We start from the raw sequence: 61,157 nt of genomic DNA, 5'->3' as shown, positions 1-61,157 counted from the left end.
TATTATTTAACTTAGTTTGGTCCTCAAAAATTTATAAGCCTCCGAGGCTCCTTTGCTTAAGAAACTACCCCCATTCATTATGTCAAGGACTTCTTTATGGTGATGTTGAAGTCCTTTGAAAAAGGCACGAACTAACGTGTCTTTTGCTAGGTTATGGTGTGGGACACTCTATAAGCGGATCGGTGAAACGATTCCAAGCCTCGAAAATGATTCATGAGGATTTTGTCGAAAAGAAATGAATCTTGGAAAGCATCTCATCCGTCTTTAGGGGTGGGTAAAAATGTTCCATAAACAATTTGAACAAGTTTAGCCCACGAGTCCACGCAATTAGGCAGGCGGCACCAACCAAGCGCCTTATCGGGCTAAGGTGAAAGGGAATACCCTTAATTTAATTTGTTCCGCATACCAACCGTAGGATGGTGGAATGTTGTTAGGACTTGTTCAATCCTACGCATGTGTTGATAAGGTTTTCATGGTCTAAACCATGAAAAAGGGTAACAAATTAAAAATATTTGGAGGGATTAAAATCCCCACTGGTCTGCTAGAACGATGCAAGATTTGGGGCTATCGCTCAAGGCTTTGTAGAAGTCCGAGAGAGAAGTCTCTCTTTCTTCCCCCATTATATCAGGTGGTGTGTGTGAAATAGTAGTTAGAGGTGTAGTGGGTGGTATACTAGATAGATTTGATTGTTGATATTGTTGTGTATTTACGTTCGGTGTTTTTGTTCGGCCGGACCTTAATCTCATGCAAGACTAAGTCGAACTTAACTAAACATGCAACACTCCAAACAATTCTGATATACTAGTAGAAACCTCTAACTGGAGATGCGAGGTGTGGAAGAAAGGAATACCTGATTGCGTCCTTGCTTCGCTTATGAATAGCGTCTTGTTTACGCTTGTTCAGATGTATATAGCGAGTTAGAACACTGAAAAATATGAAAGATCAAAGTTCGAATCAAACCGCCGAAATCCGAAAAATTTAACATTTAACCAAGGCGGTAGATAGGGAGCCAGCCGGCGAAAATTTTCAAATTATAGTGTTTTTAGCGGTTGGGTCCACATAGAAGTAAGATTCGGCTGGTCGATTATCGATCCATAGCTATGGGGCTGGTCTCAAGAGAGATAGCCTTGGCCGGTGTAATTTTACCCGAATTTTTCAACTTTGAAATGGACAACCACAGTATGAATCAAACAAGGGTGGGTGGGTGAAATGGGACTTAAAATGACTAATTCTATTATGAAAACAATGCTAAAGTGCAACTAAGATGGCGGTAATTTTGATAAATGTAAAATGAATAGTTTACCTACGAAAATGAGCGATGAATTCAAAACGTAAGTAAACTAAAACTGATCTTACGTGTCTATTTTATCAAAGTTTCCTACTCTCAAGTCTATCGAAATAGAGTGGAGTAACGAATTCGTTCCACTCCTAGTGCTCTAGCATGGATGTTCTCTAATCTAATTAGTCAGTCTTAAGTCAATGAGAGCTTTACTGGGGGGAATTATACTCACGATGCAATATGAAATTGATTATTTGAATTTAAACTACTTAATGCTATGGAAATATGATTGTTTTTATCTAGATAAAGGATTAGAGGGGATTGAATCCACCTCGAATCCAACTTAATATCCTAGTATAGATTCTTGTATCTCGATTCTCACGTTCTTCACGGCAAGAAATTCGAGTTCTAATCCCTAGTGTTCATGGCATTTCTACCGAGTACTAACTAGCATGTGAGGTCGTCCACCCATTCTCATGGCAAAACACGACCTTCTAGAGTGGAATAGAATCTACAAACAATTCTATACTAACAACTAAGTTTTCATCAAGGCTTCATCAACCCCTCTAACGGAGGTTTTAGCCTTGATTCATCAAACTAACATTTCCCATTGAATCTAAACTAAACATGATATAAAGAATTGAAATTTACTAATCTAATTTAAACAATAATTAAAATCTAATTACTAACTAAGAATTGAATGACAATCAATAAATGAAATCAGATCTAACACAAATGTAAATGACAAGAATCTAAATTTAACAACTAGCTATTTTATTAATCAAACTAATTAAGAGTAATGATTCTAATAGTTTAATCTAAACAAGAATTGGATTTGAAATTAAACTTAATTAAAACAATCAAATCTAGATCTAGAAGCTATTCTAATGGCTACTTTCTATTCTAAGCTATGTACCCTAATTCTCTACTAAAAAATCTACCATTAACAATGAGCTAAGCTTTTGTTTTTATACATCCAGATCCAAAAATCGTGCATGGGCTTGGAGCCATGTTTTGGGCCAGAGAATCAGGCCCAAAACCCAATTCTTTCAGTCCAAAAAGGCCTCTTCAGCTAGATTCGGCTTCAACAGACTTTTCGTCCACTTCTGCTCCTCTGATTGGGTCAATGCTTGGACCATTGCAAAGCTCTTTCCGAGCCGGTCGTTTTGACATAAGGTAGGCCCAATTCCGAGGTCTGAGTCCAAAGATATGGCATTCAGAAGTTCTACTGACTTTTGCTCCTTTATCTCGCTAAAGTGGCACATTTCTGCACATAATGGACTTTGAAGCCTGAAATGCATAAAAACACGTAATCAGTATTAACTCTTACTTATTATTCACATAATTGGTCTAACAGTATGATTATTAAGGGGTTAAAACTACAGTTTTGGGCTCTTATCAGCTACTCTGGTGAGGCAAGGTGGGCTCCCCAAATAGACTGAAATTGGTTGTTGTCTTTTAATGCCAAAAACTGAGTGAGAGTTTTGCTTGAAGTCTATCATCGAATGAGGGATGAAGAGCAAATCAGATTTATCAAAATTGATTTGATGACCCGATGATTGACAGAAAAGTTTCAAGGCCGCGACCGTTTCATTAACTTCTTTGAGCTCATTGTTACCAAAGAGTACAAGATCATCTGCGTATAGCAGGTACACGGTGTATTGAGGGGACACCACGACCAACAGAGATTCCCTTTATCAGTTTGGACTGTTGGGTATGTAGGAGATGAGTGGATAGGACCTCCATTCCTAGAATGAAGAGGTACGGTGAAAGCGGATCACCTTGACGTATACCTCTATATGGGTTGAAGTAGCCGCATGGTTTTCCATTGACGATAACAGAGTAGGAGACAGACGCACCGTAACATCACCATGTTGCACCAAAGTCGCGATTGAAACTAAATGAAGAAAGTGCTTTCCTCCCGGAAATTCCAGCCAATATGGTCATATGCTTTAGATAAATCGATTTTTGCCCCCATTTTTGTTTGGCTTTTTTGTTTCTAGTGTTGATGTGGTGAAAATTTTCGTTGGCAATAAGAATGTTGTCATGGATGCACCGAGATGGAATGAAAGCGCTTTGGAATGGTCCTATAATCTTATTCAGTAGTGGTCGTAAATGATTCACTATAACTTTAGACAAGATTTTATAGGCCACATTACAAAGGCTGATTAGGTGAAAATGAGAAGGATGATCAGGTTTTTTTGTTTTTGGGATTAGGACGATGTTTGTGTGGTTAAGAGGTTTTGTGAAATGGGCATTGATGTAGAATTGTTGAATGAAGTTTGTGATGTCCCCGCCGACGGTATCCCAGTAGGTATGAAAGAACTTTACTGTAAATCCATCTGGCCCTACGGATTTGTTTGCTCCAATCTGGAAAGCTGCTACTCTGATTTCTTCCTCCTTGGGGATTTTTTTCATGTTCGATGTTGCCCAATGCAGTAACTCTTAGTGCACAAGAGTTGAAGATTGGGCTTGTCGAATCATCATCAGAGCTTTCAAAGTTTCTTTGGAAATGTTCCACAAAACCTTTGAGATGGTTTCTTCTTCCTGCTGCCATTTGTCATCCGCGTCTTTGATTGTAGTGATACATTTGGCTTGTCTGTTGATGATGATAGACATGTGAATTTTTTTGGTATTGTCATCGCCTCCTTGGTGCCAGGTAGTATTCGCTCTTTGTGCCCAATGACTTTCTTCACGTAGTATTAGGTTTGCAAGGAGCTTTGATAAGGCTTTTTCTATTTGATCAATTGCTCTAGTTCTGGCTGAAGGTGGGAGTTGGTGGATATCCGCAAGTATCTCTTCAATTTCTGTGATTTTCTTTTCTGAATTTCCAAAAATAGTAGTTTTCCACATAATGAATTTTTTCTGGCATAGTTTTAGTCTCTGTGAAAGTTGAAAAGAACTAGAGCCTTTAAAGGTTTGATTCCAGTTGTTTTGCACGGGGGACTTGTTGTCGTGGTGTAATAGCAAGGCATTTTCAAATATGAAGCGGTGAAATTTGTGAGAAGGTGGGTTAATATTACTAGTGAAAATCAAGACTTTATGATCTAATTTTTGTGAAAATACATAGCTAAGCTGGAAATTTGGAAATAAAGATCGTCATTCGACATTACAAAATAAATGATCAATGGTTTGAGCAACTCGAGCTAGGCCATCTCTCTTATTCATCCAACTAAAACATTTTCGGTAGGGTGCATAGTGCATTAGATTGCAGCTATCTAGCATGTCCATGAGAGGAACCACTTTTGTTGGTGTAACAGGCATTGTCACCAAATTCGGCGTTTTTTTGAAAAAAATGCGTTTAAAACCCGAGATATTGGTAAGGCGTCTGGTTCCAGTTTAAAACCCGGGTTTTTAAAAAAAAACGTGTTTTAAACGCATTTTAAACTTAAAAACCGTTTAAAACCCGAGATTTTGAAAATCTCCTGTTTAAAACCCTTTTTTTTTTTAATCTAAAAGAAAACGCGAGAAAAAAAACGGGTTTTAGAGTTTACCTTTTTGAAGAGTAGGCTAACGATTGACTTATTGAGACAGTTCTATTTTGCTTTGGGCTATTAATAATTTGAAATTTTAAAGTTATTAACTTATTTGCAGTACTTGATTATGTCATTATGGTTGGTAATTAGTAGTATCTTATTTAGAGTCGTGTTTTGGTACTGAATCTAAAACTTCTAGTATTTTTATGAGTAATTATAATTTGATACTTTCATGTATTTGAATTTTCTTTCATTTGTATTATTATTATTTTTATTTTATGTGCCTATTTTTTTTCCACTCTTATAAAAAAATCAAACTTTTTATCTATTATATTTTTTATCATCGGTTTTTACCGTTTCTTTTACTACGATTATAATGCTTTAAAATCCGTTTACCGTTTTAAATCTGTTTTTTGTGTCCTACGCTTTTTTTTCTGTTTTTTTCTCGATACGTTCCGTTTAAAACACAAACTAAGTTTTTTTTCAAGTACACCGTTTTAAACCCGTATCGTACTTTGTGACAATGGTAACAGGCGCTCCTCCCATCTTATCTTCCTGGCAAAGGACTTAATTAAAATCACCAAAAATTGCCCAAGGACCTTGTACTTTTGTACCAATAGCCGATAACAACTGCCATTGAATTCTCCTTCCATGATGCTTTGGGTGGGCATATACAGTAGAGAAGGTCCAAGTAACTGATGGGGATGTGTTGCATTGGGCAGTACCATGAATTAACCAGTTGTATCAGATTGCTTGATGTTTACCAAAAGATTGTTTGTCCATAACAAACTCATTCCACCAGACGACCATTTGAGGGAAAATGAAAATGGTTAACAAAACCTTATATTTGGAGTTTTTGGAAGATTTTTGGAGTTTTCACCTGGGTTTAGACTATCAAAATCATCTCTGGTTGATATTTGCGAATTTTCTTCAGCAAATCTTCACCTGTCGAGGGGTGACCAAACCCTGGATAGTTCCATGAAAGTAGACTCATTGTGAGGGGTTGTTTCCCCCACCGCCATCACCGTTTTAGGGACTCATTGTGAAGCAATTGTTGTTACCTGATGTGCTTTCATTAAAACTCCAATTCAAGAGCTATAATCTTTCCCATGTTCTTTGCTCACCAAATCAAGAAACACGTTAATGGTTTAGCCTTTATGCATGTCATAATAATCAACCCATATACATTCAGTCTCAAGGCAATCTCGAGATTAATTTCTTAGACTAGCTCCTTCGGAGTTGTAATTAGGTCCTACAGAATTTAAACATTGCCAAAAGGCGAGCATATCCTTAAAAGTTTCTGTTCCTTACTAGTCCTTGTTTATTTGGTTCCTAAAAGATGGATTTTGTTTATGCCATTAGTTTACCATGGCAAACCTTAACTTTGGTTTCATCAGTTCCGGTACTTCTGTCTCCTATATGTTTGGTTTTAGGCAGGAAATCGGAATTAAGAAGAACGTAACGATAGAGGATTGAGAAAGGGTTCAGAATCTAAACAGGTTTGAAGTCTCTATTCTAAACAAAATAGATAGAAGTAAACTTAACAACCTCAAACGCAAAGCACCACCATCACTGTGCAGCCAAATATTGTAATATCTGTGTATGAATTTTCTAAGTATCTTTCCCTGGAAGCGAAGTCTTTGTTTAGGAGGTGTAAAGGTGTGTTTTGGTTTTGCTTTACAGATCGAGAAAAGAAGAGAATGGGTTGAGATTTTTTGGAGAGACCGAGTTCGCTGATGAGCGAGCTACCTACGTATCCTCTCTTGATTTTTTATGGGTTAGAGGAATCAGGCCTCACATAGTTCAAATAGGTGGTATTTATAGGCTTGTGAAGTTTCAATCCTAGAGGCACGTGTGCTCCCTGCACACGTGTAAGGTGGAGATTGTGAATGTGTGTTGGGCTGGTTTTAGTATAAGTCGTGTGCTGATTGGGAGCTGGTGCGGTAATCCCTATTTTCCGGTGGTGGGAAATACAAGTAAGATTTTGGTAATGATTACCCCTGGTGGTGACCTTATTTGAGTCGTTCTGTCTCTGGCCATGTGTTCGTACTGAGACGTCTTAGTTCATACCACCTACATGAAAGGAGCTGCTCCCAGATCGGTCTTGGAGGTCGACGTTTCGGGTTCACCTATGCTGCGCGCGTATGTCTTCACAAGGAGCTGCTCACAGGTCGGTCTTGGAGGTCGATGTCCTGAGTTCGCTTATGCTTCACGCGTGCGTGATAATCCTTAATGAGGATATTACTCCCCTACACAGCCCCCTCTCAGTAGATTGTTTATGTTACGGGAAATGATCTGTTGAGAGAAAAATTGAAGAACGTGTGAAGCATGAGCGAGCTACGGTGGACGAGCTGACTAAGATGGCGCAAATTTTGAATCCTGTGGCATAATGATTTGGCTGGAAAGGGAAGTGGTTCCGCAATTGGCACGTGACAGAATCGTAGCAGTTGGCGAAGAAACGTGTCGCCGCGTTATTCGGAACTGCTGAAAAGAGCGAGTCCTTGGGGCGATTACGAATGCAGCGGCTAGAGCATAGGCTGTAATCATAACTTCTTGGTAACTGAACGAGCGGTTTATACAAAATCAAATTTGGGACAACCAAAAAGGCATTTCCTGTTTTCTTCTTCCGTAAAAGCGCAAGCTAGGGTTCCTCAGGTGAGTGCTTCTGCTGCTATTAGCTTTGCATTTTCAATTTGCTTTCCTCTCTTTCAAGTGCGATTTGTTAAGTAGGTAGGTCAGTGTAAGGCTGTAGTATTTAAGCTTGTGTAATTGATAAAATGGAAACGTTATAATGTCTGATTCTGATGATACTCGATCGGAAGAAGTTCGGGAAATATCATTAAGTTGTGGAGAGTATGAGGAGGAAGAATCAGAAGTGTGGGCATTGAGGCTGAATTGGATGAGGGAGCTAGGGTAGATGAGGGTAATACCCGATCTAGGTCAGAAGGTGCGTGGCGTGGCGATCGTCGTCGAGGGAGGGAGATGTCGTCATCAAGTGAGTTGCCCCTTAAAACGGTAAATCGTCGTGCTGCAAACTCGTTCCCCGAACTGAGAGCAGCATATGGGATCAATATCCCCAACCTGGAGATATACGAGCCACGGTTGAGTGAAAATGTACGTAGTGAGGAGTACAATCCACCGAATGGTGGAATAATCATCTGTGAGGGCCAGCTGAGAGCGCATATGCAAATACCGTTCTCGAAACTGGTATGTGACTTCTTGGCCCATTGTTGGAAGTCGCCTTGTCAGTTCGTTGGTAACACCTGGCGATTGTTTAAGGTGTTTGACCTGTTGAATGCAAGTGGGGAATACGACATAGGAGTGTCTGACATAGTTGAGCATTATGTTGTGAGGCGATCTGGTAACTTGAACTTTAGCTTGCAAACGATGACGACACGTTCTGCTGTGATCGATGGTGTAAGTAACGAGGCCTGGACAAAGAGGCCGTTGTTGCTAGTTGGCAACTACTGTGCCAACGGATGTAGGTTGCAAACTAGGATTTGTAATATATCCGGTGGGTAAGAATATTTTTCTCTTGTTGTTTTACTTAACGAAGGATAGTTATTCTAACAGGCTCATGTTTGCTTTGTCTGTAAATTTCTCTTTGAAGAGGCAGACTGATCGTGGGGAGATAGAGAGGTTCGCACAGCTGACTCGGGGAGAAAAGAAAGCAAAGTTGCCTGAGGTTGCTCATTTCTTTGTGGAAAAGGGTGGGCCTGCGATCCGGGAGAAAAGAAAAGTGCAAAAAGACCGAGCTCGAAGTCTGTCAAGGCGAGAGGTGATGGAGACGCGAACGAGTGAGTTGGTAATAGGGGAAGATAGGAATTGGGCGCAAGGCGGCGCGAGGCGATCTGCTAGGGGCGGTGCCTCAGGAGCTGGAGGGTCGAGCTCCCGACCTGAAGGGGGTTCGATTGATGCTCTGGTAGAGTTGGAAACAGTTGTTTTCAACCCACGCATGGAAAAGCAGGTCGGGAGAAGAAGAGACATGACGCCTCGGATCAAAAGGTCGTCGAAGTTGTGAAAGCGTATGCGACACGCTCTTGGTGACGACTCAGTAGCAGGGGGCGGTTCTGATGGTGGCCGGGCTGGGGCTATGGTTTCTCGCCGGAGTGGGACGCGACCTGACCAGGTCATGGACTTGGCCACTTTTGGGGCGGGGTCTAGTGATGCCCGAGGGGCGTGAACCCGATCCATCGGGCGAAAAGCGAAAGCTCCGTGTAAGGCGAGTGGAAAGGCTGTTGTGGTTGCTGACGACCTAGAGGGACAGTTTGTGTATCTGGACGAGCATGGGGCGCCAACGAACCGCGGAAAGCCGAAGTGATTGTAACCGGATCGAGTAAGGTATCGGGTTGCCTGTTAGAACAGATAGCTCTGGATGGCAACCACAAGGAGTTGGATGAGAAAGGACTATCTGATAACCTGAAGCGTATGGAAATTGCGCAATGTTTGGTACGCGAGTTTGTCTTCTTTTAATATAACTGCTCACCTATACATGCTGTTACGTTGTGGTTATTAACCATATGTGTGGAATTGCAGCTGGTAAGTGGGTTTCAGAAATTGAAGGAGATTGCCCAGTTCGCGGAGGCAGATAGAGAAGCGGTGGTGAAGCTGTCTGATGAGCTGAAAAATATCCAGGAGGCCTCGAAAATGGAACGCGAGGAACTGGAAGATCTGAAGAGAGCTCATCAAAAACCGAAGTCCGGCCAAGATCTTTGAAAGACAACGAATCCCGGCGAAGATCTGAGGCAAAACTACTGAGGAGTGAAGAAAACGTCTGGCGGCGACCATGGAAATTGGTAGGTCAAGCGAGTATGTCTTACTTGCAAGAAGGTTGCTTCGGGGCGCTACCAAAGCCTATGGCGTTCGATGCGGACTTCGTTGAACCGGAGGCGGACTACAACACTTTGAAGATAGATCATGCACGCTACACATCTCACATCGGGTAGAAACAGTCTTGGGAGGAATTAGTGGCGCCCCTAGCGCTTCGAGAGGTCATCTTGAGAGATTGCGATACCCATGAACCGATCTCGATGCGTCGCTATTCCGATGATGTGCTTATGAGTTTAGACTTGGATGGAGTATCCGTTATGGTGGATCGGAGGATCTTGAGATTGATGAATCAATCATGCCCGAGAACTAATTGTTGAGCCCAGAGATGGCGAGTTGTAAGTTTGGTGTGTTATGCTGTCAGCTTATAAGCTGTGATATAATAGAGCTGGTTTCCTGGGATAACCTGGGCAGTTCGTCTTTTTCTTTGTATGTGCTAGTATCTTGAAAGTGATCCGTCCCCGCTCTGTTTTTGGGGTACTCATGTGAGGACGAATATTGCTTAGTCGGGTTGGATTTCCTGAGTAGTCTCAGCAACCCGGCTAACGTACTATGTTTCAAGCTTGTTAGGACAAGTCGTTGTTTGTTGGTATGCCACGCTTGTTGTTTGTTCCCTTATTATGTGTGAGTCGTTTGCTTGATCATAGTTGTGTGTGATCATACTGCGTATAACCAAGCATGGCGGGTGCATTGCAGTGACAGCTTCCCTGCACATAACTGGTAAGCTTGTTTGAGCGTCTTGTTGTGAAATTGCTTTCAGCTGCGAGGTGTTGCTCGTAATGAAGCCACCAGATCGCTAGACTCTGGTTCGTGAAGTAGGTCGAATCGTGTTGTTTTCAGTGCCGCTAACGGCAGTATTCCCTCGCGTGCGGGACACGTGTAGGGAGACGAGCGGTTCAAGGGACATAATGATGGCGGGCAGATGGCGTTTGGCGTCTCAAGGTAATTATGAGGCGCTTAGGAAAAGACATTTCCTATTGAATAAAAACTGCTCATCGAATACCAAAAAGGTATTTGCTCATCTTCTTGCCTAAGCTGAACTCTGTCTTCACGCTCTGCCCTTTTGATGTGCACTACCTTCGTTCTTTGCTCCGTCGAATGCGTTCATTCTCATCGTGGAATGGTATTCCGTTGAGAAAGAGCTTGGGATAAAACTTTAGCTCATGTGACAATACTTTTGTTTCCTAGGTTTTATCATGGCAAGATGTCGTCCATACACGAGGGGAGAAGACAGCATGAGGGAAATGTCCCCTCTGATAATGGAGAGGATGGAGTTTGAACCCCACGTGCATGGTGATCGCGGTAAGAGGAAAGCTGCTTCTTTAGAGTCGAAGGGTCATAAGCGACCGAGGAGTAGAGGGCGTCCGTCCGGTGGTGGCGTTGTTTAGGTCGCCCGAACGGGTAGGCGAACGAGCGTCCACGCTGCATAATGTAGCGACCTGAGGCAAGGTCACCCAGTTGCTGGTGAGAGTTCGTCCCCGCGATGTGGGGATGTGGGGAGCGAATTCTACTACATGGGGAAGACGGGGAAAAAGCGTATGGTGAAACGCCAGATCGGTTTGTAGCTTCCACTTTCGCGCCCATAGCGACCCCCTTGTCTTTGAAGGGATCGTCTTTGGATGGTGACAAGGCAGAGGTGAAAGATGAGGACATGGAGACTCTGCTGGGGACGATGGACATGGCCGCTTATTTAGTGAGTTCATGACACACTAGGTTGTTATGTCGGTTTCCAAGGCAATTTGAGTCTTTAACCGTTCGTGCAGTTTCTTGCAGGATATGATAAGTTGAAAGATGTTGTACAAAATACCGAGACTGATGATAATCCTCACGTTGAGCTAGGGTGTATGCGAGCTGCGTGGGGGGCTGACAAGAGGAAACTGGAAGTGATGACTACCAAGTACCCGAGCGTTATGGCGAGAATCTTTGTTAGTACCGACGTGTTGAGCTAGAAAGGAAATTAGTCAGTGTACCGCTTATGCTAAGAAGTGCGAGAAGGTGGCGCGCAAAGCAAAGAAGGAGTATACCGAAGCCGCCGGTAAAGCCTCCTCACGGGCGAAAGTATGGCCAACTGAAGAAAGCGTAGGGTGATGAACAAGGGCACGGGATGCGTGTGATGCTGAGACCTGCCCGGCACACGGCTTCTACCAACGCGGCACCATAGGATAAGCATGTCGTTACTGAGATTTGATGATGTGATCTACCTTTGTCTTTGTTAGCTAGAAATTGTAAGTACTGTTTACATTTTTCTCTCTTATATAAGAGTCAACAATAGAGCTGTGTCTTCAGGCTTGCCTGAGAAGTTCGCCTTGTTTATTCGAGAACCGGTTTCCACGCGGTGGCGATTCGATACTTTGTTAATTTTTAATAGACACCGATCTGGATTTTATGGGTAATCCCGGCGGAGATCGGGATGGATTAATTAATGGCGACTGGTCGCCTATTGTTACTGGTTATGTTTCGAATGCATGTTGCTGTGTACCTGTATGTGACTAGCGTCCTGCGTATGATGCATGTGGCTTGCAATACCTGAGAAGCTTGAAGTTTAATTTAGAAACCTTATATGCTTGTGATTAGCTATCCGCTTGTTTATCCCGTTATAAGAGAAGAGATATTAGGAATATGCTAGTCGCCTGAAGTCTAAGGCCCGAGAATTCTCCCTCAAGTCGTTGCGTGAAGTTGTAGGAGTAAGACTTCGGAAGAAGAATGTTATAGTCGGTCGATCGGCCCGGCCTTGGGGCCTGTTCAAGCGTGGAGAACATGGAGAGCGGCTTTAAGATAGTTGACTCTAAGATGGATTCGACGAGCGGCGGCTGTAAAGTTTGTAAAGTCCGCAAGCTCGAGAATGTGCGCTTCGTGGAAGGAGTTCTCTTAGTCGATCCTAGAAATATAGGTCCTCGACAAGATAAGAATTGGATAGGCTATGTAGCCCGTAAGCTCCAGAGAGTCTACTCATGCAGGAGTTCTCGTTTAGTCGATCCTAGAAATATAGGTCCTCGACGTGACAAGAATTGGAGAGGCTATGTAGCCTGTAAGCTCCAGAGAGCTATCTGCTCGCGGAGAGCATTCTCGTTTAGTCGATCCTAGAAATATAGGTCCTCGACGTGACAAGAATTGGAGAGGCTATGTAGCCTGTAAGCTCCAGAGAGCTGTCTGCTCATGGAGAGCGTTCTCGTTTAGTCGATCCTAGAAATATAGGTCCTCGACGTGACAAAAATTAGAGAGGCTATGTAACCTGTAAGCTCCAGAGAGCTGTCTGCTCGCAGAGAGCGTTCTCGTTTAGTCGATCCTAGAAATATAGGTCCTCGACGTGACAAGAATTGGAGAGGCTATGTAACCTGTAAGCTCCAGAGAGCTGTCTGCTCGCGGAGAGCGTGCTCGTTTATAAGAGTGAATGGCGCGTTAAGCGTGTAAGAGCGGGGAAGTATACTGGTCGTGTATCGGATGTGGGTTGTAGGACGTTTTGATGCCAGTAAATGGAATAGCTTATACTAGGTAACATAAAGAAAAATTTAACCTTAACTTACAGTGCTTAAAAAAAAAAAAAAACAGAATCTACAACAACCAAGGTTTTATTGATAAAATCTTTTCAGCAGATAAGTATTCCATGGGCGAGGTAACAATTTCCCTTCTTGAGTTTTTATCCAGTACGCTCCGTTGCCCACAACACGTTCTACGATGTACGGACCTTCCCAATTATGGGCTAGCTTGGAGTCGTCTTGCTTCTTTTTTAGCACTAGATCGCCAGGCTGGAAAGATCGAGGATGCACTCGTTTATTGTAGGAGTTCTTTGAGGTTTGTTGATAAGATCGACTTCGGATAGTGCTAAGTCCGCCGTTCTTGAAACAAATCGACCTCTCGTGCTAAAAGGAGAATCATTGTGTCCGGTCTCAACGAGCTCGGACCGAAATAAATAATTTATCGGCTCGGTGGGAATGACAGAAACTCGTGCCATAACACAAGGAGAATGGAGATTACCCGATCTTTGGACCGGTTTGTGGTGCGATGAGCCCACAAGATGTTCTCCAACTGGTTCGGCCATTGGCTCTTGTTCTTTTCAATCTTTTTCTTCAAATTTTCTAAGATGGCCTTGTTGCTGGCTTCCGCTTGACCATTACTCTGAGCGTACTGTGGAGTAGAAAATGCATGAACTATCTTCCACTTTGCTAGAAATTCTTTAACGGTTCTGCCTTTGAATTGGGGTCCATTGTCCATTACGAGTGTATGTGGCAAACCAAATCTGGTGATGATATGAGTCCATATGAAATTTCGGACATGCGATTCTTTGACATGTGCTAAAGGAATGGCCTCGACCCACTTAGTGAAATAGTCGGTTGCCGCTAAGACGAACCGAAAACCAGTACTTTTCTGGGGGACGAATGGTCCCATGATGTCCATGCCCCACATGTGAAATGGCCATGGGCTTGCTATATTGATCATTTCGGCGTCGCGGTATGAATGATGTTAATGGCGAATGTTTGACATTTTAAGCACTTGAGAACGTACGCTTTGGCATCGGTCTGCATACAAGGCCAAAAGTAGCCTTGGGAAATTGCCTTGTGGGCTAAAGAGCGACCTCCGGCATGGTTTCCACATTCTCCATCATGGATTTCGGCAAATATCAATTGTCCCTGCTCTTGAGTAATACATCGCAAGTGCGGTCCACCAGCAGATTTTCTAAACAACTTATTCTGCAACACGCAATAACGACGTGCTTGATATTGGATTTGTCTAGCTTTGGCACGCTCCACAGGGAGCGTGCCCTGATGGATGTAGTTCATGATGGGCTGCATCTAGGTCTGGCTCAACTGATCTTCAGAGAGAATGATCAGATCGGCTATAACTAGGGCATGCTCGACCTGGTATGCAGGTCGGTCGACTACCTCAATGAGGAGTTGTCGTGGAACACAACTCGGTGTTTGAGTGGCTATGTAAGCTAGGCTGTCTGCGTGACGGTTCTCATCATGCAAAAAATGGTGTATAGTAGATCGCTTAAAAGAAGGCAACAAATGATGAACGACCTAAAGATACTTCGAAAGGTTACCTTCCTGAGTAGTGTACTCTTTAGCAATCTGGCGAACGACCAGTTGTGAGTCACTAAAGACTTGAAGTTCTTGCACACCGAGTTGTAGCGCCATACGAAGGCCCATGATCAACGCTTCGTATTCCGCCTCGTTATTGGAAGATGCGAAGTCGAGTCGAACTGATTTTTCAACCATATTTCCTTCGGGAGACACCAAGACGACCCCGATGCCACTCCCTCTGGGATTGATAGAGCCATCTACAAAGAGAGACCAGATTGATTTGACACGCTCTTTGTCAACCACGAGCTCCATCGCTAGTTCCCAGTGTGGGTCCTTAACAAGGAAATCGGCGACGACTTGACCTTTCTGAGAGGTGCGAGTTACAAACTCCATGTGGTGTTCACCGAGCTCTTATTATCTGACCATCTGAGTAGTCTTGTTTTCTTTCTGGAGGATTTTCTTCAATGGGAGGTCGGTCAGTACTTTGATCGGATGTGCTTGGAAGTACGGCCTGAATTTTCTTGCCGAATACAACAAGGCAAGTACGGCTCGTTCAAGGAAAGAATAATTCTTCTCAGCTGGCGTGAGCGTCTTACTTGTGAAGTAGATCGGTTTTTCTGAGTTGTTCTCCTCTTTGAAGAGAACTGAACTGATGGCGAAATCGGATATTGCTAGGTACAGCCCTAATGTCTCTCCATCTATTGGTGTGGCTAAGACGGGAGGCGTGGTGAGGTATTCTTTGAGAGTGGCGAATGCTCGGTGGCATTGATCGTTCCATGAGAACTGCTCGCCTTTCTTGAGGAGTTGTAGGAACGAACGACACTTGTCTGACGCCCTGGATATGAATCGATTAAGTGCAGCGACCATGTCGGACAACTTTTGTATCTGCTTTTTTGGTGCGTGGGTCGGGGGTATGTCTAAGAACGCTTCGGATTTGGTGCGGATTTGCCTCCGATCCCGTATGTGACACACCCGATATCCGAGAAATTTACCGGAGGGGCGGCTCAAAGAGGCATTTCTCTGGGTTCAACTTCATTCGAGTGCGGCGCAATCTGGAGAACGCTTGCTCAAGGTGAGTAATATGGTCGACTGCTTTTTTGCTTTTGACGACCATGTCGTCGATGTAAACCTCCATGGTCTCTCCTAACATGTCCTGGAACATGTCAGTTACCAGTCGCTGATATGTTGCTCCGGCGTTCTTAAGGCGAATGGGGAGGAGCGTTGTAACAATAAATACCTTGTTCGGTAATGAACGAGGTCTTCTCTTGATCTTCCTCAGCAAGTGGGATTTGATTGTATCCACTGTACGCATCCATAAAGGAAAGAAGTTCATGTCCGCAAGTCTGGTCTACAAGTCGGTCAATGCGTGGTAGGGGAAAACTATCTTTCGGTGTTTCTTGATTGACATTAAATGAAATCGGCGATAAAGCGAACTATTCCATTCTTTTTGGGGACCGCCACGATGTTAGCGACCCAATCGGGGTAGTCCACCTTTCTGATGAAACCGACTTGTTTGAGTTTGTCGACTTCGTCATTAATGGCTTTCTGAACCGCAGAGATAACCGGCGAGGCCGCTGGCGAACTGGTTTAGCATTAGGACTTACATTTAACCGATGACATGCTACACTAGGGTCTATACGGGCACATCGATATACGACCGGTAAAACATCTTTATTCATAGCCAGAAAGTTTACAAGTTGGGCCTTGAGTGTAGGGTCAAGGTTAGCCCCTACATATACAAACTTGGGATCATTATCAGTTCCTAAGTTCACCCGCTCTCTATCGATCTGTTGAGGTCTTTGGCACGGTGGCGGCTTCTTCTTGTGTGGTGGCACTTTAGGCGACTTGAGGGAGAGTGCATTGATTCACCCCGAACTGGATCGGTATTTGTGGTGACGAGGATAGGAGCAAGGGATGGAGTATTTGTCGGCATGGAGACTTGTTGTCGCGACACATGGCTGTGAATCCATTGGGATGCCAACCGTGAGATAACAATAGTAGTAGAGGTCTTCCGGGCGTGGCTATGATATTAACACCAAACCGGCGTCTTTGGGAATCCGATTACGGGGGGCAACGGCCGGATTGACTTCACGGAGTGTAAGTGGGCGACTTCCTCTTCTTCTTTGGAGCCCCGGCGTCTTTACTTTGATCGTTGGCTCGACCTCGCAACCGAGGTCTTTGGCCATGGTATAAGCGGTGGGTTAAGCTACTTGTGTGGAGTGGTCTCTTCTTGTCGATCTTTCCTGGCGACAAGATTTGGTTACAATGATATGCTTCCGGTTGATTGCTTCTCAGCTCCATCAGTCCTCTGGGGCCCGGAAAATGGAGAACTTGATGCAATGTCGAAGATACAACTTGCATTTGGTGGATCCATCGTCATCCTAATATGGCATTATAGGACGATTGGATGTCCAGGACGCTGAAGCGCGTATTGCAGCTGACTTTGTCCTCTTTAGATCCCACTGATACTGGAAGGATGATATCACCGACAGGGTCGGCCCTGGAACCATTGAACCCATAAAGGGGGGCAATTGGATCTATCAGAACTGACTTCGGTAAACTCATTTCTTGGAGAGTGTGGTAAAATAAAATGTCGCAGGAACTCCCCGGGTCGATCAAGACGCGCTTTACCGTCCAGTCGCTGATCTTGACGTGGGTGAGGAAGGCAGACCTTGTTGAGGTCGGCCTCTATGAAAATGATATCTCCTGAATGGCGGCCTGAGTGACGCGGAGCATGTGCTGCTTGGAAAGTAAAATGATACACTTCTTGAAGAGCGCCAACACGACGTCTTTTCTCTCTGGATGAGGTAATTGAATCATCGGGGAAAGTAATCATGTGAATTGTTCGAGCATTGTCACGATCTGAGGAATGTTGTCTTCGCTCGTGACGAGAACGATCTTGGGGACGTCCTCTACGGTGGGGGCGAGCTTGAAAGTCTTGATGGTGACGGCGAGGTGGAGATCGACTGCGCACTCGGCGAGGTGGAGATCGGCTGTGCACTCGGCGAGCCATGAGCTTATGACGCAAATCACCGTCAGGAATGTTGGTGTACTGTTTAATGTGACCAGCTTCAACAAGGTCTTGAAGATAGTGCTTAAGCCCCTAACACGCATTGGTTTCATGACATTTAGCTTTGTGGAATGCACAGTATGGCTTGTCAGGTCGATCTACTGGCTGCTTCACATCTGGGCGGAAGTACGAGGCTCGCTGGATCTTGTCTAGGATGTAACTAGGAGAGCGTGTCAAGACAGCGAATTCTCTGTTGTTATCCCGTCGGGTTCCTGCCTTTGGTGCCAGCGACCTAGATCGTTTTTTGGCACGCAGGGTATGATCAGAGATCGCTGCTACCTCCTGGTTCTCGGCTAAACCACTGGACTGCAACCTTTCTTGCAACTTGATATACTTGTCAACCCGGGCGTACAGTTCGGATAGCGTTTCTGGGCGTTCCTTCATCAGCGATCTGGAGAGGTCGGTATTACGCACTCGACAGGCGTTAGAAAATGCCAGTGTGGCAAAAGATTCTTTCAGTCCGCTTTCCATACACAACAGTTCAGCCTTAAACCGCCCTAAGAATTGGCGAATGGTCTCGTCTTCTCTGAATGATAACTAGAACAGCGAATCAAGATCTGCCTTCTTTAGATGCATTTGTGCGCGTTATTGGCTAGCAAACGGTCGGTAAAATTTGCTCAAAAGTTTTAATAGAATCGGGTTCGAGAGAAGAACCAATCAAGTCGCCATCCTTGAGGCCGGCGGAAATAGTCGGCGATGGAGATGATCAAACTCGGAAAGAAGCGTAGAGGGCCAAACTTTGAATGTATCGAGCCACATCTTGACCGGGACAAGTCTTTGCCATCATACATGGGGAAGTGTGGCTGGATAAAATCTTGAGGAGAGGGTTCTTGAGAACTCGAAACGTCGGCCGAGCGAGCGGCCTTGCGGTATGTCTTGAGCATCTTTTGAACAATTTGGGTGCATCCTTTACGGCGCGGCCTATCCTATGTGACAATTAGTTAATCTGGCGATTAACCTCGTTGATGCCGTTTTCAGCAACATTACCGACTGGGTTCTTGTTGATAAAAGCGTCGACTTGGGCCCATAAGCGGCATTTTCTTGCTGAGCAAGGAAATGCTTTCGTTTGTTACGCCTAGTTGTTACGCAAGGTTTTGAACTGAGCTTGGTGACCATGCTTAGTGGGCTTGAGAATTGCAGATTTTTGAGTTAGGGTAGCGTGATTTCTCAAATGTCGAAACCACGACGGCAAATGTAAAGGTGTGTTTTTTTTTTTGCTTCTGGATCGAAAAAGAAGGGAATGGGTTGAGATTTTTTGGAGAGACCGAGTTCGCTGATGAGCGAGCTGCCTATGTATCCTCTCTTGATTTTTTATGGGTCAGAGGAATTAGGCCTCACGTAGTTCAAATAGGTGGTATTTATAGGCTTGTGAAGTTTCAATCCTAGAGGCACGTGTGCTCCCCCTGCGATGTAAGGTGGAGATTGTGAATGAGTGTTGGGCTGGTTTTAGTATAAGTCGTGTGTTGATTGGGAGCTGGTGCGGTAATTCCTATTTCCCAATGGTGGGAAATACAAGTAAGATTTTGGTAATGATTACCCCTGGTGGTGACCTTATTTGAGTGGATTACGTCTCCCGCCATGTGTTAAATCTTGAGGCGTCTTAGTTCATACCACCTACATGAAAGGAGCTGCTCCCAGATCGGTCTTGGAGGTCGACGTTTCGGGTTCACCTATGATGCGCGCGTATATCTTCACAAGGAGCTGCTCACAGGTCGGTCTTGGAGGTCGATGTCCGAGTTAAACTTATGCTTCACGCGTCGTGATAATCCTTAATGAGGATATTACTCCCCTACATGAGGGATTCCTGCTCTTTGATGAATTTTATTTTTTAACATCTTCAGTGATATCAGAGCTCTCATATGCATCTTCATCATCTGTATATAAGCACAATTAAAGCGTGAAACATGTCTTGGTGCGTCATCTGAGAAGAATGATTGTGTATCTCACAAGTTTCCATGGTAACCAAGGGAAAAAAGAAGAGTGCTGACTTGCATACCAACATTGGAGAATACCACTATGGCACTATAGAGAAGAAATTACAAATCTTAAAGAATACAAGCATACAAGGCATGTCCCAAAATCACTGTTTCATATTGTCTCCCAAGAGGAATTTTGTTCCAATCCAATGAGGCTAGAACAAACACAAAAATAAAAGTGAAACAAAATAATGACCTAACCCGTAACTCATAAGTAATACCTTATTTTCAAAAAACTCCATAGTACTCTTCGTCTCTACAATCGTCAACAGGCTCCGTTGAAGGTTATTCAGTCTTCATTATCTTCGAAAATATGATTATTCGTATTCTCCATTGGATGGTTAGCTTGTGCCTGGTTAGTTTACTTGGTTTTTAACATTTAACGCAACAACTGATAAAAAGGAACCAATTAACACAACTTTTATCATACATATATAAGAGTATGTATTGCCGATTTTTCTTTTTTGTATTGGAGATCTTTAGAAACTTCCTTGTCACCATCCCCAGTAAGATTGTGCTTCGAAGTTCTTCAAATTAACTCTTCCTACCAATGGAGTTTTGACGACTCCTTGTTACTCAACAAAGGAGACAAATATAAATTGCTTATGAGCTTATAATTTTACGCAGATGCCGTTCCCACAAAAAAATAAAAATGTGCACCTACGAATTTAAGAGTTTCAAGACACTAAATTAAGATGACCATATTCTGGCTGTTGATTTGGTTCCTAAAAGATGAGGCCAACAGTACCAACGTATGTTGATATACGCATAACTGTACGAAATAACCAAAACAAAATGAAGAAGAAACTAACAGCAATTGATTGAGAAAAAGATCAGACTTCAAGGCAGGTTTTAAGTCTCCAAACCAAACACAACGCTAAAACTAATTCAAAAAAGCAAAAAGATAAAGGATCACGACAATTGTGCCATTTTGAAGTTGAATGCCTTTGCAGAATGCAGAGAAGCCTTTGTCGTCCATGAGGGATCCGTAGCTCTCATAAATCATTTCTTGTCAGGAGCTCAGCACTTCAAGCAAGATTTTAAGTTACAATAACAACTGCCCTTAATCACCAAAACAAAGTAAATAGAACATAACTAACCAAAAGAAGGATGAAGCTTATATTATCTAGCAACCACAAAGACAGGGCACCAAATGAATGGTGTTGCCATCCTCAACATTGTAGTTGCCTAAAGTGCGTGAATCCTCAAAAAACCAACCATTGAAGACAAGTCATTGTTGTTTAGGAGGGATTCCTTCTAGCTGCTGGATCATTTCTTTCACATCTTTCCCATTGTCTGAGCTCAACACTTCAAGTTTAAGTTTCTTTCCTGTCAAACTTTTCACAAAAATGTGCATGCCATAGATCAAATTCAAAGTCTGTCCTTGAGGAATATTTAAGTCTGCCAAATTCGCATCATTCTCCAGCTTCACATCACCAAAGTAGAGCCTCTGCCTGTCTGCTTCGATCCCCTCCATGCTTTCAATCACATTCTTGACATTCTTTATAGTATACCAATTTTTCACGTTAAGATTGATAGTTCTCATGTCTTGCTCAATGCTCACACTTATCTGCATAGCATCTCCAAATCGAAATACTGCATAAAGGATGGACCCTGCTTCAATGTTGCAAGCTGCCAGAGTTCGACTATCATCGAGCTCTTCTCCCAAGTAGATAAGATCATATTGGTTAGCTGTGATTCCCTCTTTGCTCAGAATCTTGGCCTTTACATTACAAATGGTGCCCATCGTATCCACCTCCAGTGTAATTGTCTTACTAAACTGTGACAACAACTTCGTCTACGAGTATCTTGGCTCCAGAATGGAGAAACAGATTGAGTAGAACCTTCTTTAAGTCATAATCAACCAATTTCTTATCACTGTCAAGGCTGTTTGCACCAAAGAATAACTTCTTCAGATTCATCATTGAAACACCTTCTGTTTCTGAAAAGTACGCTTTCAGTTTACGAATTGTGTCAGATTCCATCACTTCTAAAAGAACAGTTTTCATCACCCGCATGTTTATCTTCATAATCTACATAGAAACACCACAAAACAGCGAAACATTTCATAGCACAGCAGGCCCCCTCAGTAGCATTTAAAAATAAAAAACAACCAGGGGTGGCAACAATAATGATAAAAGGTCTGTACTAAAGATAAGGTGATGAATTGCTGGAAAACATTAAATTATACCACGACATTGCAGACATGAAAGTACACATCTTAAAGGAGATAATATATTAGCATGGAGAACCACTTGAAAAAATCATACAAATGAACCATGAAGATTGAAAACATATATGAAGAGAAAAAACGGAACAATATAAGACTGCATATAAAGAGAGTGACTTCAATTATGGAACAATATGGCTACTCAAATGATTCACAAATGATATCCCGCAAGCATTTGCAAATGAGTGTGAAAACTGAAAACCGTTCCACTTTGTGTTAAAATTGAGCGTCCTCTTGACCTCTTGACCGCTTTGTAGAAAAGATAGTGGAAAACAACAGAGTGAAACAATGGTATTTAAAGGGCTTTGGTTGTGTGTTTCGTAGGTGATCCTCAACACCGGAGTTATTATCAAGATTACTAATTTCAATCAAAACTAAAAAAACCTTGGCAGTGCATCTTAAAGCAGATTACCTTCAACTTTAAAACATTTTCACATTTCTAAATATCAGCTCAAAAAGAAGGGTACCCCCAAAAAGAAGTGCCTTATTTTCAGCAGGCTCCACAGTAGCAGTTTCCTTCACGTCGACGTGAACGTTAACAAGCTCCATTTGAAATTTCCCTTCATCTACACTATATTCAAATACATGACCTTCAGAATGCTCCAGCAAAAGTTTCCTTTTGGTCCCACGATCATTAGAAGATTCCTTTGCACCTCTCTTTTTCTCCATGATTAATTGAAAGCCTTAACAACATGTTAGTATTCCACGTCAATACATCATAAAAAGCATCAGATACATTCTTCATGGATGCTGTACGTTATGAATGCATGTTTTACTAATTTTATCTAACACCCTACTAAACCGAAAAAAAAAATAGAATAATAACAGCAGTAAAAGGATAAACGGTGGAAACCAAGAATATAAACATGTGTAATATGTAAAACCAGCGAGTGAGTGAAGTATTACTCTCAAGTAAAAGGTTTTGTTCACAAGTACCTAACAAGCTGTGGTTTGTGGATTGTATCTTCTGTAGCAACAAACAAGCTATAGCTCTGTAAATGAGAAGAGTTTGAGAAGTTGTTTTATAATGCACTTTGGGCTTCTTTGATAAGCTACACCACTTTCGACTTTCGAGAGAAGTGATGAGTCAAGTGACCCATGCCTTTTGAGAACCGAGCCAGCTAGCTCAGAGCCTCAGACTGAACCTAATTTTTAGAAACAGATTAAAAATAGGATAAAACTAACTCACATGACCCAGCACACAAAAAACGTCCAAGTCAATTCTGATTGGTGTAATTCTCTCTCTCCTCTCTCCTCACCAGCCAATCACAACTGACTTCTGAAGTCTTTTTTTTGTGCTGGGTCATGTATAACAGTGGCGCCCTTAAAAATAACCAGGTGTAGAGTGTAGACTACTCTATGAAGCCATGAAGGGCGTATTGCCGTATTCTAGTTGGAAGACAATTTTACTTTGGTGACTTGCTGGTTAAGTAAGTGAATAAGTGGGATGAGTTGATTGCTGCTGCATGAGGCTACATGGTTCTTTGGTTAGTCTATGCTTGCTGTATACTAGGCTATTCATCATGGCGGTGAAAGGCTCTGCAACAGTGTACTTAAGCGTTTAGGACATATTAAATTCCACTGACCATCTGCGCGCAATTGGCCAAAAGTAAGCAAAAGCCTTCGTATTTGCAGCACTAAGGCTGAGTCCAATGGCTCCATATCTCTTTAAAAGTAGTGTTAAAGTCAATAAAGTAGAGCTAAAGTCAACAAAATAGAGCTAAAGTCAACATATTTTACTCTATCATTATTTTTCTATGTATATATACAAAGGATTTTACTCTCTATTTCTATTTTACTCTCTATATATAGAGAGTAAAATATGTTGATTTTAGCTCTACTTTATTGACTTTAGCTCTACTTTAGCTCTACTTTATTGATTTTAGCTCTACTTTATTGACTTTAACACTACTTTTAAAGAGATAGGGAGCCATTGGACTCAGCCTAAAAAGATAAAAGTGTTCTTCTAACTCAAAGAAGCTGATATCTGTTCTAATCAGTGTCACACATACAAAAGTGCACCTCTTCAATATTGCCAAAAGGCTAGCATATCATTACAAGTTTATGTTCAATAGTTACTGTTGACCAAAGCAATTAAAAGTTTTGTTATTAAGACCAAAAAATGTACTTTTTTAACATTTAAAGTAATTTTGAGGTTTATCTTGCCAATTTTTCTTAGTTCTTTGTTGTATTGGAGATCTTTAGGAACTTATTTGTCACCTTCCCAGTAGGATTATATTGCCAATTATATAGTTCTTCAAATTAACTCTTCCTACCATTGGAGTTCTGATGATCGACTCCTTAGTCCTTACTGAACAAAGGTGACAAATATAAAGACCAACAGTGACGGGCGACAATGACTTTAGTCTATGCTAAAACCCTATAAATAGATTATGAAGTAATTAAATCATAAATTTACTCAGATATATGCCGTTCCCACAAAAAACGAAAACGTGCACCTAAGAATTTCGACCTTGCTGAAAAGAGATGACCATATTCTGTTCCTTTTTTTTTATATATAGATATTATGTTCCTTACCGCCTGCTGATTTGGTTACAAAAATATGGAGGCTCACAGTACCCCACATATTTGGTTCTAGGCATAACAACTGTGTGTAATGACCAAAATTAAGAAGAAAGTAGCAATAATTGATTGAGAAAAAGTCCATAATTAAAGCAGGTTTTAAGCCTCTAAACCAAACAAAACACAAAAAAGTACATCCAACAACCAAAAAGACAAAGGATCACCCATCGTCAATGTTGCCTTCCCAGACAAGTCTTTTTTGTCCAGGAGGAAATCCTCAACTCTTTCAGATCTTTTGTGGTGTCAAAACTCAGCAATTCAAACCAGATTTCAAGTAAGAATAACAACTGACCCTAAAGACAAAAAAAAAGTAAATGGAACATAAGATAACTAACCGATAAAAAGATGAAACTTATACTATCTAACAACCACAAAGACAAAGCACCAGATGAATAGTGCTTCCATCCTCAACACTGTAGTTGCTTAAAGTGCGTGAATCCTCAAAAGCCCTGCCATTGAAGATAAGTCGTTGTTGATCAGGAGGGATTCCATCTACCTGATGAACCATTTCTTTTACATCTTTGATGGTGTCAGAGCTCAGCACATTGAGTTTGAGTTTCTTTCCCGTCAAACTTTTCACAAAAATATGCATGCCATAGATCAAACTCAAAGTCTGTCCTCGAGGAATACTCAAGTCTGCCAAAGTCACATCATTCTCCAGCTTCACTTCACCAATGTAGAGCCTTTGCTTGTCTGCTTCAATCCCCTCCATGCTTTCGATCACATTCTTGACAATCTTTATAGTATACCAACTTTTAACTTTAAGATTAATAGTTCTCATATCTTGTTCAATGCTAACACCTATCTCCATAACATCACCAAATTGAAATACTGCATAAAGGATAGACCCTGTTTCAATGTTATAAGCAGCTAGAGTTCGACTCTCATCCAGCTCTTCTCCCAAGTAGATAAGATCATGTTGGTTAGTAATTCCCTCCTTGCTCTGAATCTTGGCCTTGATGTTGCGGATGGTGTCCATTGTATCCACCTCAAGTGTAATTGTCTTACTTGATTGTGACAACCTGACATATATCTGTATTTTGGCTCCAGAATGGAGAAACAGATTGAGAGTAGAACCTTCCTTTATGCCATAATCACCCAATTTCTTATCACTGTCAAGGCTGTTTGCACCAAAGAATAACTTCTTCAGATTCATCATTGAAACACCTTCCGTTTCTGAAAAGTTAGCTTTCAGTTTCCGTATTGTGTCGGATTGGCGGATTCCATCACTTCTACAGGAATAATTTTCATCATCCTCATGTTTATCTTCATAATCTACATAGAAACACAACAAAATAGCGAAACATTTTTTAGTACCACTAATTAAGAAAAAATATGTACTAAAGATAGGGTGATGAATTGCATGAAAATGCAAAATTATAGCACGACATCGCAAACATGAAAATAAACATCTAAAAGGAGATAATATATTAGAGTGGAGAACCAATGTATGGGCGTTTAGCTTGAACGCATAGCTTGCATTCTTTGCAATGAGAACTTCTTGATTCATGATTCATATACTAGCATGGAAAACCACTTGAGCAGTCAAGTGTAATACTCAAGAAAAACTCATACGAATAAACCATGAAGATCGTAACACATATATGAACAGAAAAATCGAAACAATATGAGACTGCATACAAAGAAAGTGGGGAATTCCGCAGTTAGCACCGTAGCCAGATTTAGAGTGCTGATTTACAAATGATGGCTCGCAAGCAATTACAAATGAGGATAAAATCCCATCCACTTTGTGTTGAAACTGAGTGTCCTCTTGACCGCTTGGCATAAAAAATTATGTAGAAAAGATGCTGGAAAACAACAGGATTAAACAATGGTGTTTAAAGGGTTTTGGCTGTGTGTTTGGTAGGTGATCCTTAACACCAGAGTCACTATCAAAATTATTTATTTCCATCAAAACTAAAACACTTGGCTGTGCTTCTTAAAGCCGATTACTACCACACACACAAAGAAAAAGGATAACAAAACATTTTCACAGTTCTAAATATCAGCTCAAATTTCTATTTCACAACTCAAAAAGACCTTATTTTCAGTAGGCTCCACAGTAGCAGTTTCCTTCTTGTTGACATGATCGTTAACAAGCTCCATTTGAGATTTCCCTTCATCTACAGTATATTCGAATACATGACCTTCAGAATGCTCCATCAAAAGTTTCCTTTTGGCGACATGGTCGTTAGAAAATTCCTTTGCATTTTTCACCATGATTGATTGAAAGCCTCAACTACATGTTAGTAATTCCGCAACATAGACGTCATAAACGCGAAAAGTTCAAGTGAACAGAAGCATCAATTTTACTGTTAAAATCCCAAAAAAAACAAGGGGGGGATAGAAAAAAGAAGCTCCGATTAGAAAACAGCTTCCTTTAGAAATGAGAGGAAAATCACTTTTCCTATTTTCACTCTCAAAAACTCTCTTCTTCCTCCCTTTTTTCTGGAATTTTATTTCGCTCAGCTTAAAATCAGATACATTCCACATACAACACAAGTTACTGAACAATGACAATGCCAACAAATTAAATTTCACTAGTCGTTTAGCTGAAAATAATATTACCCTAGCTCTTTCAACTGTGAGAATTGTTGTGTGAACATTTCAATAACAGTTCCATACATGGAAAACAAGGGATGCTTTGAAAAATAATCGGTTCTTGTAAATTAGTTCATGCACTCTCTTCTGTTTCATCCCTTTTTTACCTCAGGTCTCATCTTGAAAGAAAAAGAAGAAGATCTACAGTTACATGTTTATAATTTAATACTCTGTAGAAAATGTAGTTGTGAAAAATATGACTGCCATGAAATTCAAGGGATATAGAATTAATACTCTAAACGTTATGAATGCATTTTTAGTTTTTTACTAATTTTATCAAATGCCCAACTAAACCAAACAACAACAACAACAACAAAAGGTTAAACAGTGAAAACCAAGAAAATGTAAAACTAGCAAGTGGGTGAAGTACTTCTGAGTTAAAGTTGGTACCTAATTAGCTGTCGATCGTATCTGTAGGAACAAACAAACTAGCTCTGAAGATGAGATGACTTTGAGAAGAAGTTGTTTTAACTTACTACACTACTTTGGCTTGTTTGACAAGCTACAGAGAACCGGTGCGACTTTTGAGAGAAGTGAGTCAACTGTTATGAGACCCAAAACTCTATCCCTTCACTATTTACGTATTTAGACCAAAAACACTTCACCATCTTCGCACAATTGGCGGAAAGTAAGCTGAAGCCTTTATATTTGCTGCTTGCAGAAGGATCTAGTCACACGCGAGCGCGCGCGCGCAACACACACAAAATGTGCACCTCTAACGATGCAAGCCGAACTCTCATTGGTCAGTTAATATAATGCGGCCTTGCCTAAAACCAAAGGTGATTTAATTGGGCACTTATCAAATTGGAATGGGCAACTCAAAAAAAAACAAAAAAATAATAAGTTTGTCATTAAAGTCCAGGCCCAACAACCAATTCAACTGGTCCCAAAAACTCAATTCTCAGACAAATTCAAACCGTGTGCATATACACTAAGGCGACATGGTGGTATCGTTTGAGTGTACACACACACGGTTTGAGCTTGTCGTTTGAGAATTGACTTTCTAGAATCTCCATTGAACGTTTGAGTGTACACTCAAGTGGCTTGCTCACATCGTTTTAGTGTGCATTTAAACGGCTTTGCCATATTGTTTGAGACAGAGCTCTCTGTTTTTTCTATAGAATGGTCTGATCATGTCGTTTGGTATCACAATCAAGCGGTATGGCTGGGTCGTTTGGGGCTTCTATGGGGCGACATGGTAGAGTCGTTTGGACAAAAATAATTGAAAAGTTCTAAACCAAAGAAATTCCTGATTAACCAATAAAAATTGATTACATAAACACCAATTACACTTTTCTTATACATAAATACCGAACAATTTTCTTATAATACAAATCATTAATCGATTATAATTGTACAATAATTTATTTAAACAATTATCTGTAAAATTGAATTAGTAATGATCAATTATCAACACATTCCAATTGAATTAGCAAAATTGAAATCTGATTTAAAAAATTGGGTTAGGAAGAATACAATTAGTTGCACAAATTACATACACTCTGCACTCTTTATCTGTTATGACATAGTATCTATATAACCAAATTAAAACATGTAATCAAATATGCCAAAATCTAAAATAATAATTTGTTTTATATCTAAATTTTGTATTTTTTATTTTTTTTTTTCAATTGTGAATCATAAACTAGTTTGGGATATGGGATTTGGGGTTTAAGGTTCAGGGTTTACAAATTTCGTACCAACATATTTTACTTAATTATTCGAAATAATAATTTGTTTTATATCTAAATTTATTATTTATTATTTTCTTTTTCAAATTGTGAATTATAAACTAGTTTGGGATTTGGGGTTTGGGGTTTAGGGTTTAGGGTTTAGGGTTCACAAATTTTGTACCAACATATTTTACTTAATTATTCGAAATAATAATTTGTTTTATATATAAACTTGTTATTTTTTATTTTCTTTTTCAAATTGTGAATCATAAACTAGTATGGGATTTGGAGTTTAGGGTTTACAAATTTCGTACCAACATATTTCACTTAATTATTCGAAATAATAATTTGTTTTATATATAATCTTGTTATTTTTTATTTTATTTTTTAAATTGTGAATCATAAACTAGTTTGGAGTTTGGGGTTTAGGGTTCAGGGTTTATAAATTTTGTACCGATATAAAAAAAATTTAATTTCAAACATATTTCACTCAATTATCCAAATTTAAAATAATAATTAGTTTTATATCTAAACTTGTTTTTTTTTTTTTTTTTTTTCAATTGTGAATAATAAATTAGTTTGGGGTTTAGGGAAACATATTTCACTCAATTATTCGAAATATATCAACATTTCAAATATCTCTACATAGAATACTCAAGTTTCTCATTTACTCCTCCGATCCTTACTCCTTTTTTCATCAAAATCCGTATTCCTTACATAGAATACTCAAGTTTCTCTACATAGAATACCCAATCAAAATCCTAAATAGAACACGAAGATGAAGAATAAGCATTTGATTAATGTTTGAGGTGCAACAACAAATTAGAGAAGGAGAAAATAGAAGAAATGTTGAAAGTGAAGAAGTGAAACAAAATGTTGAAGGTGAAGGTGAAGAAGTTGAGGAAATAGAAGATGCGACTAGTCGAGCAAATGAGATACCAAGAAATCATCGACGACAATAACAAGCAAACCTAAATAATGAGATAACATTTGATTAAAATGAATACAAAACACTTGATTGATTGAATTAATGAATGAATCTACAAGAGAACATTGATTAGAATGAATGCAAAAAACTTGATTGATTGAATTAATTAATGAATGCAAAACACTTGAATGAATGATTGGTAGAACCGAGCCCAAACGATACCTCTACGGGTGGATTTGAGGGACTCTATGGAACTACATGGTAGGGTCGTTTGGACCCTCTATGGAACTATATGGCTGAGTCGTTTGGACTCTCTATGAAACTACATGACTGGATCGTTTAGGAATCCTATTGACCGATATGGCTGGGTCGTTTAGGAATCCTATTGGCCGATGTGGCTAGGTCGTTTGGACTAAATTTAGTGAGAAGTTCATATTTTTTGGTGACTTTAAAATCCCTCATTATACAAATTGTTTTAGACTCTTGTTTTATTCTATATATAGGATCATTTTCCGTTATCCGAGAACCAATCATCTGTGAACTCGAATGACGTGGATTGTCAATCAATTTTAAGTGATACAACATAAATTGCACGTTATAAATACATTTTTACTAATTTTGTCTAACACCCACCAAAAAAAAAAAATAATAATAATTGTAAAAAGGATAAATGGTGGAAACCAAGAAAATAAACAATGTGTAATATGTAAAAACAGTGAGTGAAGTATTACTCTCATGCATAGTTCGGGATTTCGGAATTTTTGGAATTCCGACAAATCCAAAATCCAAAATTCATTAAATTTCGACCTCTATATATTCAGAATTTTAGTTGATTTCAGAATTATTAAGATTTCGACTCTATATTTGGAATTCCGATTTTTTGAAAAATCGAAATATTATGCGGAATTCTGACGTTTCATTCAGAATCACGAACACTGCTCTCAAATAAAAGGTTTTGTTCACAAGTACCTAACAAGTTGTGGTTTATGGATTGTATTTTCTGTAGCAACCAGTGTTCGTGATTCCGAACGAAACCTCATAATTCTGTCTAATATTTCGGTTTTTCAAAAAATTAGAATTTCAAATATAGAGTCCAAATATTGATTATTCCGAAATCAATTGAAATTCCAAATATGATAAAGGTCGAAATTTGATGAATTCTGAGAATTTCGAAATCCCAAACTATGGTAGCAACAAACAAGCTAGCTCTGTAAATGAGAAGAGTTTGATAAGAAGTTGTTTTAAGGTAACTAGTTTTGAGCACGTGGGATATGCCACGTGTCTGTGATACAATTCATTTGTTTTATTCATTTTTTCTCAAAAATCTTAAGACGTTTTTGCCTCTAAAATAAACCAATTATTAACTTGATATCTAAATATTTATTTTGTAATTTAAGATGACAAATAGGGAAATAATAGTCTAAAAGGATTATTTTGATTGAGACAACTCAATTAATACATTTGCCCATGCCAATCATCTCGTCAGCCTTCATATTTACTTTTTAGCCCTTACAATCTATTTAATATTATAATAATATTTAACTGTCTCTATTCCGAAATAATGTAAATGAAGTTGTCTCTTTGTGCTAACGGATTTGCCACAGCTGTCCAGGTCACTCACCTACGCCTCCTTACAACGTAGAATAGATGCACTTTGGGCTTCTTTGATAAGCTATACCACTTTCGAGAGAAGTGATGAGTCAAGTAACCCATGCCTTTTGAGAACCGAGCCAGCTAGCTCAGAGCCTCAGACTGAACCTAGAAATAGAAACAGATTAATTAAAAAAACACCAGACACACATTCTATGAAGCCATGAAGGGCGTATTGCCGTATTCTAGTTGCAACTTGCAAGACAATTTTACTTTGGTGACTCGCTGGTTAAGTAAGTGAATGAGTGGGATGAGTTGCTTGCTGTTGCATGAGGCTACATGGTTGTTTTGGTTAGTCTGCTTGCTGTATACTAGATTACTAGGTGATTCATCATGGTGAGGTGAAAGGCTCAGCAACAGTGTACATAAGCGTTTAGGACATATTAAATTGCACTGACCATTGGGGTGCAATTGGCCAAAAGTAAGCAACAGTCTTCACATAGTACAAAATATTAAGATATGGGTATTTATCGATACTCAATTTCTCAATATGTAGTAGATATTGTGAATATTTCTTGATATATTATGATATATTATTTATATTTGTTTGAAATATAATGATAATTATTAAATAAAATTGTTATATACATAAAATATCGCCAAATATCCCCAAATATCATAAAACATCCCCAAATATCACAAATATCGCCAAAATATCATCGATATTTGTAGTCCTATATATCTCTAAACATATCGTGATATTTATATATTTTTATCTGAAATATAGATAGATATCGACAAATATCACGATATTTTGTACTATGAGCCTTCATATTTGCAGCACTAAAACACTACTAAAAAAATGACATATTATGACGCTTGTTTTTTATCTATCTTGACGGCTTTGTTAAAAACCGTCAAGATAGGAGTTTTAGTAATATTTTTATGACGGCTATTGCAATATTATGTCGTGTATGACACAAGCATCATGAAATTATAATAAATTTATGGCGGCCAAGGCAACATTATGTCGTGTATGACACAAATGTCAAGAAATTATAATAAATTTATGGCGGTGTTGCAACATTATGTAAAGTGTATGACACAAAAGCGTCAAGAAAATATAATAAATTTATGGCGGGTTGTTGCAACATTATGTCGTGTATGACACAAGCGTCAAAGAAAATATAATAATTTTATATAATTATATGACACAAGTGTCAAGAAAATATGATAATATTTCTTAAAACAATCAAATTAGCAATAGAATAAACCGTAAACATTCTCACAATTTTTTGGGCACTAGCTTTGGTCCATTTTGGATTTCAATTAAACGTCAACAACTAAACCGAAAAAAGGAATACCAAAATCAATAGACTCCTCACTAAGAATTGAACCGTCAATAGACTCCCCACTTATAAAAAAAAAACTTATCCTGCCGCACTCCATCTTTACTCTCTCAGTCCCCTCCTGCCGCACCAATCTCCCTCTCTCTCCTCAGTCCTCACCACCACACCATCAGTAAGTCTATCTCTCTCTCTCTTTTTAAAAACTGATTTTCTATTAAGGTTTTTAATTAAATTTGACTCTATTGTTAGTGTGATTTGGTGAGAAAAATGTTGCTTGCAGTGGATGTGTTACCGAAGCTCAGTGTGAAAAATGTGAACTTTTGTAAACTCAGGGAGGCTTGTATGAAAAATTTGAACTTTTGCTGTAAAAGGGGCAAAAGTTGTTATTGATGCAAACACTGGTCGTTCAAAAGGTTATGGGTTTGTCAGGTTTAGTGATGATAATGAAAAGTCGCGAGCTATTGATGAAATGAATGGGCGCTCTAGTACATTCTAGTAGGCCAACTAGCGCATTGGTGTTGCAACTCAGGAAGGCTCTTGGACATCAGCCAGCGATATTCTTCACAAAGTATGCGTGAATATAGTTTGTTGCCTTTAGAATTGTTCATACCAAATCATTCTCGATAATAGTCTTATTAGAAAGAAATCTATATGGATGAAAGAAACGCCAAAGTCTTGTGCGAGAAACGGGAGGAGGCTCACGGGCTTCAAAACAAGGGTCGGAAAAGATCGTCGGTGGTGTCTTTGCTTTTAAGTCGGAATATTTAAATGAATTGTTGAAAGTAGTTTTGAAGAAGATGGGAAAAATAGAGTGGGAAAGAAGCATGTTAAACCCTCGTCCCCCCCATGAAATAACTTCATAGAACTGGTCTTCGAATGCCTTTAACACTTCTCAAGACGTCTTCACTAGGTTGCACCATGACATATCTTTTGGATTACTAGAGTCTCAGCGTCTCTGATTGCATGGTTTACTTTGGCAATGGCAGCTGCAATCGCTTAGGAGCTCTCCGTTCTTCTTTGTAGAGCTTGATCCATGAATGGGCGAATTTGCAATGGAATGGCTGTTGGGGTAATCTTTGGCTGCTAGCTTTGACCTTGTCTTTGGAGGGTCGATCATGGTAGTGGCAACTGGGTTGTCATTGGGATTCTAGCTGGTGGTGCTTTCATTTGGCTTTGTAAGAAAGATATATATATATATATATATATCTTTCTTATTTCTGAATCATTAAATATTAAACCTTGAGTTGTGATATTAGTTACGTTTCCACACCCAATATATTGGTCGCCACAGTTTCTAACCATTTGTGTGTCATTATAGACATTAGACAATCTTCTCCGAGGTAAAAATCCAGTAGAAGGATTTCTTTCCTCAGGTGGCGCTCAATCACGCATAATCTTGATGGTGTGTTCTTCAAACATACAATTTACGATTGAGGAATTTATTTCGCCATTCATAATTTTGTCTTCATATGTGTTTTTTCCGACCAATAAGAAACCATCAAGCATTCGGCTTTTACGGTTCCTTGAACAATATGGGGAAGTGAGCATGTTGAACATAAAGGGTCTTTGATGCAAATAAAGTCATTATACCTGTGACATTTAATATCATCCTCCTGCTACCTCTGGATGGATTTGGCCTCCCCAAGAAGATGAAAAAGTTAAAAATATTGTTTAAAGCTTGAAGTTGTTGCAAAGGATCTCAAACATCTCATCTAGAGTCCCCACACCACAGGAGGCGATAAATGACTATACGATCGGCGGCACATCTCATTGCAAAGATCCACCAATCCATGTTTCCTGGCAGAGAAAAACCTACACTTTTGGAGCAATATGAGGTTCTCATCCTTAACCCTTGATCATGATCTTCTAGTAATGTGGAGCTATTTACCTATCTTAAACCCGCCGACTGGTTTCTTTGCTTGCAGTGCACCTTTAGTTGCAGCATCCATGAGACCTGGACCAACTCCCCGTCCATGTTGCGGCGTCTAAAAAGATTTCCAATCTCTCACCAACTCTACCGTTTTTGCATGTAATGTGGATGGCTCCGCCCCATTCTTGAAGAACCCAGGTAAACGACTCCCCTTCCAAGCTTGTGTATGAGTGCATAGCAGTTCTGTATCTCTTTCTTCACCTCATCTGGGCTTGTTCTTTCTTCAAATTCACTCTTGCACATAAACACTCTTCCTGAATGACCCCTTGGCTTTAAAAACTTGAATTTTGATGTCTGCTTATCCATTTTCTGCTAGCCCCTTTAGGAAGTCCTGCACTATGTCTTGCACAAGCATCTGCTGCGAGGTTAGTCACTCTTCATGCACTGGTGGTGCTGCCTATCACTTTGTGGGGTTGGAAGTAAAGTTTTTCCAGACCATGCCCTCCAACAGCCCACTTGACCATCTGCAGACCATAATAGTCCACAACTACCACTCCAGGGTCCCTCAAAGGGCCAATGCAGCCACACACATCCACTCACCTTAGGCCATTGCAGGGCCACAACAACTCACCTTAGGCCACTATCAGGTCTAGAAAACCTTATAATGGGTCTAGAAGAGTGACCACCTGCTAATGCACGATAGTACCTATCCCTACAGTATACTGGTCTTCCATCAGCAGCCTCAGTAGTAGCTACTGCTAGATTATCATCTCCCATCACATCCTTTGGCAATCTTAGGCTAATAGCATGCAATAGTGCACTGAGTGATAGAAATCTTTTGGACAATGATTATCGTAAACACCAATGCCTTTCAGTTGGAAAACGGAGTACTAGAGTAGCCAAGAGTCAAGTCTGTTTAAAGTTCAGAATAATATATTCTAGGAGATAAAGTTTGATGCGCTAATAAAGTGAGGTATATGCGTTTATTTCTTGGCAAGTACCTGCTCCCAAGGGTGCTGTTAGGAGCATGCCCTCACGTTCCTAAGGCTTGCTAATTCTTTTTGAGATGCACTGTTGTCACACCCCGAATTTCGACAGAATTCGGAAAAAACATTATTTGTCCCCGACTCTTCGATCTCCGAAGTGTGACGCACTCTCAACTTCCAAAAACCCATAAACAGTTTTAAATATGCGGATAATTAAAACCAATAAAAATTTTAACTTAAATAACAGTCATCTTCATTACAAAAACAATTTACAAATGAAAATGCAAATAACCTTATCTCAACTGAAAATCTATATCACCTCAAGGGAAAACAAAACTTATCCTGAGATGCAATGCTAACGCAAACCATAAGCAGCAACCAATCTTCTTCATCACTAAACCTGTCAAAACTTATCAACTATGTTCATTGAATGAACACACCCGATAAGCAAACATGCAAATCGGGTCAGCATTATAAAAATGCTGGTGTGAGTAGCCCTAAAAACAACATATAATAATACATATATATATACACCATCCATAAGGCAGTTAGTTCCTCCACCGAGGCGCCTTAACTTCCAACAACTAGTACAACAACCTTAAGTATACTAATTAAGGCAGGTAGTTCCTCTACTGAGGCGCCTTAACTTCTCACTAACTACACAACAAACTATACGCATCATAAATAAGGCAGGTAGTTCCTCCATCGAGGCGCCTTAGGTTCAACTGAACAAATAACCACACAAACGTATTATATACGTACCTCATTTCCTGCTCAATCACAGAGTGGGTCGTCTCTGCCCAAGTAATTAATTTGACCCACCCTTCTGCAAAACCATATATAATCATCTATCTACAGATACATCATTAACAAACATATTACCATAATTATATTAATTAAGGTTTTCTTTGCGTGTCCCTAAAATCACGTCGTATCTATGTCTTACCTAGTTTCCCTGGCTACCACAATCGCTACCCAACGCCGAACATGTACATCCACATGCCTCCCTTACATAATGAGCCACTCCGTGCGTAACCACCTGGCGGGATGCGCGCACCACCGTAAATCCTCACACGGAAGCCAAATCTATGTAAAGATCGCCACTATTCGGCATAAAATATTGCGCATCATCGTTCTATTTTGCGAACGGAATAATCAAGCCACTATTATTCGCCCGGAAGGCCGCGAAGGCCATTCAAATTTTAACGAACGCCGAAAGGGGCCGCCCGAAGGCCATTCAGATTAAGCGAACGCCCGGAAGGGCCAATCACATGAGTTGTGGTAGTCAGGTTCTAGGATTTTCGTTATGTAATTTATTCAGGTGTCATACGTTAATGACTCATAAACATTTCTACTATATCACGTGCAGGTCAATTACCTTATTGCACTAAGCCATAATATCTAGAAACATCTCAATTATATCTCATAGTCACTTTCATTCATTCACGTGCCAATATATTATTGCACTACACCACACTCCCGTGGGCAAATATTCACCAATACTATATTAGCATCTCACATATAAAATAATGGAGTGTATATACATTTCTCCAAGATATTGCATTAATATAAATATCCCAGCATATTATCTCATGTCACAATGTTTCAACGTATCGCATACATCTTTATTATAACGTATTAGGAATATAATGTCTCCTAACATCTCAATATCGTCACGTGTCAAAATACACAACATCAAGGTCAAATCTTTCTTAGATAATGACCACCAAATATATACTAGCTTCCACAGCATTTTATTACTATATGTGTCCATATAATATACACATAAAACGTAGCACAAATAAACAGTCCACAGTCCACAATCAAAGCCCAATATATATATTTTACACACTACTCACGTCAAAGCTAAATTAGATAATGACCAACCAAGTTATACAATATCCGACAATACATTATTACTATATTTGTCCATATAAACAAATATGTGAAAAACTGGAAAAAGTCAACATTCACAGTCAACGGTCAAAGTCAACGGTCAAAGGTCAAAGGTCAACACATCATGGTGAAGGTCAAACTCAACATGTCATGGTCAAAGTCAAAGTCAAAGTCAACATGCCATGGTCAAAGGTCAAAGTCAACCGTCAAAGTCAACGATCGATGGTCAAAGTCAAACTGTCCTAGTCAAAGTCAAACTGTCGTTTTCGTGTTCGACAGGTTCATGGTCATAGCCATGGTTCATGGCTAAGGTCAAAGGTGCATGGCTCATGGGCTCATGACCACGGTCCTGGTTTGGACCCAACTGGCCAAGCCCAAACCTTATTACCCGGAAGTCTAAAAGTCCACTTATTTATTTTACCTGACCCAATTAGATCTATTTTAAGTCCAATGGACTGGTCCATGCAATATTAGAAAACTAGCCCAAAACAGTTAAGTGGTTCAGTCCAAAAATTTCAAAACAAAAAGAAAAGGGCCCAACCACTTAAATTAGATTTCGGCCCACATAAACTAAAACTGAAATTTCGGCCAACCACCATCGAAATTTCGGCCAAGCCACTAATAGAATTTGGGCCCCAAACCAAACATCTAAGGCTTTGACCGAACCAAACAAAACAAGGTCGGCCCAAGGAACTTAACCCACACCCGCCCAACCTAAACACCTAAGGCCCAAGCCCAAACCGTCATCTTCCTCCTCCAGGTGACCTCCACCTCCACCAAAAATCCGCCATCACAAGTTCCCCCACGACCACCCACTTCAAACACACGGTTTTGATCCTCATGAAACCCCTACATCTTTAACAAAACCAAAACTCTAATTCTTAAATTCAACATATCGCCCAAAACTAGATCTCGAGAATATTCCGGCCGCCATTAATGGCTTCCACCAAGCTCTAACCGACAGACCCATCATCCCTCAATCAATCCTCATAATCCCCACACCAACAACCCATTCAAATCACGAAAATAAATACAAAAAACCCAAATCCTTCAAGAACCGCGATGCGCCATTAACGGTTCAAGCTTTCTCCCACTTCACAACACTTTCCCATCACTACAAACCATTCAATCCATACAACTTCGACCGTAAACCTTCGATTTCAAAACCGGCCGGTTTAACCACCCGATCTCCCAACCCGACAACGACCAAAACAAAACAACCCACACACACAATGTAAAAACAAGTTCAAAGCGAAATTTAGTTTGGGAGTGGGCGCCCACTTAATGACCCGCTTTTGTCGTTTCGGCGGTTTAACCAATTTTTTCAAGTATGAAGCGGGGCCGAATGCTAGTAGCGATATGAAGCGGGGACAAAATACAGTCTCAACGGTATGAACAATATGAGTTTCAAAACGGAATCTAATGCTAATAACAAAATACTTAACCTAAAATATGAGCGAAACTTTTAACGTTATCTGGCATACCGCGAAACTATAAATCCGGTGAAATAGCAAAATAGCTACTCACCTGTATGAACAGCTCAACGAATCCTCCTAGCCCGATTCGTCGCGCTCCAACGCTCCAGAAATCCAGCTTTCATGCTCTGCCTCCATTTTTCATTATTCTATTCTCCAGGAACCCTATTTTCTAGAAAAATGTATTTATATACTTGGGTCCGAAACCCAAGCCCAACACCGACTCGGGCCCAAAAACCAGGCCCACGTATCCCGAGTCCAATCCGACGAATTTTGAAAATAATTAATTTAATTAATTAATAAAATAGAAAAATACGTATTTAAAAATACGGGCGTTACAACTGTTGTACTTGGCTCCCTCTAATAGCTTGTTGTCCATGTTACCTCAGGCTTTTTTGTTTTGAAAGAAGAAAATAAAGACTAAATTGCTTGTCTCAGCTTCTTAGTGTATGTCAAAGGTCATTTTCTGCCCTTTGTTTGTTTGAACCCACTTCCCTTATAGAGGAGTCTCGCTTATCGTAGCTCATCTCGAACTTCAGTTTCATTACGTGTAGTCAGGAAGCAAGCAACCTGTAGCTATGAGTGAAATGTATGGCCATTGACCATGCTTATTATCTCTTAGAACAATTGCAATTTCTTTCTTTTTTTTTTTTTTTTTTTTTTTTTTGTCAATTCCTCTGATTTATTTCTTCAGTAAAGTACTTACACAAATTTGTCCACCTTTAGAGTAAAACCGATGTTGTTCTTTAGTTAGTATGCTAAAGGGATACTAAGTACTTCTCTAAAATGGGGCAAGAACCGATACCACATTCACTCGATGGTAATATGGTCGACAGGTAGAATTGGAAGACCTTAGAATGATCGATCTGTGGCAGCATCACCAGACCTAGGCTCTGAACTAAGCCCTTCATATCCATCCTCTTATCCAGCTGCAACTTAAGACAAGCGTGCTTCTGGGCCGGAGTTGTTGGCTGACCCGGGCTCCATTCCATCTCTATGCTACCTCAAATTCATGTTGAGGGAGAAGGAGGAGTTCAGCTAGATCAGATCCGGAAACAGGTAGCGCCTAACCCCCCACGTAAAGACTGTTTGACTCGAGGGGTGATATTCCTATCAGCAAGGTTAGGAAACAGATTGGCTGTTTAGTTATGAAAGTGTCCTGCCTACTGGTTAGACTTGGGAGGTCGGGCCCAATGTCTTAGGTTTGATTAACACCTTCACTAGGGGATTTAAGGGGTTTAGGGAATACAAGTTCTAACTATGAAATAAAATAAAGTAACGATGGTCTTTTATAGTTTGTTCCTTTTCCTTTTCTTGAAGTGTGTCCTATCGGCCTAATATTATGCTTTACATTATTTGTTGTCACTGGATCATGAGGAAGGTCAGTCCTGTTTTAGGAACTGAATGCAATATTTTATGGGAAGGGTTGTATGTTGTGTTAATGCAAGGAAGGTAATTGTTGCTTGAGACTCCTTAAGAACAACCAATATCTTGTTAGATTTGAAAAACCACCTTTATAATGCCTCAATTTATCGGCATCTATAGTTTGGATGGTGCCCACTTTTGTTAGTGTATCTTTGTGTCGTGTTTAGACTTTATAGAGATGAAAAGAGTTATTTATACTTTTAGATTTTAAAGATCATTATGGATGATACATTTTTATCAAGATAATATGTTCTTCTTTTCAAAGAAGAAATGTTCAATTCGGTTTACCCTTGAAGGATTAAAGCTTGCAGCTGCAATTGGTATCCCAAGAAGTTATTTCTCATACTAATTGCAAGTATATAAAAAAGAACAGAGATGATTGTAATTTCTTTGTTGACTTATGTAGCTAATGAAGTTGGCTAACACTAGGACATATACAAGCGGACCTTATTGAATTCATTTGGAGTTTATCGAGTACATCGAGAAATTTATCTCGGCATAGGTATGTGCACCATTTATATATATTTTATGTTTGATAGGTTTTTGGGGGTTGTATATGAAAGCTTTAGTCTGAAGATTTTCCACCATACATTTTGAATTTAGGTATGATTTCTTATGTTCTTTCCTTTGTCATAGTTGATTGCATCTCTTTCGTTTAGTAGTTATTGACTTAGTGTGCTAACACATTGTTTGTGTATTTTTTTAATATTGTGTAGAAGTCGTTATATGATTATAATTTTAGTTTACTTATTAAACAAACTAACACATTCTTTTTCATATTTTTTTTTAGGTTATAAGTGAGATAACACGGTAGCTCAATTAAGTTTGTTTGAGATGGACCTGTTGATTAGCAATTTGTTGGTTGGGTTATGTAAATTGCATTGTTGTTGGATTATGAGACTTGATTTTGAATCAAGTGCTTAAGTTATTTAATTTTTTTCTCGGTGAATAAATCATGTAATATGAATAAGTTCTTGGGATGATTTATGTTGGTAATAAAAGTATGATTCTTGTTTCCGTAATGGACTCCAGCTGTCAAGTGTTTGAATGTATTGGTGGTGTCGGAATGTATTGGTTTACAGGAATTTCAGATTTACATGAATTTTCAGATTTACAGGAAAAAAAAAAGAGATATGATGGCTTCCAAAGAACTGTCGTGTGGCATACCAATTCTTGACAGTTTTTAGTGTTAATTTCTTGACGCTTTTGTTTCTTAGGATGACGCTTAAATAAAAACAGTCATAAATGAAGGTTTAGTTCTTGACACTTTTTCTAATAAATTATGACGGTTAAGTAAAACATGTCATGCAAAAGGATCCAGTTATGACGTTTATAAATGAGTTTTTGTCATATTAAGTTTGAGCTTTGATGTCAACTTCTCTAGAACCGTCATCAAAATTATGACACTTTTGGTTAACTTTTATGACGGGCTCTATAATGACAGTAGTTTTTTTAATGAAAAAATGTCATTAAACCTGTTTCATGACGGCTAAAAGCCGTCATCACAAGTCATTTTTTTAGTAGTGAAAGGATAAAAGTGTTTTTAGTTCTAACTCTACATCTGCTCTAATCACTGTGTCACACACACACACACACACACAAAAGTGCACCTCTTCAATATTGCCAAAAGGTGAGCATATCATTACAAGTTTCTGTTCAATAGTTCCTGTTGACCCAGGCAATTAAAGTTTTTGTTATTAAAATAACCAAAAAAAATGTACTATTTTTAACATTTAAAAGGTTATCTTGCCAATTTTTCTTAGTTTGTGTTTGTTTAGTGGCAAATCTCTAGTGGAAAAATATTTGATTTGCTAGTATTTTTCTACTAGAGTTTTGTCAAGCTAATTTGTAGTGAGAAAATTTCAGTTTGCCAGTGTTTATTTGCAAAAATTTATAGTGGGAAAATGTGAGATTTGCCAGTTTTGCCAGCGTTTGTTTACATGGTTTTTTTTTTCCGTGGCAAATGATTTTTTAACTTTTTGAAAATATTATTTTTTTGGTTTCCAAACTCAATGAAGTATAAAAATAGAAAGAACATTGAATTCCAATTACGTGAACTTCCTAAGTATAGCAGGTGAACAAACACCTCGGTTGGAGAAACAAACTCAAATTCCAATATCCCGACTGCTCAATAAGCATCATCACACCACTAACATACTACAACACCATTTTATTAACTCATCATCTTGATACATCACCAAGGATCATCAACTATTGCAAAGATGGAACTACCAAATTAAGCAAGTAAATTGGACAATTCAAAACCTAGTCCAACATAAGAATTTTAAAAACCAAACATCCCATTAAATTAAATGCCCAAAACCTCTACTCACATATGCAAAACATGGAATACCAAACTGAAAATGGCTCCTCTCGCGTGACGCTTAACACCTAACGCCTTTGCGGTGGCACCAAACAAGAGCAACAAATGGCAACAAACATCGTAGCACCCAACAAAGAAGAACAACGAGCACCACCAAAGAACACAACAATAGCACCACCCGGCACCTGGAACCGATAGCGGCACCCAAAGACGCAAGACACCAAGCACCAATCGCAATGTGAGGCGACGGCAAAAGACACAAAGACACATCAACTAGCAACAAGAGCACCCAAAGACGCAATAGCACCCCAAAGACGCAACAAATACCCTGAAAGACCTTGCAAAGAACAACAATGACACCTAGCACCTTCCAAGTAGCACCCCCAAAGACGCTGAACACCCAAAGACCTTGCAAATGCTTGAATAACAACACCCACCCAACCACCTAAACCAACCTACACACAAACACCCACCTAACAACCACTGACCAGCGTACTACCACATAACAACTTACACACAAACACACACCAATCCACACACACCAATCACTACACCACTAAACCACCTGCCACCTACACCACTACACCAGCACCACGTACACCACTACATAGTAGACACATCACCAGCACCACCTATACTAAGTAGTAGACACCAACGCACCACTACACCATCTACCACCGCACATCACCACACACACACACACACACACACACACACACACTCACTCACCATGCTACCACCTACCACACACACACACAACACCACAAATACACACCATCCAGCACAAACCACACAACACCACCAGCACACTCACACACACACCTAAGAGGGCATACATATGATTCAAATAGAAAACAAAGGCAGAGTTGAAAAAGATGTTGGATAACTCATGATAAAAGATGTTGCATGAAAAAGAAGTAATTGGATAAATCAATGAATAAACACCAATTTCATGATGCAACATCTTTTTCATAATTGGATAAAAGATGTTACAAAGGCAGTGTAGAATCCATGATGTAGCTCCACTGGAAATCAATAAAATGCATGATTTGTCTAAATTTCATAATATATCAATTGTAGTATTTTATGCTTAAGAATAACACTAACAAAGTTAATGCAACTATCTTAAATCACATTTGCATTTGCATTTGCAACATTACATACTTTCATTCCAATAAGTAATTGAGAAACCGAAAGTCTACTAACCGTAACTCAGAATTTCCCTTAGCCCCACCTCATTCCTAATGGTTTGCCTGATCCCCCCGTTCAGGGTTCATAATCGTCCTAAAACCAATAATATGAACTTGTTCCTCATCCTTATTCATCTCTTTCAGTTGGAGTAATTGCTGAAACTTCCTTTTGAGTCTCTCTCTCATCCAAAACAGGCTCAGCCCCAATTCTCTTCTTCTGAATTCCCAAAACAACCCCAATTCTCCTCGAAACCGGTTCAATATCACTTCTTCTATCCTCTCTAGTCCGACCTAATATTGGATCAATCTCGACTTTCGGTGAATCGGGCAGTCCTTCCATTCTCATCGCGAGACCAAGTGTTGATAGAGTTTCCTTCATGAATGAGAGAGGAAGATGAGAGCGAGAGACGGTGGCAAATTTTTCTCACCCTAGTGGAAAAATATCAAGTGACAAAAGAGTTTAGGGGGGGAGGTGATTATATTTTCCCACTTCTAGTGGGAAAATTTCGTTTGCCGACAAATGGTAAATAGTGTTTGCTAGTGCCTCTAAATGCACTCAAACACTGGCAAATGGTGCATCTAGTGGGAAAATAAAATTTGCCACCCCCATTTGCCACTAAACAAACACAGCCTTAGTTCTTTGTTGTATGGGAGATATTTAGGAACTTATTTGTCACCTTCCCAGTAGGATTATATTGTAATGCGCAAGTTCAAATTAACTCTTTGGAGTTCTTAATTCTGATGATCAACAAAGATAGGGGTGCAAGTGATATCCAAATATTCGAATCTGATATTTGAAAAATCATATATTATCTAAAAATTTCAGATATCGAATTCTGATAATTTTGGAAATCGGATTCTAATAATTTTTTAAATTTGAACTGGTTTCGGATACGGATACAGATTCAGATATTGCCCACAGCCCCACATCCAATAATATCCGATCCAATTTTAAAAACTAATAATATAAAATTATAATAACAAAATAATAATAATAAATGACATATGTATATATTTATATTAGTTTTTATAATGGTAAAATGAATTATTTAAAAAAAATAAAATTTTAATTAATATTAATTTTCGGATCGGATATTATCCAATTCAGATAGAATTTTTAATATTCATCCTATTCGGATTGGCTCATATCCAAATCCAAACCTATCCGTTTGCACCGTAAACAAAAGTGACAAATATAAAGACCAACAATGCCGGGGCGACAATGACTTTAGTCTATGCTGATGCCCTATAAATAGCTTAAGAAGTGATTAAATCATAAATGTATTCGGATATATGCAGTTCCCACAAAAAACGAAAAAGTGCACCTAAGAATTTCATCGCTGAACTAAGATGACCATATTCTGTTCCTTACTGCCTGCAGATTTGGTTCCAAAAATATGGAGACTCACAGTACGCTACATATTTGGTTCTAGGATAACAACTGTGTGTGATGACCAAAATTAAGAAGAAAGTAACAATAACTGATTGAGAAAAAGTTCATAATTAAAGCAGGTTTTAAGTCTCTAAACCAAACAAAACACAAAAAGTACATTCAACAACCAAAAAGACAGAGGATCACCCATTGTCAATATTGCCATTTTGAAGTTGAATGCCTTTGCAGACAAGTCTTTTTTGTCCAGGAGGGGATCCTTAACTCTTTCACATCTTGTGGTGTGAGCTCAGCAATTCAAACCAGATTTCAAGTACGAATAACAACCAACCTTAATTACCAAAACAAAATAAAAAGAGAACATAACTAACCAAAAAAAGGATGAAGCTTATACTATCTGGCAACCACAAAGACAGGGCACCAAATTAATAGTGTTGCCATCCTCAACATTGTAGTTGCCTACAGTGCGTGAATCCTCAAAAGCCTTGCCATTGAAGACAAGTCGTCGTTGTTGTTTAGGAGGGATTCCTTCAAGCTGATGAATCATTTCTTTTACATCATTACAAGTGTCAGAGCTCAGCACATTGAGTTTGAGTTTCTTTCCTGCCAAACTTTTCACAAAAATACGCATGCCAGAGATCAAACTCAAAGTCTGTCCTCGAGGAATACTCGAGTCTGCCAAAGTCGCATCATTCTCCAGCTTCACTTCACCAATGTAGAGCCTCTGCTTGTCTGCTTCAATCCCCTCCATGGTTTCGATCACGTTCTTAACATTCCTTATAGTATACCAACTTTTACTTTTAAGATTAATAGTTCTCATCTCTTGTTCAATGCTAACACCTATCTCCATAATGTCACCAAATCGAAATACTGCATAAAGGATAGACCCTGTTTCAATGTTATAAGCAGCTAGAGTTCGACTCTCATCAAGCTCTTCTCCCAAGTAGATAAGATCATGTTGGTTAGTAATTCCCTCCTTGCTCTGAATCTTGGCCTTGACGTTGTGGATGGTGTCCATTGTATCCACCTCAAGTGTAATCGTCTTACTTGACTGTGACAACCTGACGTTTATCTGTATTTTGGCTCCAGAATGGAGAAACAGATTGAGAGTAGAACCTTCCTTTATGCCATAATCAACCAATTTCTTATCACTGTCAAGGCTATTTGCACCAAAGAATAACTTCTTCAGATTCATCATTGAAACACCTTCCATTTTTGAAAAATTTGCTTTCAGTTTCCGTATTGTGTTGGATTCCATCACTTCTACAGGAATAATTTTCATCATCCTCATGTTTATCTTCATAATCTACATAGAAACACAACAAAATAGCAAAACATTTTTGGTACCACTAATTAAGAAAAAATCTGTACTAAAGATAGGGTGATAAAACCAAATATGTAGGAGACAGCAGTGATCAAACAAAACCTTAATTGCATCAACAGGGACTAAGAACATAAATTTTTAATAATTCTTTTGGCAATGTTGAAATTCTGAGGTTGCGCTTTCTTTTTTGTCACAATTATTCAATTAATTAATGACAAAAAGGTAGTCCGACATAAGATAACTTTGATTGAGAAAAAAGTCGAAACTAAAAACAAATGTCAAGTCCCTAATGCAAACTAAACGTTAAAACTAAGGCTAAATCTATGGTGCGCGTGTATTTAATGGCAAAAGTACTGATCCAAAAGCCCATATTACTTGCGCACCATACGACCTGCGCACTGAAGACATGCTCTAAAACTAATCCTAATCTAACAACCACAAATACAGAGCATTAAATGAATAGTACTTCCATCCTCAACATTGTAGTCTCCCAAAGTGCGTGAATCTTCAAATATCCTGCCATTGAAGATAAGTCATTGTTGTTTAGAATAGATTCCTTCTATCTGATGAACCATTTCTTTCACATCTTTAGTGGTGTCAGAGCTCAGCACTTCGAGTTTGAATTTCTTCCCTGTTATAGAACTCACAAAAATACGCATGCCATTGATCAAACTCAATGTTTGTCCTCGAGGAATGCTCAAGTCCATGCGATCCACATAATTCTCGAAACCGCTTCACCAATGTAAAGCCTTTTGGATCGCTTGGGATCCCTCTCGAAGGCGCGTGATTCAGCTTTCCTTTACAAATACAGTTGGATGGGAACTGGAAAAGGTTATTATTGGGACCGAGTTTGGTTTAGGAGCGAACTGCCTACGTATCTTGCTCTTGATTCGTGAGGGAGAGAAAAATCAGGTCTGGTGTAGTTCATAGGAGGGGTATTTATAGATGTTGAGAATGAATCCTCGCCCACCACGTGTAAAGTGTATCACCTACGTAGGGTCTAGATCAAGGAGGCGCGCGAGAACTGTCTTTATAGGTCTGCTGTGATTATGGAGATTAGTAGTCTGGGAAAGTAGCTTGCGGCAGTGGTTAGTAGCTGGTGGCAGTGATTCGTGCATGTGCCTCTTTGTTCATGATTGCTTCTAGAAGGCAAGCTGAGTCACGTTATAGCCTGGTTCGCGTGCTGGCGCAGAATTGTGCTAGAACATTCTCTTAGCTTGTAGACGCGATCTGGTTCCACAGGTCGGTGTGATATTTCCACCGTCTTTGAAGCACGCGCCGATATTTCTAAAGGGGATATCACTCCTTACATTAACCCTCCGGTAGGGCGCGTTGGTCATGGAAGCGGCCTGCTGAGAGAAAATAGTAGCGCGTGTGGGTCATGCTAGATGTGGAAATATCCAACGAGCTGGAGAGAGCGATCTGCGCTGCGGACCTGTGAGCTGGTGGGCGTAGATGTTTGACACGTGATCAGCACGTGGGAGAATCTAAGCAGTTGCAAAGAAAACGTGTCGCCCCATTTTTTCGGGATGTGAAAAGACAGGACAGTTGGTTGGAAGTCGTGCGAGGCGAGGGTTGGGGTGTAATCATGATGCCTTGGAAACTAGAGGGGCGGTTGTTCAAAAATTTCGCTGGTTCTTTGAAACATCATTTGGCTGCTTCGTCTGGTAGAAACCACTTCACTACCGCAACAACCTTCAGGTTAGTTTTCTGCCATTGTTGAACTCCTGCTTCTTGCTTCGTGCTTAGTCTTTGTTCTAGAGTTGTTAGGACATTCGATTAGTTACTAGTGGCTAGAATTGTTAGGGCTAGAGGAGAGATGCGACTCGACTGAAATGATACGATCTCCCGAGAGGTTCGCCGGTTTCTCTTGGTTGGGTTGACGAAGAGGAAGAAAAGATGAGTCCGTGTGTGTAGGGGTGGGTGAGGGTGATGATGAAGATGAGGCAGTTGAGGAGGCCGGAAGTGAGGAAAATGCGGCTCGATCGATGCGTCAGAATCACTGGCTTGAAGCACTTCCAGTCACGTGAGGGGGTCGTTTCTAGCTGGCTGCCGCTTTAGTATCGCGGGGACGTATGCTTTGAGTATTCCCCTTATTTAAGGGAGAAATATGGGATAACCGTAAGCGGTCTGAAAATCCATGAGCTTGACCAGAAAGCTCTGGTCTATAGCGATAGGTACACCCCACCGAATTATGGGGTGATAATCTGTGAGGGGCAAATGGGCGCATACGACGATACCGTTCTCAAAGTCGGTTTGTGAGTTCTTGAACCGCCGCGGCAAAAGCCTGTTCAGTTTGTGGGTAAACACGTGGCGGTTGTTCAAGGTTTTTGACCTATTGAACGCCAGCGGTGAGTACCGGATAGAGGTCGCTGATATCATTGAGCATTACTTATTAAAGCGATCTCGATCGCTGAACTTTAGCTTGCAAACTCGAGCTACTGTCCGAAGCCGCCTGATGGTGTGAGTAACGAAGTCGGGATAAACGACCACGCCGCCTTTTTGGAAGCTACCGCGTGCAAAGCGGTTCAAGGTGAAAAATAAAATATGCGACTTTACTGGTGGGTACCAGTATGTTCTCTGAGAATATTGATCTTGTGTTGCCTGATTTTGTACTGAAATTACTGTTTCGTTGTTTGTGCAGATATCCACCTAGAAAAGGAGTCGAGCCGACAGGTGATTGAGAAGTTCGCTAGGTTGACGCTGAAATGGAGAAACGAGCCGCTTCCGGTTGCTCATTTCTTTAAAGAACGGGAGGACCCGCAATTAGGAGAAAGAGGAAAGTGCAAAAGACCGTATGGGTAAGGTGGCGGAGGACGTCGAGGAAACCCACCGATGGAAAAGCGTAGGGGTGAAGCGACCCGCTGGAGGTGCTGGTGCATCTGGGTCTGGAGTGGGGAAGGGTCAAGAGGACGCTCTGTTCGATTTGGAGGACGTTCTCTTCGAAGTCCCTGAGTCTCGCTTGCCGACGAGGAAGGGGAACGACCCAGAGTCTTGACCTTCCAAGGTTGCGAGGGTAGCTGAGACCGCATTGGGGGGTGGTGAAGTGTGAACCGGGAAGGCGGCAGCGGCGCAGAGGGCGAGGCCGATGCCCCGACCGGTCGCTTTGGGTGAGGAGGCCATGGAGGTCGCTCCGACCAGGGTTGCTTTGGAGATACCTTCGGCAAGATGAAGGGGAAGGTTGGTACGAAAGAAGCTGGTAAGGGGCACTCCAGTGCTGAGAAAGACGAGCTGGAGCGCAACCTGATGTATATAGATGAAGTGACCGGGAAGAAGCGCTATGTGAGGAGGTCTGACTGCAGCTACAAGTCCGTACCCATAGCTGCTTGTTTGCTAGAGAGTATGACGCTGGACGGTGATAGGAAAGACCTGGATGCGATGGAGTTGGAGTCGAATCTGAGGGGGATGGATAAGGCGATGTGCCTGGTGAGTAACTTTTGCATTCAAACTTGGATGCGTTATTATGCTTTATGCTGTTGTTTGATGCTAACGTGATATGTTGTGCGAAGTTAGGCGCAAATGATCCCCAGGTATCGTAAACCGAAAGATGGCCGCCGGTTATTTGAACCGGAAGACGAAGTCGGAAGTCGAGTCGCTGAGGGATGAGCTTTCGAATCTGCGAGCTGTGCAACAGTCTGAGAAGGAAGAACTGGATGCTTTGAAGCCCCAACTTATTGCCTTGACGCTGGAGAAGACATCTGCAGTGAATGAGTCGATCGGGCTGAAGCATGAGGTGGAGGCGTTGAAGGGCCAGGTAGTCGCAGCGAAAAGCTATGCTGAACGATGTAAGACTTCCATATTGCAAGCGAAAGAGACCTATCTCACCATCCGTGCTGAGGTGGAAGAACTGGAGAAGAAATTTGACGACTTCGGGGAAGAAAGCGAGCCGAAGAGGGAGAATGCGGGCGGCCACCGAAGATGCTAGCATCGTTCTGCGGTCGTCCTTCCCCTATTGCGGTGTGGTGAAAGTGATCGCTTTAGTGGTTCCGGGCGAAGCTAAATGTGGCCGCCACCGAAGGCGGTTAATGGCATCTACGGGTGATCCGAAATCCCCCCAAGTTGAATGTCGTTCTTGCAGAAAACTTTGATGATGTCGTTTGAAAAAGTTGTTGGTGTTTGTGGTTATAATTGGCCTTTGGCCGTAAACAATAGAGCTGGTTTCTTGGGTTGACCTTGGCAGCTCGTTTTTCTTCTTTGCCAGTGATCATGATAACTAGTGGCTAACTGTGCTGGATTTTCTGAGTATTCTCAACAGCTCGGTTAGTCTGTGAACTGAGGCTTCCCTGATGTCGTCAATTCGCTCCTTTTTGTGAATGTGAAACATGTTGTTTTGTTTTCTATAAGTAGTATTGTGTATGATATGAATGTTTGCACTTTGTAAGTATGGGTATGCTATTGCGACTTGTCGTACGGAGGGTACGGTGTCGATGACCTGTGACTTTGCTGGTCTGTCGTGCTTGCTATCCGATTTAAATGGTGCAGGTCGCACATGTTTTGAGGACGCAAGGGGCGTTCTTTACTTTGGAGCTGCCTGAGCTACACCGCGTGCGTGGCACGTGTAAGAATATGGGCGGTCGGGAGATATGAAATGATGGGTGCCAGGTGGCCTGCCGTTTGGCGTCTCGATGCCATTATGACTTGTCTTGGGAAGAGACGTTTCGTAGGCATAAATAGAACTGCTTCGAGAAACTAAAGAGTATTTGCTTTTCTTTTTCTTCAAGTTTGCTCTGCTTTCCTAGACGTTGTGAGGTTCCGTTCTTCTACTGATCATCTCAGGTACGTCTGTGCTTTGCTTGATTCGTGGTTTATCTTAGGAAACTTTGTTTGTGTGGTGGCTTGCTGATGCTTGAATGTGCTTTGTAGGTCTGAAAATGGTTAGACGTAATGCCCAGAGTGTTGGTGGTGGTGAGGGGGCGAGGGAAACTTCACCCCTCGTGATGGAGGAGATGGCATTCCGACCTCACCCGCTGGGGAACCATGGTAAGCGTAAAGCTGATGATTCTAGCACTAGGAAAGGCAAGCATGTGAAAGTAGGGGGAGGTGGGCGACCTGGGGGGTCATTTTCAGGTCTCCGAGTCGCGGAGGGGGCGACGATCGGAGCAAGATCTCCATGATGCGTCTGGCAGCTCATCCCCGTCGTGGTGATGTTGGGAGTGACTTCTACTACATTGGTCGTACTGGGAAGAAACGCATGGTGAAGCGTTCTGATTGTAGCTTCCACTCGTCGTCCATAGCGAGCTGCCTCTTGGAAGGGATAGTGCTCGATGGTGATAAAGCCGAGCTGGATAGTGAAAGCTTGGAGACGACCCTGAAGACTACCGACGCGGGTTGTTGTTTGGTAAGCTTTCTGTTTATACCTTTTATTGTGGATTGAAGAAGGATGGTTGAACGTTAACGTCCTTCCTGCAGTTCTTGGCAGGGTATGATAGATTGAAACGTACTGTTCAACGTACTAGTGATGGTGATAGTGGCGCAGTCGAGCTGGCGAGGATGCGCTATTCTTGGGAGGCCGATAAGAAGAAGATGGCGTCCCTAAGACAGAAGCATCATGAGACGCTGAGGGAGAAGACTGTAATGGTAAACTCCATGATGGATCTGCAGAGGCAGTTGGTGTCTGTGATTGAGTATGTCAAACAGTGTCAAATGGTGGCTCGTAAGGCGCAAAAAGAGTATGATCGAACTTGTGAAGATCACTCTGTACTGGCGGAGTTGTACGTGGAGCTACTGGAAAAGCATGACCAGGAAGCTAAAGACGCCGCCGCGCTTGTTGTTGCCCGTGATGCGAGTCATCTCCCCTCGACCAGTGCCGCACCAAGGGATAAGCATGTTGTGATAGATGCAGGATGCTGATTGCCTGAGCTTCTCTTTGAAAGCATTGAAAATAGTTGTTTTATTTGTTTATGTTGCAATCTGGCCTCTATGTAAGAGAGTTAACAATAGAGCTGGTTTTCTCCAGTCCGCCTCGCCAGCCATTCCTTTTGGTTAGATATTTGACGAGCTGGTTTCCACGAAAGTGGCAGCTCGATGCCTTTCAACAAATGTAAAAGCTACCGATCTGGATTTCCTGGGTAAACCCAGCAGATCGGTGAAAGCGTGAACAAGTGTCTGGGCTTTGAGCCAGCGGTACTTTTGACGAATATGCATGGAATTCATGCTTTTGCTTATGCCTGATCTCTTTTCGCTACTGTTCCGTTTATGATGCTTGTGGCATATTGTGGATATGAAGCGTGAGACTTAGTTTAAGAAAGCGATATGCTTGTTAAGTAGTGCTCAAGTGAGCGATCTCACTGCGATGAACCTCTAAGTATAGGTTCTCGACTTAGCGAGATTCAAATAGGCGAAGGGCCGGTAAGCTCCGAGGCGTTACGTTCGCGGATGAGCGATTTTAGCCTCCTCTGAAACGCATCGCTTTTGAGAGCGTGTGTAGCCCCTGAAGGCGTTCTACTCACTGAGAACGTTCTCACGAAGTTGATTCTAGGAGTATAGGTCCTCAACTTAGCGAAAGTTGGAGAGGCTATAAGCCTGTAAGCTCCTGAGAGCGCTCTGCTTCCGAAGAGTATTAAACCCATTGGAGGCGTATTGCTTGGCTTTGAGCGCGTTTGTAGTCCCCGAGGCGCTCGCTTTCGAGAGGCGTTCTCACGGGTTGATCCTAGGAGTATAGGTCCTCAACTTAGCGAGATTTGGAAAGGCTATGAGCATGTACGCTCCTGAGAGCGTGCCGCTCGCGAAGAGCATATTAAGCCGCTGGAGGCGTATTGCTCGCTGAGAGCGTTTGTAGCCCCTAAGGGAGTTCTGCTCACTGAGAGCATTCTCACGAAGTTGATCCTAGGAGTATAGGTCCTCAACTTAGCGAGATTTGGAGAGGCTATGAGCCTGTAAGCTCCCCGAGGCGTCTTTGCTTTCGTGAAGAGCGATTTGACCTCTGGGCGTATTGCTTTCGAGAGCGTTTGTATCCCCTAAGGGCGTTACGCTCATCGAGGCGTTCTCTCAATGGGTTGGTCCTAGGAGTATAGGTCCTCAACTTAGCGAGATTTGGAGAGGCTATGAGCCTGTAAGCTCCTGAAAGCGTTCTGCTCGCGAAGAGCGTATTAAGCCACTGGAGTCGTATTGCTCGCTGAGAGCGTTTGTAGCCCCTGAGGGCGCTCTGCTTACTGAGAGCGTTCTCACAAAGTTGATCCTAGGAGTATATGTCCTCAACTTAGTGAGATTTGGAGAGGCTATGAGCATGTATGCTCCTGAGAGCGTGCTACTCGCGAAGAGCGTATTAAGCCACTGGAGGCGTATTGCTTTCGGCCGGTAGCCGCTTTGTAGCCCCGAGGGCGCTACGCTCATCGAGAGCGTTCTCCGCGGTTGATCCTAGGAGTATAGGTCCTCAACTTAGCGAGATTTGGAGAGGCTATGAGCCTGTAAGCTCCCCCGTCTTTGCTTCGTGAAAGCGTTTTTGACCTCCTCGGTATATTGCTCGGCCGAGAGCGTTTGTAGCCCCGAGAGGCTCGCTTCGCTCATCGAGCGTTCTTCTCACAAAGTTGATCCTAGGAGTATAGGTCCTCAACTTAGCGAGATTTGGAGAGGCTATGAGCCCTGTAAGCTCCTCGAGAGCGTCTTTGCCGCGTGAAGAGCGATTTGACCTCTGGCGCGTATTGCTTTCCGAGCGTTTGTAGCCCCCGAGGGCATTCGCTCCGAGAGCGTTAAATGCCGGAGTTGATCCTAGAAGTATTTGAATGGAGTGGTTGACAATACGAATGTAACTAAACTATCTAAATTATCGAAGATTAAGAACATGACTGTGTACGAGACTGAATTTTTATTGATAAAATCTCTTTAACAAGTACGTGTTCCAAGGTCGTGGAAGTGCTTTCCCTTCTTGTGTCTTGATCCAGTAGGCCCCATTGCCAACAACTCGATCCACTATGTACGGTCCTTCCCATGTTGCGGCTAGTTTGGAGTCATCCTGCGTCTTTTTCAGAACTAGATCACCAGGCTGGAAGGATCTAGGATGTACTCATTTGTTGTAGGACCTTTTAGAATCATTGATATGATGCCACTCGATAGTCGCCGGATCGCTAACGCCTCCAACAAATCAACCTCTCGGGCTAGGACCGAGTCATTATGTCCTGATTCGACAAGCTCGGATCTAGTTGTTGTGATTGTGAGTTCGGTTGGAATAACAGCTTTGGTGCCATAACATAAGGAGAATGGTGATTCACCTGTGCTGGAGCGAGCTATGGTGCGATGAGCCCACAGAATGTTCTCTAGCTGGTTTGGCCACTGGCTCTTGTTCTTTTCAATTTTTTTCTTTAAGTTTTCTAATATGGCCTTATTGTTGGCCTCTGCTTGACCATTGCTTTGAGCATACTGTGGAGTGGAGAATGCGTGAACTATCTTCCATTTGGCCAAAAATTCATTGACCGTTTTGCCTTTGAACTGGGAACCATTGTCCATCACCAAAGTGTGTGGCAGACCAAATCTGGTGACAATGTGAGTCCAAATAAAATTTCTAACATGTGACTCCTTGACATGTGCCAAAGGAACTGCTTCGATCCACTTAGTGAAGTAATCGGTTGCAGCTAAAACAAAGCGGAACCCGGTGCTCTTCTGTGGGATGAATGGTCCCATGATGTCCATGCCCCACATGTGGAATGGCCAGGGACTTGCAATGCTGATCAATTCTCGAGCGGGTTGGATGATGTTGTGGCCAAAGGTTTGGCATTTGATGCATTTGAGCACATATACTTTGGCGTCGATCTGCATACGAGGCCAAAAGTATCATTGAGAGATCACTTTATGGGCTAAAGAACGACCTCCAGCATGATTGCTGCATTCTCCTTCATAAATCTCAGCAAAAATCAATTGACCTTGAGTTGGACTTATGCATCTCAAGTGAGGTCCTCCAGCAGATTTTCGAAACAACTTGTTATTCAGAACACAATAGCGACGTGCTTGATATGGTATCCGGCCCCGCTTTGCTCGCTTCTACCGTGAGTGTGCCTTCCCTCATATGTACTCTATGATGGGCTGCATCCATGTTTGGCTCATCTGATCCTCAGAGAGTGGGCATAGGTCGCTGACTTCTAAGACGTGCTCTACTTGGTAGGCAGGTCGGTCAACTACTTCAATGAGGAGTTGTCTTGGGGCGCAGCTCGGTGTTTGAGTAGCCAAGTAGGCTAAATTGTCTGCGTGGCGGTTCTCGTCGTGCAAAATGTGGTGCATGGTGGCCCTTTTGAAAGATAGAAGTAACTGATTAACAACTTTAAGGTATTTAGAAATGTTACTTTCGTGGGTAGTGTACTCTTTAGCAATCTAGCAAACGACCAGTTGTGAGTCACTAAAGACTTGAAGTTCTTGTACACCCAGCTGTAGCGCCATTCTAAGCCCCATAATTACTGCCTTGTACTCCGCTTCATTGTTGGAGGTCGCCAAGTCGATGCGAACTGATTTCTCAATTACTTCTCCGGCGGGCGATACTAACACGACGCCAACGCCACTTCCGCCTGGGTTGTTGGAACCATCTACAAAGAGGGACCAAACCATCTTGTCGATGTGCTTGGGGGGTAGGATGCCTGTCTCTGGCTCCCAGTGTAGATCGTCCACCGGGAAGTCAGCTACGACTTGTCCCTTCTGTGAGGTGCGTGGGACGAACTCGATGTGATGTTCGCCGAGCTCTTCGGCCCAAAATGCCATACGAGTTGTCTTGTTTTCCTTGTGAAGTATCTTCTTCAATGGGAGGTCGGTAAAGTACTTTGATTGGGTGTGCCGGAAATATGGCCTGAATTTCCTTGCAGATAATAACGATGCTAAAACCGCTCTTTTCGATGTAAGAGTAGTTCTTTTTCGGCCGGAGTTAGTGTCTTACTCGTAAAGTAGATTGATTTTTCTGAGTTGTTGTCTTCCTTGAATAGAACCGGAGCCCGATAAAGCGAAGTCGATATTGCTAGATACTGACCCGGGTTTAAAGCCGTCGTTGGTTTGGCTAAGGCGGAGGTGTTGTGAGATACTCTTTGAGAGTGGAGAAGGCCTAGTGACATTGATCGTTCCATGAGAGAACCTTTCGCCTTTTGAGGAGTTCGAGAACGGCCGGCACTTGTCGATGCCACGGATATTAATCGGTTGAGTGCAACAACCATGCGATAGCTTCTATATCGCTTTTTGTCTGCGGGTCGGGCATATCCAAGAACGCGCGAATTTGATCTGGGTTAGCTTCGATCCCACGCTGTGAGACCTGATAGCCCAGAAATTTGCCGGAGGACGCTCCGAAAAGGCATTTTTCTGGGTTCAGCTTCATGCGAGTTCGGCGTAACCTGGAGAACGCTTGCTCGAGGTGAGTGAGGTGGTCACCTGCTTTTTTGCTCTTGACGACCATGTCATCAATATATACTTCCATGGTGTCTCCTAACATGTCTTGGAACATGTTAGTTACCATTCGTTGATACGTCGCTCCAGCATTCTTGAGGCCGAATGGGAAAACGTTGTAGCAATAAACCCCCTGGTCGGTAATGAAGGATGTTTTCGCTTGATCTTCCTCAGCAAGTAGTATTTGGTTGTACCCACTATAAGCATCCATGAAGGAAAGGAGCTCGTGGCCGCAAGTCTGGTCCACAAGTCGGTCAATCCTTGGTAACGGGAAGCTGTCTTTGGGTATTTCTTGGTTAACATTGGTGAAGTCAACACAGAGGCGAACCGTGCCATTCTTTTTTGGAACCGCCACTATGTTAACGATCCAATCTGGGTAGTCCACCTTCCGGATGAACCCGACTTGCTTGAGTTTATCGACCTCATCATTGATTGCTTTTTGGAACCGTAGTGATAGTCTCCTAGGTCGCTGTCGAACTAGGGTTGACATTCAACCTATGGCAGGCAACGCTAGGATCTATACCTAGCACGTCAATATACGACCAAGCGAAAACATCTTTATTCATGGACAAAAAGTTTACAAGCTGGGCTTTGAGTGTGGGGTCGAGATTAGCCCCTACATAGACGAACTTAGGGTCATCTTCCATTCCTAGATTCACTCACTGCCTCTCTTCAGCTGGTGCCATAGCTTGCGTTGGGAGAGCGTCCTCTGGGGGGTTGAGCTCTGTGGATGCGTTGTTGGTCTGATGAGTGGTTGGAGTTGCTGCAGGAGTTGGAGCGTTTTCTGTGGTTATGACCACGAGTGCAGGATGACCGTGGTTATGACAAAGCCGATTATCTTTGCGAAGCTATTTTGGCGGTAGGGGGATCACGGTGGGGCGACCTCCGTAGGTCCGAGCGAAGGGAGGAATCGTTCTGGGGAGGATCTGGGTGTCTTGATGAGTGAGTGAGTGGCTGCCTTGGCGACTTCCGGAGTCTGTTCAGATGGATAGGCCTTCTTGTTGGAGCCTCCAGCGCTCTGAGTTGGTGCGTTACCTCTGACTTTGGCGACCAGGTCTTTGGCCATAGTGTAGCTGGTGGGCTCATCTCTTATCTTTGATTGGGGCCTCGGCCGGTCTTGTTTCTTTGAGGATTTGATTCACGATGATAGGCTTGAAATGGTTGCTTCAAAGCTCCATCATGCCCCTGGGCTGGAAAACGGAGGGACTTGATCGCGTGTAGGCGATGCGACCTGCATTTGATGAATCCAACGCCGTCCTAGGATGGCGTTGTAGGACGACTTAATGTCCAAGACGCTGAAATGCGTGTTGAAGCTAACTTTATCCTCTCTTGATCCCACTGAAACTGGGAGTATAATGTCACCGATTGGGTCGGCTCTGGAGCCATTGAACCCATAAAGAGGAGCGATAGGATCTATGAAGATTGACTTGGGTAGGTTCATCTCCTGAATTGTGTGGTAGAACAAAATGTCGCATGAGCTGCCAGGGTCTATCAGGACGCGCTTAACTGTCCAGTCGCTGATCCTGACGTGGACGACAAGCACATCGTTGTGAGGGAGGCAGACCTTGGTGAGGTTAGCCTCTGTGAAGGTGATATCCCCTGAATGGCAACCCGAATGTCGCGGGGCGTGTGCTGCTTGTGAAGAAAAATGATAGACTTCTTGAAGAGCACCCGACCGCGCTTTCGTTTCTCTGGAAAAATGCGGAATCATCCGGGAAAGTGATCATATGGATGGTTACGCGTTGTCATGATCGGCGAGTGTGGGGCGATCATCTTTGGGAACGATCGACGGGGCCCTCTGCTGCGGGGAAGCGAGCTTGGATGTTTTGGCGTTCCACGAGGGGGGAGAGATTTGCTCACGCTTTGGCGGGCCATAAGCTTGTGGCGCGCAAGTCGCCGTCGGCAATGTTGGTGTATCTTGTTTTATATGTCCGTCTTCAATGAGATCTTGGAGATAATGTTTGAGCCCCCGCAAAGCGTCGGTCTCGCGACATTTTGCTTTGTGGAATCTTGCGATGGGGCATGTCGAGTCGGTCTGGCGGGTTGCGACGCTATCTTTGGAAGTATGAGGCTCGCTTGATCTTTTCGGTATGTAGGCTGGGAGAGCGTGTCGGGACAATGAAACTCTCTGTTGTTATCAAGCGGTTGCGATTTGGGTGCTTGCGACTGGACCGTTTTTTGCAAGTGGAGTGTCGTCGAGATCGCCAGCGACTTCTTGGTCGTCGATAGACCGCGTGGTGTCGTCAAACCTTCTTCTTTGCTTAATATATTTGTCGACCCAAGCATACGACTCGGCGGGGTTTTACGGGCGCGATCTTATCGGCGACCTAGAGGTGCGTATTCGCGCCGACGGGTTGGAGAATGCCAGTGTGGCAAAAGACTCTTTGAGGCCACTCTCCATGCATAACGATTCACTTTGAACCGACCTAGGAACTTCGCGAATGGTTTCATTCTCTCCAAATGATAACTGGAAGAGTGAATCCAGATCTGCTTTTTATATCCGTTATGCATCTTGGCTAGCAAACGGTCGGTGAAATTTCTTTCGAAAGTTTTGATCGAATCCGACTCGAGTGAAAATAACCAATCAAGTGGGCCATCTTTGAGGCTGGTGGGAAAGAGCCAACGGTGAAGATGGTCAAATTCGAGGGCTGTAAAGTCGGGGCTTTGAATGTAGCGGGCTACATGTTGGCCGGGGCATGTGCTGCCATCGTACATTGGGAAACGTGGCTAGACAAAATCCTGAGGAGAGGGTTCATACTGAGTACCTCTGTGGTGAACGGGGAGGCGCGGTATGTCTTGAGCATTTTACGGGCCGATCACGGGGGCCAGCGTCTTTCACGCATTTACACTGGTCGATCCGTTGCGACTAGGGGTGGGAATTTGGCCCTAACGACCCTAACCCGGCCCTGACCGACCCGACCCTAAGCCCTATAAAGCCCTCACAACTAAAGCCCTCACAGAGTTTAGGGCCGGCCCGCCGACCTAATGCCTTCTAGGGCGGGGGGGCTAAGATTAAGATTCTAAAACATAGGCCCGACCACTAATTCAGCCCTCATTAGCCCGACCACAACCAAGCCCTAACCGCCCCTATTTCACACTTTCACTATAAATACACATACCATAATTGTCCAACTCTTTGTTAAATATTTTCAATTAAAATAACATTGTCCTTTGTAATTTATCACTTACACCCAAGGGTACTTCCAATAACTTGTCTTATATAACAAAAACTTGTCAACTTAATGACCATGAAGAACAATGAGCACTAGCCTAATAAAAATAAGACTTTATTCCTTTGATCATCAAGTCAAAGTCCATAACTTATTATTCTCAATTTCTTTTCTCACTTATTTCTTATAAATTATATTTTTATTCACATCCAAGCCAAATCTAAAACTAAAGATTTCCTTCCACCCATTAAAGCAAAATCTTGAGCGGACATTTGTAACATAGAAACCAAAAACAACCTTTGTCGAAAAAATGATATTTGTAATCTCAAACATTTCTCTGCTCGGTTGTTCAAAAGCCAATATTTTCATTTCCATATACAAAGCTTGAATCACTTTTAAATTAGAAGAAAGGTAATATTATATTTGTTTGAATCTATTATAGAAATAATTTATGATATTACAAATAGTTTAACAACTTCCATGACCCTTTAACCAAAACTATTATGTTTCTTCTTTATATCTATTACTTCTTCCTTTAAAATGATAATATAATTATTTGTCTATGCATTTCAATTTAAAATGTAATTTTAGTGAGGTTTGAGTACAAAGAAGAACAAATTCGAACTCGATGTACTTGATTCATTAGATTGTGGATGTGCATTTTAAATTTTTGGACTTATACAAGATTATTACTAGATTGGTTGGACTTTGAGTTTGTAGATTATTGTACATTTTTGTAATATAAATGAGTTTTAAAACTGATGTAGTAAAAAAAAAGAAAATATATAGGCCCGGCCCTAAAGCCTTTAAAGAGGGCTTAGGGTAGGGTAAGGGCTTGAGGTTTAGACTTGTGACCCGGCCCGATGCTGACTTTAGGGCCGGGCCGACCCGGTCCTAATATTTGAAGGCTTTAAATGTTTAGGGTCGGGCTAGCCCGACCCGGCCCATTGCCCACCCCTAGTTGCAACAGCTCATTAATCTGCTGATTAACTTCGTTGATGCCGTTCTTAGCGACGTTACCAGCTGGCTATTGTTGAGTGTCAACTTGTGCACGAAGAGCAGCATTTTCTTGCCTGGTTGGTTAAGCCTAACTGGTTTACGAGGCCTTGAACTTGAGCTTCGAGGCTTGCCATGCTTCGTGGGATTGAGATATTT

General features: G+C 41.5%; 3 protein-coding genes and 1 pseudogene across 4 annotated transcripts; all 4 read right to left on the bottom strand.

Annotated features, from left to right (window-relative positions):
- Positions 1-20,445: 20,445 nt before the first annotated feature.
- Positions 20,446-26,456, bottom strand: LOC147489361 (polyubiquitin-like). Of its 2 annotated transcripts, XR_015201656.1 has the most exons (3): positions 26,104-26,456; positions 24,643-25,737; positions 20,446-20,594 (listed from the first exon to the last, which is right to left on the bottom strand). XR_015201656.1 is itself a non-coding variant. In XM_086571870.1 (2 exons), the coding sequence occupies exons 1-2, from the start codon at positions 26,246-26,248 to the stop codon at positions 24,824-24,826; spliced, it is 1,059 nt and encodes a 352-aa protein (XP_086427996.1). In that variant the 5' UTR covers positions 26,249-26,456; the 3' UTR covers positions 24,507-24,823. The 2 variants fall into 2 exon arrangements, 1 of the variants encoding a protein (XP_086427996.1); XM_086571870.1 differs by lacking the exon at positions 20,446-20,594 and having other exon boundaries at positions 24,507-25,737.
- LOC147489362 (polyubiquitin 11-like) lies at positions 20,881-21,396 on the bottom strand. Its single transcript, XM_086574622.1, has one exon. The coding sequence runs from the start codon at positions 21,394-21,396 to the stop codon at positions 20,881-20,883; it is 516 nt and encodes a 171-aa protein (XP_086430748.1).
- Positions 24,507-46,732, bottom strand: LOC147489359 (polyubiquitin-like). The gene is made up of 3 exons (XM_086571871.1): positions 46,585-46,732; positions 45,364-46,464; positions 24,507-24,642 (listed from the first exon to the last, which is right to left on the bottom strand). Exons 1-2 carry the CDS (start codon positions 46,612-46,614, stop codon positions 45,547-45,549), a joined length of 948 nt encoding a protein of 315 aa, XP_086427997.1. The 5' UTR covers positions 46,615-46,732; the 3' UTR covers positions 24,507-24,642; positions 45,364-45,546.
- LOC147489360 (uncharacterized) lies at positions 34,275-34,856 on the bottom strand (annotated as a pseudogene).
- Positions 46,733-61,157: the final 14,425 nt, after the last annotated feature.

Source organism: Coptis chinensis, chromosome 7 (genome assembly GCF_015680905.1).
Source record: "Coptis chinensis isolate HL-2020 chromosome 7, ASM1568090v1, whole genome shotgun sequence".
Classification (NCBI taxonomy): domain Eukaryota; kingdom Viridiplantae; phylum Streptophyta; class Magnoliopsida; order Ranunculales; family Ranunculaceae; genus Coptis; species Coptis chinensis.
This window is presented reverse-complemented; position numbering and strand designations above follow the sequence as displayed.

Bases quoted from the DNA above. Each gene is read 5' to 3' on its own strand.
- LOC147489362 (XM_086574622.1), bottom strand. From the start codon at position 21,396: ATGGGCACCATTTGTAATGTAAAGGCCAAGATTCTGAGCAAAGAGGGA.
- LOC147489361 (XM_086571870.1), bottom strand. From the start codon at position 26,248: ATGCCAAGCGGTCAAGAGGACACTCAGTTTCAACACAAAGTGGATGGG. The intron at 25,738-26,103 runs GTATGCAGTCTC...GTTTCTATGTAG, and splicing joins CGGAATTCCCCACTTTCTTT to ATTATGAAGATAAACATGAG.
- LOC147489359 (XM_086571871.1), bottom strand. From the start codon at position 46,614: ATGTTCTTAGTCCCTGTTGATGCAATTAAG. The intron at 46,465-46,584 runs GTTTTGTTTGAT...GTTTCTATGTAG, and splicing joins TCCCTGTTGATGCAATTAAG to ATTATGAAGATAAACATGAG.